Source organism: Gossypium raimondii, chromosome 12 (genome assembly GCF_025698545.1).
Source record: "Gossypium raimondii isolate GPD5lz chromosome 12, ASM2569854v1, whole genome shotgun sequence".
In the NCBI taxonomy this organism is placed as follows: domain Eukaryota; kingdom Viridiplantae; phylum Streptophyta; class Magnoliopsida; order Malvales; family Malvaceae; genus Gossypium; species Gossypium raimondii.
Window position 1 is genome coordinate 13,347,744 of NC_068576.1, and position 72,089 is coordinate 13,419,832.

Below are 72,089 nucleotides of genomic sequence, written 5' to 3' on the forward strand. Positions count from 1 at the left end.
TGCTCATATTTTCACATATCATATAGTTTTCACTTTAGCATGCTCTAATATACATATTTATATTAAAACAAGGATCTTAACATACAAATATATATATCGCATGTTTAGATCTTCACATATCAATCTAGCCATAAAACACATAACATAAAGTTGACATCAATATTACATACATCACATATCACAAATCATGGATTTTCACAACACTTAATTGTTTAGGACACTTACTTGGATTCCTCTTTGATTGGGTTTTTCAACTCCACTCGAGTACTTAATGTACTCAAAAATTAATTAATTAATTAATTAGCATTTTATTAAACTAAATAACATTATATTTCACTTAAAATGAGAGTTAGATCCCACACCTTAATGTGTAGATTTTATTGTCACAATCTTATTAGAGGAGATTTCACTTGGACCTAAGTCGGTAGATGAATCTATCGCATCAAACTCATATTTTAATTAGATCTATCATATTTGGTTTTTAACATTTAAACTTTTAATTGTTCGAAATAGTTCTAACCATCACCTACCTTTAAATTGAGACTTGTATTAATTGTCTTCATTATCACACTAAGGATCTCTTTGATTGGCGTTGTTTGGTCCTTCAAGTTGATACGAAATCACAGTAGTACTTATGTTAAACCAACAATAAAATAACTTGATGATATTATCACCCTATACCATTCGGCCAAACCATGGTATTTCTAAAATGAAAAATTTTACGAATCAAACAACCTTACTTACACTTGATTTAATACAAGATGATTGAAGAATCAAGAATGGAATGAGATCGATGTTTGAGTGATCTAGAAATAATAATCGAATAAATGAAAGAAAAATATGAGTTGTAGTAACTACGGAATCGGCAAAAGAAAGAGGAAGTAAAAAGGAAAATTTTGGTCACTGGCGGCTTAGCGGTGGTCTGGTTGTGCTAAGAAAATATTAAAAGGAAGAGGTTTCAGTCACTACAATTGGAATAAAAGAGAAAAGAGAAAAATAAGAGAGAATAGGTGGAGGAGGAGGAGACCCGCGGTGGTTCGTGACGGCTCCCGGCGGTGGAAGGAAGGAAAAGTGAAAAAGGGGGCATCTACAATGGTTAGAAGGTCTTTGATAGTGGTGGAAAGCTCGATTGTGGTGGTTGGAGAATAAAATTTAAAATTAGTGGTGGTTCTATCTTGATTTGAGAGAAAAAGAAGATGAAGAAAATAAAAATAAATGGAGATTAGGGTGCAAATGAGGGTGGTGGACGGCACAAGGGGTTTCTGTAGCTTGGTCAACCATGACCAGGTTCATTGTATCACAATCTTATGGCAAGAGAGGATGTTTTGGAAACAGAGTGAAAAAAGGGATGTGTCTCACAACATAAGCCAAATTTGACTTGCTAAAGGAGGAAAGGAGTCCTCCACATATGGCAACAAGGGGGTGGATAGTAAGGCTTGAATGCACATGCCAATTGTGTGCAAAAATTTAATTCAAAAAAATGATAACATAGGGGTTTGAACTAAGGACTTCTAGGATAGTTAATGAGCTTCTTTCCACTAAGCCACAACACTTCCTTGTGTTCATTTTTGCGTAAATACTTTAACACATAGAAGATGACAGTTTCACTATATTACAATTAATAGAAAAATGGGATGTGACAACTCTACCCTCCATAAAAGAAAATTTTGTCCTCAAAATTACCTGTTTTGGAAAAGATGAGGATATTACTATCGCATCACATCTTGTGGTTCTCGAGTATTCTTACTAGAACCGTGATTCATCCACAAAACTTTGACAAGTGGCACTTGTGTCCTCCTCAACATTTTGACATCACCATCAACAATTTGCATTGGTTCTTCATCAAAAGCCAAGTCATGGCAAATCTCTATCTCCTCAACCGGAATCACATGAGAAAGGCCGGATCAATATCATCGCAACATAAACATATAGAAAACATCATGAATGTGATTTAACTCTGAAGGTAAATCCAACTGATAAGGCACTCGTCCAACCCTCTTAATGATGTAATAAGGTCCAATAAACCTCAGAATCAACTTTCTCTTGTGGCCAAATCTCAGTACTTTCTTCCAAGGTGAAACCTTAAGGAAGACTTGGTCACCCATATTATACTCAATATCCCTCATCTTTAAGTCGAAGTAAGACTTTTGTTGATCTGATGCTACTTTCAATCGATCGAAATAATTTCTACATTGTTCTTAGTCTCTTGAACTAATTCTGGTGCCAACACTTTCTTCTCCACCAAACCTGTTCAACACAAAGGTGTCCTACACTTACGCCCATAAAGTGCCTCATACAGAGCCATCTGAATGCTCGATTGAAAACTATTATTATAAGCAAACTCTGAAATTCGTAAATGCTCCTTCAAATTACCTCAGAAATTGATTGAACATCCTCGTAACATGTCCTTGAGAATTTGAATAACTTTCCCAGATTGTCCATCAGACTGTGGATAATAAGCAGTACTAAAATTCAATCTCGTACCCAGTGCATCATGTAGACTCTTCAAAAAACATGACATAAAGTAAAGATCCCGATCGAAAATAATAGATACTGGTACTCCATAAAGTCTCACAATCTCAGTGATTTATAACCCCGCTAGCCTCTACAACGAATAATCGATGCGTATTGGTAAGAAATGGGCAGATTTTGTCAATCAATCCACAATCACCCATATAGAGTCATTCTTGGATGACGTTAACGGTAACCTACTAAAAAAATTCATGGTGATACGCTCCCATTTCCACCGAGGAACTTGAATATGCTGAAGTAAACCTAAAGGGAATTGATGTTCAGCCTTGACTTGTTGGCACATCAAGCATCTTACCACAAAGTCTGTTACATCATGTTTTAGTTTTGGCCACCAATATTGTTAACAAAGATCCCTATACATCTTACTACCTCCAAGATGTATAGGATAGGGACTATTATGCGCTTCTCAAAGTATGGACTGCTTCATCTCAGAATCAGAAGGTACACAGGATCTCCCATGATAACACAAAACTCCCTCAAAATTATAAATAAAATATGAAGTCTTACCCTCCTTAACGAGTTTCACATGAGGTTCTAAGGACAAATTTGAAATATGCTTCAGTCTAATCTCCTCAATTAAAGTTGGTCGCACTTGTAACTCTACAAGCAAACCACCATTATTAGATAAATTCAACTTAGCAAACATTGTTCTCAATTACAACATAGACTTCCTACTCAATGTATCAGCCACACCATTAGCCTTATCTGGATGGTACTCGATTGTACAGTCATAGTCTTTCAGAAGTTTGATCCAATGCCTCTATCTTAAGTTCAAATCTTTTTGGGTGAGGAGATACGTAAGACTCTTATGATCTGTATAAATGACACATTTCTCCCCAGAGAGATAGTGCCTCCATATCTTAAGAACGAAAACCACAGCAACCAACTTCAGATCATGAGTTGGATAGTTGCACTCATGTGGTTTGAGTTACCTTGAAGCATAAGCCACAACCTTCCCATCTTACATCAACATATAGCCAAGACCAAAATGGGACGCATCATTATAGAACACATAGTCCTTTCGAGACTCAGGTTGGATCAGCACAGGTGCCTGAGTCAAAACTGCCTTAAGCCTCTCAAAGCTAGCTTGCTGCTCATCAGTCCACTTAAATGGTGCAATCTTTCTCACTAACTTAGTCATCGAAGCCGCAATCAATGAGAATCCTTCCACAAACCTCCTATAATAGCCAGTAAGTCTAAGAAAACTTCGGATCTCACTAACATTCTTGGTTTGCTTCCAATCCAAGATACCCTCGATTTTTTTTGGATCCACATGAATACCTTCAGTAGATACTACATGTCCCAAAAACATAACCTCTCATAGCCAAAACTCACACTTTTTAAGCTTCGCATAAAACTTTTTCTTTCGTAAGGTTTGAAGGACTAACCTTAAGTGCTCATCGTGTTCCAACTTAGATTTAGAGTAGATTAAGATGTCATCAATGAAGAATACAATGAACTGATCAAGGTAAGACTGAAAAATTCTATTCATTAAGTCCATGAACGCAGTAGGACATTCATAAGACCGAAGGGCATCACTAAGAATTTGTAGTTCCCATACCGAGTCTTGAAAGTAGTCTTCGATACATCAACCTCCTTCACTTCCAACTGGTAGAATCTCGACCTCAAATCGATCTTAGAGAAAATCGTAGCACCTCAAAATTGATCGAATAGGTTATCGATCCTCAACAACGGGTACTTATTTTTCACAATCAACTTGTTCAGCTGACAATAATAAATGTACAGCCTCATAAACCCATCCTTCTTTTTCAAAAAAGAACTGGAGCTCTCTACGGCAACACACTCAACCTTATGAAGCCACAATACAACAACTCTTGTATTTGAGCCTTAAGCTATTTGAGCTCTTTAAGTGCCATGCGATAGAGTGCAATGGACACCGGCGTTGTCCCAGGCAGCAACCCAATTCCTAACTCAACCTCAAGCTCAGGAGGTAGACCAGGCAATTCCTTAGGAAAGATGTCAGGAAACTCCTTCACCGTACGAATATTCTACAATATCGCACTATCCACATTCGTATCCAAGATGTACGCGAAATAGGCGTCACATCCCTTAATGACCAATTTCTCCACTACTAAGGTGAAAATCACATTAGTGAGATAATTATGACGCTCCCCAACCATGATTATCTAATTCCCAAAAGAAGTCCTCAAAGTAACTCATTTAGTTTCGCAATCTAAAATGGCTCAATGCTCACTCAACCAGTTCATTCCCAATATGAGATCGAAATCTCCGAAGGGTAGTTCCATAAGGTCGGTAGGAAATACCTCACCTTGCACTTGCAACGGACATCGCCTATAGATTTTATTTATACACAGATTGTCCTAAAGGACTAAGTATGGTCACATCACTAATAGTTTCCTCTACCAGAATACCCAATTTTTTAGCCATCACGCAAGACACATACAAATGGGTAGAGCCATTATCTGTCAATGCAAAATAAGGAATAGCATTAATAGTAAAGGTACCTGCTATCACATCAGTAGTATCATGATCCTCTCGGTGTTTTGCCGTATACACAAGCATTGTCTACCTTGCATCAACTCGGTTAGCACCCTGACCCAATGCTCACTATCTCTAATCCATATTACCTCCTCTATTTTACCTCTGAAATCACTGTGGCTACTGACCAGCTCTCTAATTTGGTGCACAATTTTAACCCTATTCTTGCATCTGCTCATTTAGTCGAGGACATTCTCGAATCTTATAGTCTAGTGACCCACATTTTAGGCATGCACCCATGCCTTGCCAACACTCATCTGGATGTCTCTTGCCACAAGTGGCACAATTTTAGATCTTGTCTCTTGTGTAACAAAGTTCTGGCAGGGTCAATTATCTCTGGCTCGCTTAACTGGACGCAGAGCCTGTCCACTCAAACTAGAGTCTCTCTTAGTAGGAGCTCTTACTTGCTCCTTTCATTCGCGCTCAATGTGCCTAACCTCCTCACAAATTTTGGTATTCTCTACCAAAGCTTCGAAGACCCACTATTACAGTGGAACCACTTGTATCATCAAGTCAGATCTAAGCTCAAATTCAAACCAGCCGTACTTATCTTGCTCATCAACCACCATTCCCAAAGCATAACGGTTCAACCTCAGGAACTCCACCTTGTAATCAACCATACTTACTACCTTGCCTCAGCTTGATAAATTCAAGTCTCATGTGTTAGAGTATGCCCAAAGACCAATCATGATATGATTGTAATAACATACTTATTTTACCTCGTTTATTAATATAAGGCATAGCCTTTATTATTTCAATTTATTTTATGTGTATATAAATAAACTCTTTTAATCACAGAGAGGTTATGTCGAATCATGACTTCTTGTAACTTAGGTAGCAATGATGCATTTCTAGATGTCACTCATTGTTTGTAACATTAGAATCATTCTAGTATTATTGCTAACGTTACAAGAACCTACAAGGTCACACCCTATGGTTGAAATGAACAGAATCCAAACATAGTTGATATTGTGTTTAGCTATCAACATGAATTAAATTGATTATAGAATTAATTTATATATCGAATGAATTATATGTACAAGTATGTTGCACACATAATGAAAAATATGGTTAAATTAGTATATGAATTTGATTCGTATAAAATTTAACTAAAAAAAAGGTAATTTACCGAAATCTTTGTTATAATTATTGTAATTATAATTTAGGATCGAATATTATTATAATTACTGAAATTGTAATTTTTTTGTCGACCATTATTATAATTATGGTAATTATAATATTTGGTTAATTATTATGATTTGAATTATATCAAAATATTAATGACTCCCGAATTAGGAAATATAGGGTTTTTGAGAAAAACCTGATATAAGGGATGTGTGAGGTCTAGTAGTCGTCAAGCAATTTTTTTCTCTGAAAAGGTTTTAGAGAGTGCTTACCATTCGTTGTCACATCGGGTGGGTTACGTAGAGACCGAAATGTTTTCGTAGTGGCTTGGAATCAACATACAATTGTGTAATCTGCTTTAACGATTAAAGGTAATCATTCATACCCTTTTCACCCCAATTTGTTCCTTGAACATGGATCCCTAGATGTGATCACTAGATTTGATTTTTTGTTGTGCCATAGGGTGTACCGGTGATTTAACAGCCTGGCCTTAACATATCTCACTCCTACATATTTCTTCTAAAAAGCCTTTAGAAAATAATCCCATGTCAAGTGTTCGATTTGGGTGCCCCTCACAATGGCCTAATACCAGCGATAGGCCTCATCATGTAGCAATGACGCTGTGACACCCCAAACCCGACCAGGACGGACCTGTCCAAATTCGAAGCATTATATTAGCCACCTAAGTGACTCTCCGACTAACGACCACCCAAGACACACCCTGACCTTATAACACCTCGATCTTATATGAATATTAGTTATTTATTAACGTGAAAGCTAATTATGAGCCAATTTTGAACTTTTCCTAAGTAATTTAACCTAAGGGTATTTTTGTCATTTTACCTCTTAGGTTAAAACTAACTCAATTTTAGGTCTAAATATTTACCAACCTTCTTTTAGTCCAAATTATACAAGCCTAAAAATTCCAACTTAAATTGAATTTGTTTCCTATGTCTAATTCAAGTTTTACAATTATGGACTAAATTGTAACAAATGCAAACTATCAGGACCTATTATGAATTACAAATTAAGTGTGTTTCTATTGAATTTTACCCATTACAAGACTAGTCTGAAAATTTTACCAAGTCTCCTTATCATCTAAGGCTCTTATTAGACTAATCAATTTTTAGGACTAAATTGTAACTTTAAAAAATTAGAATACCAATTTAAAAAAACAAAATTTAAAACCCCAAAAACCCACACAGTCGTGTCCCCCAAGTCGTGTTTCATTAAATGACCGTGTTCGTGTCGCAAAAAAACTTGTAGGCAGATCATACACGCTTGTGTGTGATAGCTTCAGTTTTCGCACGCCCGTGTCACTTACCCACACGGCTGTGTGCAACCCCTCACACACCCATGTGGACAAGAACACACCGTATGAAAACCACTGCACCAATTTTTGTGAAAAATTCATTTTTAAAACCTGATTTTACATATTTAAATTGTCAATTTAACCCGATTTAACTACAATTAACTAACATACATATACACACAACTTCAATTGAATTTATTGACATCAATTAAGCCTCAATTAAATAGAATTAGACAATTAATTTCATGCGCATCAAACACTGAATAAATCAAACAAGTGGCATACCTTAGTCACTAGTAAACTACTCTATGGAAGCTTCAATTAAACAATCGTTAGTATAAATTTCATGCTTCACACACCATGTTATTAATCACCATGTTATCAAGCAACAATACACCGTAAATAATTCAATATTTAAACTCAAAAATGCCTCAAAATTATTATAAAACCATCCAAAATAAATGTTCAAAGTCTAATTACAACCAAAATCAAACTAAATCCCAGGAGTTCCACAATGCCTTATTACAGTCTCTAAAATGTGTAATAAAATCTCTACCAAGCCTAAATCTTTTGGAACTCCCTTGCTCGGCTCCTCAACTCCTTAATCTCGACGATTATCAACACAAATTATGAGGGTGTGAGTTTTAAAAAGCTCAGTGAATGTTAATAAAAATGACTAGCAAATTAACATCCAATTCATGCTTAATTCACAACCAATCATTCACCAATTGTTAGCCAAAATAATTAAACATGTCAATTTAATTTCCATAATCATTTTCAATACCAAAAATCAATTATTTATGGCATTCAATTATCAATTAATATAGCAACAATCACACATAAATATATTAGCATACATTTCTCATGGCTTAACTGGGTGATCATACTTCGGATAAACAGATCTCTGAACTCTCACAAACATCAAATACAGTCCACCGAGTTGAATGGGTTGAAGCACACACTCCCTTATAGCGCCTCAAATAACCTATTGAGTGGAGACTCATGCTCAACACTCCCTTATCTACTCCAAACAAATCAGTCCACCTAGAGCCATATGCTCACAATGTCACAAATAAAGGTGAGTACCCACAAATCCTATGCCATGCAAATTGTATCCAATGGATCCAACATGTATGTTGCCAATATATTCAGTCAAACATAGCATATAAATTAGTCATCATTGTGCTAAATTTAATGTGACAAGATGCTTATGTGTAACTTGTAACATAGCAATTTAACATCCAATTAAGCAAGCAATTCATTTGTCAATTTTCTATATTCAATTACCAATTGTAACACCAACATATCATGATAAAAAAATTCAGTACACATGCTTTAAATCATCCTTAAAATTAATTTAATTAAATAGCACAACACCACCCAAAAGCTTACTTACCATTTTATTCAATACAAATTCAATTTTACACATTTAATATCAATCTTGCAAAATCAGTCATTCAACCATAATTAATTAATTGAAATCATTAATTAATCTACTAATTAAACATAATCGAGGGTCAATTTACCAAATCTCCCATAGAAACACTCACCACACAATTTTAATTATATCAAAAACAAGTGATCAACTAAGTAATTCCAAACTTCAATTTTGGTTATCTCGATCCCCTTCAAGATTTGGAGCTTGAACAGGGGTAAAGTAGACATTACCACCTTTCCAATGCTATTATAAACATAGTTCTTAATCAACTATACTAATCGAAATTCTCTCACAAAGATACCTTACTGGATTTGTATCATCAAGTCAAACTCGATTCCTCACAAAATCGATCTCTTCAGCCCTCCTAATCACTTCCAAACATCAATACTAGACCAGATACATATATATTAATTTCACATTTAAATCAATTTCACAAAAATCCAGAAATTTGGTTCATGAAGATGATGAAATTCAGATTTCTTCAAATTACCTAACAAATCATGTTTAATCTTGATAAAAAAGACCAAAAACCCTTTAATAGATCCCTTTTAAGTTGGAAAATCTATTGATTTGTGGATTTCCTCTCAAAATTCAAGATCCACCATTAAAGAACCATGTGTTCTTTGAAAAAGATGACACTGATAAAAATCCTTTAATTGACTTTCAAATCATGTAAAAATGTTTCTAATCTTCATAAAATAAGTTTAGAAATAATAATCACCTTTGATTCATTCTAAATCCGTTGATTGAAAATCTTGATTTAAGAAGCTTGAGAAATTTTAGAATATTTTTGGCTACTTTCAAGAATAATTTCGGGTGAATTGAGAGAGTATTTTGAGAAGAAAACTGTTTGGATCTATTCTCTGATGATAGATCTTTAAAACCATGCAAAGAAAAGAAATTTTATAGCTCTTTAATCTGATGTAAATGGTGTGAAAAGTAGGCTAGATGCATTGTGTTTAAAACTGAAATAACCCACCAGAAATTTAAAAATTGGGAAATTTGCCTAATGGCCACTCCCATATTTTCCTTACTTTACCATTTAATCATTTTCCTCCAAAATTCTCAATTTTAAGGATTATTTGCCAAATAAGTACTCCAAAATTTCCTTTATTTTACAATTAAATCTAATTTAATTAATATTTAAATTTAACACAAATTAGTCCCTTAAATTAAATTAAAATTTACTAGAAACCCCATAAATTCTTTGTATTACACTCGAAACCTAAAAAATACACCTGACACTACTAGACCCGGTTTAGCGATATTACAAGCACAGTCCCCTTAAGCTTCTATTCAGGGCTACACTCCATATCGTCAAGAATCCGCTTCGTAGCCTCTAACCAATACTTAGCTACAATAGGGGTCGTCCCTGCAACACCTCTAAATAGTTCAGCCCTACTCGATCGGAGCCTCTCAGCAATAGTTCAACGATTATTAGCACTAATTTGGGCACCCACTGCTCATTCGTAGGCTCTTGCTGGCTCTTGTTAATAGTGGGTGCACATTGTACATTCTCCATAGCTGGCTCAGGGGTTCACAGCCGAGACACGGATGAGTTGGTTTGGATTCTTTGACCCGGCTCTCCATAAGCTCTTATTCCTCCCGTTCTAACTCTGCGAGTACTCATTTTAATTTTTATGTAGGCTGTCAATAAAGATAAGTTTTATCGTTATCACTTGAATATTTCAATTGTATTTTTCGTTTTATCACTTTATATGAGTCTCACTATTTATTATTTTCATGGTATAAAGTTGTCTCAGTCTAAAGTTTTCTATAGTCTCCTTTAGTTTCACATTCTATAGTTTTCACAATTCTATAGTTTTCAAAGTCTAAAATCTCACATCTAACTATCACTTACTTAGGATTGGCTTCGAGAGATCTCGAATTTCATTATAACAAATCACGAGGCATATTTTTCCCAAAATACCCCTTTTATGATGTTTTGAAAACATTTTTACCCATAGCCCAAGTTTTGAACCGAGCTCTGATACCACTAAATGTAACCCCTCAAACTGAGCCTAGACGCTACAACCTAATCTAAGTAGTTACATGGGTCATGGAGATGGCCAAAACGTTTTTATGAGAAAAACTCACTTGTCTTGAAGATATGTCATTTTTAAAACATTGTGTTCCTTTCAATAAAAATTTATTTGTTCTTTTTTTTAATTAAAAATATTTGTATTGTAACTTAGTGCATAGGCTAATAATCACTAAAATGTTTATTGACCGCTTAAAAATCACATAAAAACAATTCATGCAATATTATCCAAAAATATCAAAATAGGAATCCTATGCCACAGTTCATAATTTAAAAATAAAGTCAAAAAAGGTACTAAGATAACCCAAATTAAAGTCCATAATAAAAAAAATTCAAAATGAACTCATATAGTTCATAAAAGTCCCACATTATTTGAAAAAAAAACACCTATGACCAAAAGATCATTACTCCAAGAGCCCCTTCGAAGATCTGAATTCAAGCCTCAATTACAAGAATTACCTGAGACAAACGCATAACATGGGTGAGCTCTAAAAGGCTCAAAGTGAGATCATCACAAACATATATTTCAACATGTAGCATAACACATCCAAACCAGTGTAAATATAACCTTCAGAAAATTCACATATCATTAGATTTAATGAACGTAACAAGCTATGCTTTTGTAATAATGCACATTTCAGAGGATTTCCTACTCATTTTCGCTACACATTAATATCGAGTTCCCTAGAACTCGTCCATCTTATTACACACCATTTTCGGACAAGCCACCACATAAATACCGATAACTGGTCACATAATACATCGTGAACAAGCCACCACATAATTGCCAATAACAGACACATAATCGCAGTTAAACTGCCACATAGCTTCCCCCTTTCACAATCCTACCCTATGCATGTGATATGGCCATTTTAACACATATGTTTCATTTTTCACATTTTTCACATATTCATGCTCGTAACTCATATTTCTCAGTTTTTACACATATGCATGTATCATGCTCATATTTTCACATATCACATAGTTTTCACTTTAGCATGCTTTAATATGCATATTTATATGAAAACATGGATCTTAGCATAAACATACATATATCACATGTTTAGATCATCACATATCAATCTAGCCATAAATCACATAACATAAAGTTGAGATTGACATTACGTACATCACATATCACAAATGATGGATTTTCACAACACTTAATAGTTTAGGACACTTACTTGGATTCCTTTTTGATTGATTTTTTCAACTCCACTCAATTACTTAATTTACTCACAAATTAATTAATTAAATAACATTTTATTAAATTAAATAACATTATATTTCACTTAAAACGAGAGTTAGATCCCACACCTTAAATCGTAGATCTGATTACCACAATCCTATTAGAGGAGATTTCACTTGGATCTAAACTGGTAGATGAATCTACCGCATCAAACACATATTTTAATTAAACCTATCGGATTTGATTTTTAACACTTAAAGTTTTAATTATTCGAAATAGTTCTCACCATCACTTACCCTTTAAGACTTCGATTAGTTGTTTTCGTTATCACACTACGGATCTCTTTGATTGATGTCGTTTGGTCCTTCAAGTTGATACGAAATCACATTAGTACTTATGTTAAACCAATAATAAAATAACTTGATGATATTATCACTCTATACCATTTGGCCAAACCATGGTATTTCTAAAATGAAGAATTTTACGAATTGAACAACTTTAATTGTACTCGATTTAATATGAGATGATCGAAGAATCTAGAATGGAATGAGATCAAAGTTTGAGTGATCTAGAAATAAATTATTGAATAAGTGAAAGAAAAATATGAGTTTTAGTCAGTAAGGAATTGACAAAAGAAAGAGGAAGTAAAAAGGAAAATTTTGGTCACCGGCGGCAGCGGCTCAACGGTGGTCCTACTATAGAGGAGTGACAGTCTGACGATGCTGAGAAAAATATTAAAAGGAAGAGAGTTCAGTCACTACAATTGTAAGAAAGGAGAAAAGAGAAAAAGAAGAGAAAATAGGTGAATTAGGAGGAGAAGACACACGATGGTTCGCGGTAGCTCACGATGGTAGAAGAGAGGAGTGAAAAGGGGCAACGTCTACAGTGGTTAAGAGGTCTTTGATGGTGGTGAAAGGCTCGGTTGTGGTGGTTGGAGAACAAAATTTAAAAGGATATGGTGGTGGGTCTATTTTGATTTGAGAGAAAAAGAAGATGAAGAAAATGAAAAAAAATAGAGATTATAGTGCAAATGAGGGTGGTGGACGGTAGAAGGGGTGTGTGTAGCTCGGTCAACTATGACCAGGTTTATTGTATCACAATATTATGGAAAGGGAGGAGGTTTTGGCAAGGGAGATAAACAATGAGTGAAAAAGGGGATGTGTCTCACAACATAAGGCAAATTTGACTTGTTAATGGAGGAAAGGAATGCTCCACATATGGAAACAATGGGGGTGGATGGCAAGCCTTGAATGCATATTCCGATTGTGTGCAAAAATTTAATTAAAAAAATGAGAATGTGAGGGTTAAAACGAGGGACTTCTAGGATAGTTAATGAACTTCTTTCCACTAAGCCACAACACTTCCTTGTGTTCATTTTTGCACAAATAATTTAAGACATAGGTGATGGCAGTTTCAGTATATTACAATTAATAGAAAAATGGGATGTGACAATGTAGCCCACTACATAATAAGCATTGTATTAGTTTTTGCTCAGTTTCCTTGCCCTGGAATTGTTGTTTGGTCTCCACTTTTCATTAAGTGGTTTCCCATTACCACTATTTTTGTTTCCATTTCTAACCTATTCTTTTTCATCTCCCCTACCATTGCCTTTCTCTTTAGGCTTGAAAGACTCAAACTTTTTTTCGAAACAAGCTCGATTAAGGGCTCTGCTACGATCGTGACTTTGGTAAGTTCCTTGACTCCTCGATGTTACAACTCTGGCTTTGCCCATGACTTCAGCCTATCTATAAAGGAGACAATGCCTTACTCTCATCTTAATAAAAAATTTGGAACATGAGTTCATTAATCTCCCGCACTTCTCCCTAATTGTACGTTGTTGTGTAAACCAACACAACTTAGCCCAAGCCTCATCCTCGGCATATTCCTGGTAAAACTACCCATTGAATTCCTTTTGGAACTCATCCCAAGATCTAATTGTGAGTCCACTATGTTTTTCATCTATGGACCTAAGATGCCACCATAAAGGAGAGACATCAATGAAATATATAGTAGCAGTATGTACTTTGGTAGCATTGTAACACCACTAACCCGTACCTGTCGTTGGGATAGGATTACGGAGCATTACCGAATAAACATAACCTAAATCATTCATTTCTTCACATTTCAATAAACATAGCATAAACCAATATTATACATGCATATCGTCCCTTATTCGAGCCCTTGAGGCCTTAAAATCACTTTATAAGTGTTTCAGGACTAAATTAGGAACATTCGAAACATTGAAGAAACAGTTAGAAAAATTCAATTGCAGGGGTCACAAGGCCGTATGACTCACACGGCTGAGACACACACCTATGTCTCTGGCCGTGTAACATTTGAAATAAGGACACACGGCCATGTCCAAGCCCATGTAATTCTCTAACTTGGATCACACGGCCAAGCCACACGCCCGTGCGCCAGGCCGTGTGCTACCCGACTTACACCCTAAGCACTCAACTGGTGACACACGGCCATGTGGCCAAGCCGTGTGTCTCACACGACCAAGTCACACATCCGTGTGCCTGGCCGTGTGAACCTAAAATGTACCTTAAATAGCAGGTTTACCATTTCCTACTTGCTTGGCATTAAGCAACTCAAAAACCAATCATTAAACCTATTCAAAACACGATCAAACATACTCAAAACATGCCAAAACAATCATCTTAGGTTCCTAACCAATGTTCCTTCATTGGTACCACAAATTATAACATCAAAACATATCATCAATGCATCATTCAAATCAAAGTTTTAAACATGCCAAAATCAATCAATTTAGCCTAGTTTATAACTACCTAAAACATCAAACTTAAATTCACATACACCTAACAAGACTTGGTTTCAAACAACATGGTAAAATATGGCTCCAAACACAAACATATACTTATATACTAAAACCAACACTATACTTAGAACTCCATTTACAATCCATTCAAAAAATAACTATCAACTAAGACATCCTAGGTGTAATAGCCCGATTATAGTTAAATCAGAATAGTGGTTTTGGAACCACAAATTCGAGGTCAAAAATTTATTTTAATATTATTTTTGGTATTTACAGCATGTGATTATATATGTGTGAAAGTTTTGTAAAAAAAATACTTTTTGAATGCTTAATTTTGTAAAAAGGACTAAATTGCGTAAAGCGTAAAAGTTATGTTCTATAAGCTAAAGGTGTTTAATAGCTATAGAACATTAAAGTAAAGGTCCTTAAGTGGTAAATAGACCATAAATGATATAGTGAAAGATTTTGGCTTGGAAATTGTGTAATTATTAAAGTTTATAAAGGTTAATTAAGTAAAATAGTAATTAATGTTAAAAATAAACAAAACAAAATTATCAACATCTTCCATTACCATCATCCACCAATTTTTAGAAGGGAAAGAAGCCATTTTTGTGCTAAACATTCGGCCAAGCTTGTAAGCACAATTAGTTATGCGTTTTTGTCCCCTTTTTTTATGATTTCTATGCTTTTGAGATCGTTGCTTCGTGTTTTAACTAGCTCATGCCCTAATTTTTGAATTGGTTGATGAATTTGTGAGTTGCCATTGATGATAGCTTGATGTTTTTAAATGTTGATGATGGAAATGAATAATTGTTGATAGATTAATATGTTTTGTAAAGTGATTTTTGACAAAAATTTCAAATATGGATTAAATCATGAAATATGCAAATTGAGTGGTTGAAATGTGAAATAAATGAAATTTTTTGGCTGCTAAGGGCACTATGGTAATTCTTCCAAGTGGTTCTTGTTGAATTTTATGAATTTTGTGTATTTGTGAAATAGGGGCTAAATTGTAAGAAATGTAAAAGTTTAGGGCCAAAGTGCAAATTGGCTTAAATATGTGATTTTGGAATGATTATATGATTAAAGAGTTAATTTTGAATACATACAGATCAAGAAAAGAGGAATCTAGAATTAGATCGGGGGAAAGGTAAAATTATCGAGTAATCAATTCGATTCGAAAATTCCGAGTACGAGGTAAGTTCGTATGTAAATAATGCAACATCAAATTATTATGTATTCAATGGTTTCATATAGCATGAATTGTATAATTGCTTTGTGAATTCAGTTGATGATGTTCCAATATCGATTTGAGATTTCGTGTAAGACCATAGTTGGGCTATTGGCTTCGATTTGAGATTTCGTGTAAGACCATAGCTGGGCTATTGGCATCGATATGAGATTTCCATGTAAGACCGTGTCTGGGACATGACATTGGTACGATACATTATGTATGAGTTTTCTCGTGTATCCTTACTATTCCAAGTGGTTCAACGGGTAATCCAAAGATTATGTCAAAGAAAAGACAAGGTATGATCATGTTGAAAGGATACAGGTATGTATGAAAAATTCATGATTAATGAACTCGATGTATATTGGACATTTTGGAAAGAATGTAAATGAGTAATTCATTCTTATGAGAATGATCTTGTGATGACCTTGTGATTATAGGTCTATACTTATGAGGTATAAATATGTGGTAAATTTGATTGATGATTTTGTGAGGCTTTTAGGCCAAATTATATTGAGACATGATATGTTTAAGTCTTTGTTGTTGATGTACAGGTGAAATTGGCAATTGAATGACATGTAAATATATGATAATTATTAGCTATTGGAATAGCTAGTTATGGATATGCTTTGGTGTTATCTGTGTCGAAATAAATGTTAATACAAAGAAATCATGAAAGAGTAAAATTTGCAATAAAACAGTTTCAGACTATAGCAGTTGTAAAACTTTGAAAAATCACCAAAACTTATGGGAATTGCATTGGAGGTTGAATAAGACATGAAATTAAAGCTTATTGAGTCTGGTTTCACATAGAAGAAACGGTGTAAGCAAAAGAATCTCATATTATGAGATATTTGAATTTTTTGAGATAAGTTTAGAATGATTTCAAGATCCCCTATTCTGAATTTGGAAAATAATTAAAAATTGTATAAAAATAATTATGACTTATAATTTATATTATTAAAATTTGTAATGAGTCTATTTTCAATAGAAACAAACGAGAACATCATCTAAATCTTGTACTAAGAGATAATTAATTTTTACAGAAGAAAGGTCAGAATTGTCAGACAGCAAAATAGGGACGACTTTGAAGAATTAACTGTACTTATTGGATAAACCAAAAATTCTGAAAATTTTATGGTAAGAAGATATGTGAGTCTAGTTTCGGGAAAATGAAGCATATCTTAATTTGAAGTTCTGTAGCACAAGATATAAATGATTTAGTGACTATGACTCGAGTAGACAGCTTGGTGTGAAATGAGTAAATAGTGGAACTATGTGTAATTATAATTGTATTATCTTGAGAACATATTGTGAGGATTGGTAAAAGCATGTTAACAGATTGCTTATTGTTTACATACCAACTTACTAAGTTATATAGCTTACCCCCTTTCTTTATTTTTCCTATAGTGTCACAGATGCTAGCTCGGGTTGGAGATCGTCAGAGATTCTATCACACTATCAAGCTATTGATCGGTATCAACGTATTCAAGCATTTTAAGTTTATGGCATGTATAGGGGGTTAGTAATTTTTTGTATGAGTTATTAAGTTTTGGCCAAATGTTTTGGCTTGTAACGGTTAAAGGTTTGATTTATGTGTAGCCACGTAACTTGGCTTATATTGGCTAATTGGTTGTAAGCCTATATATATTAATTATATGTCAAAGTTTGGTGATGTGAGTTGTGTTTGCATGATACATGATGAGTTGTGGGATCCTAATTTTTTGATGACGTCATAAGCAGAGAGTTACATAGGCTGAGGACACGGGAGTGTCCCAAGCCACATGGGCGTGTGACCCTCCAAAACATGAAAATTTTCTTAGTGTTCCAAAGTTTCTAGTTTAGTTCCGAACCACTTCCAACGTATGTTTAGGGCCTCGTAGGCCCTTATAAGGGACGGTATGCATGTGTATAAATAGTTTCAAATTGAATGAAATTTTATGGCCCGATTTTGTATGGTTTCTTGTGTTAAGACCGGTAATGCCTCGTATCCTGTCCTGGCGTCGGACACGGGTAAGGGGTGTTACACTAGGTACATGCCATCATAAAAGGTAAATATTACCACATTTGAGGTCTAGATCGTTGTTGGATACTGGGTCGGTGATCAAAAGAGAAGTACCTAACATGCGTACGGAAAATAAAATCGTACGCTGAGTAAAACTCAGTGATATTTCTATAATCCGAACATTTAAAGACATAATGATACATGAATGCTCAAATTAAATTATACAATCACATTATTATCAAAATAAGCAATTACAATTTATCACCATCTCGATTTCATGCATAATACCACATTATTTCATGATTTGCTCAACTTCACAAGTACTCTTCCATTAGTTGGTTTAACATATAACTCAATTAATATCACTTGCTATAAAATAGCTTTTCATAATTCATTCAACAATTGATTTTAACAATGGCATAAACCAACTATGTTCAATCCATGAGTACATTACTCATATATCTCGTTTATGATCACAACATTTTCACATTTCATTTTTGAGTCCACTTTTTCATTTCCAATTCACATATTTTGCCATTTTCAACATCAATTACATAGCTTTATTATTTAATTACCCCTATTAACACGACTCAGACTCAGACGGATACATAGATCCAACCAAAACGCAAGTTTGGCACCCAGTGACTCATCAGATAAATTTGAAGTAATAACTGCACCTAGCATTAAATAAATTGACACCCAGTGTCTCATCGATTAAACCGAAGCAAATTGGCACCCAGTGTTTCATCGACTCGATTTCAAAGAAATCCCTAAACTCTTCCTATTCTATGGCATACCATCTATATCCGACTTATCTCGAAATAGTTAATAAGGTTCCGTTTCACTTTCAATATATATCCAATATCAAATTTTCCTATAAGCACATTACCAGATATACATATATATTCAATTCAATCTATATAAATTCAATAAATTCATCACATACCAAATCAATCCATTTCAATTGACTATGAATTCAATTCAATTGTAAAACACAATAATTCTCGCCTCCAATGCTTACTATATGCAATAAATAAAAATGCAATAATTTACAACTTAGTTTGGATTATATAAACACAAATTGTGGATTCCGAGCTATTCGACGTCGATTTTATCCTTACCATTTTTAGTCGATGATTCCAATACGATGTTAGCTACGGAATTCAAACAATTAAAATACATCAATACAACACAATTCAATTCTATATCGAATATTTTAATTTTTACTCAATTTTTGCTTAAATTTCAATTTAGTCCTTAAACCGAGACTAATTTTTAATCTTCACATTAGATTCTATATTTTCATACTCATTTAATTTCAAACTAAAATTAGCTCATTATTTTCAATTATACCCTAAATTTTGAATTTTTCACAATTTAGTCCCTATACTCAAAATTAAGAATTAACTTCACTATTTAGTCCTTTTTCACTTTATACATTGAAATCTATCAATTTAATCCTTAGTATTTGAAATATTCAATAATATTAACATCTAAAATTCTAAGCAATACTAAAAATTACAACACGGGTCGACTAGCCTTAAGTATCGGGAGTCCAAAAACATAAAAATTATAAGAAACTGGAATGAATTGCACTAACCAATTAAGCTTAAACCCTTAGTCGTGTGTCTTTCTCTTCTTATCTTTTTTCTTTTTCTTTCCTTTATTTTCTATTCGAATTACATGTGTTTCTTTCACATTTCTCCACTTTCTTTCTATTATAATTTCAATTATTATATATTATATATTATATAATACATATATGCATACTTTTAACTATTATAATATATATAATAAGTTTACATTTATGTTATATATATTTCATTAATGTCATCCACTAAATAAAGCAAATGAATATTTGCTACTTTAGTCCCTCAATAAATTTTTAATTTATAAATCAACTTTTACCCTATATGCGATTTAGTTCTTATACTATAATAACTCATAATTCATACAAGTTCACTTAACCAAAATCTAATTAACTACACAACTAACTTTTTAAATATTTTCGATTTATGGGAAGGAAGTCTCGAGAATATACTTTCTAACACCCTTGACTATCGAGTCATTACAAGCATCATCCATTATGTTTTTGGCACGAAAGTATTGCTCCATTCCCCACAAGAAGTTGTCCACATCCCTTATAAACCTCATCCCCGTAAACTCTTTCGGCTTGGGGACATCTACCTTATGCTTTCGTGTCGCAGACAACATCCCATTACACAAAGTAGCTTTCCAGATAGTGAGCTTCTCAATTTGTTCCTTCAAAGCCGTCAGCATGACCTCGAGAGCATTATCCTCTTCATTAGCTTAACCGTAGTGGAACTGAGCACCTTTTGCATTACTTCCACATTGGAATCGAGAGACTCCAACACAAATTCCCTGAGTTGCTCTTTCATTGAGCCCAAGTCATTGATGCGTCCCTTAACTACCTTGAGTGTCTCCCTTATATCCCCCAAGGACTCCTCGAGATTGACCACTCAACTTTCTAAAGCCAACAACATATCCCTTTACCGACTAGCTTTCTTGGCCCTCCTACGGGTCTCTATTGGCTCAATCTGATCTTCTACTCCTTTCGTCGTCTCGACCGATGCAATCCATGTGACTTTAGGTGATTTCTTGGTTTCAAATTCACCTAAGTTAGCCTAACTCTTGAAAAGTGAGAATTCTTGATAGAAATTCTTCAAGGCACTGAAAATAAAATAGAAACAACTTCAAATGAAAGAGCAATGAAAAAATAGAAAAATACCATAACAAAGCAAAAGCAAGCCAAGTGTTTGAGTAAATGCTTAGGATTATAACTGAGTGTTTACAAATGAGCAGGAAAACCTCTATTTATAATTGAGCTCCCCTAGATTCAATGGTATAGTTCGCTTTACATCGACGGTCGAGATTAAAGCTTATCTACAATTGAGATTTTAAAGGGATTGACTCAATCCTTTAAGATTACAAAAAAAAAAAAATCTTATAAGGTATCCAATCTTCTAATATTAGTTTCCATATTTACCATAGCAACCCTAATTTTTCATAAGTGTTTCATTGGGCCACCAAGGCTTCATATAGATGGGTTTCTCTATATGTTCCATGAATTAGACTAGTGTGCTAATACAATCTCTAAGTTAATTTTTGTCCAACCTCTATTAGGGGAACTAAGAGGTGAACTAATAGCTATGCATGTAGTTTGGAGTGACGATAACTCTAGAATATAGCGTTATCTATAGTACTTTTTAGCTTATAATTCAAGCAAATTCTAAGTGGTCGATAGAAATTTTTGTATTTTTATCTATAATTTTGTTTTATTACGTAACTCTATGAAAATCTGTTATATTGACTAATTATTATGTTGAACACATGATTTATCATCTTTAAAGGAAGTCATTGGATTAAATGAAAAGAAGTAGTAGAAGTACACGTGCTGAGGCCCAATGTTGTAGCATGGAAAGAAGTAGTAGAAGTACATGTGCTGAGGCCCAATGTCGTAGCATCGGACCAACGGATGGGGCATTGGAACTCTATATTTTTAGACGCCTAAATCAGCTTTTTTGGGCTTAAAAACTCGTCCCAACCCAATGCTGGAGGAGCTTATCAGGCTAGGATGTCCAACATAAGCCCAAACCATATACCCAAGGAAAGAATTGGAAAAATCAAAGGATGAATGAATTACTCTTCAACCTCCTCAATTGCATGTCATAAATTAAGGAGTAAACTTTTACTATTGGGAATAAGGGAATTGGTTGTTGTATGCTTATACTGCAGGTATCTTGCCCTTGTCTCAAGAGCTTTCGAGAGTTTCTTGAGCTATGACATAAATAGTTAACTTATCAGATTACGTTCTTTAGAAAAGCTAAGCAAATTTTCAAGAATACTAAATCAGGAAATTCAAAATCTAGAAGTTTCCTCTCCTCTTTCCTTCTAAACTGATCCTAGAGCATGAAACCCTAATAACCATGATAATAGCTTAGGTTTCATCAATATTTACCAGGTATCAAACGTTGATGGATTTTACTAAATAAAACAAACCAAAACCTTCAAGCTAGCCTTAGTTCTAGAGCTTTCTTGGATGTTGCAGAGAGAATTTAGAGAGAAAATAAAATTTGTCAAAGAAAGCACAAAGCTTGGTCAAGAAGCTAATATTGGCATTATACCGGTACACACGGAAAGAAAAACTTAGTGGGCAAGTTTATTCTCCCCACTATCCCTCCTTTGACAACCGTGACTAATAACTTTCTCTCTCTTCTTAAGTGCATGTCTTCTCAATATTAGATATCTTGTCTCATTCTAACTAACCCTCTCCAAGCCAATTATCTAGTTCAACCAAAATAATAAGGCTAACAATACTAAGAAATAAGCACTAATGTCTATTAGCTGGAGTGGCGTGCACTCTGTAAAGGGGCTTTGTCAACCGCTAAGCTCGCCTTAACACGGACTTCGCAAGTAGGTGTACTCATAGTCTTCAAGCACTTAACAAGTTCTTAACATTTTAGTTGCTTAGAATTTATTCTATAAGCTTATCTCCATAAACAATACTCAAATTCCCTAAACTGTGCAGGGTCGGATGTTACACAATAGTAATGCAAAGGAGAAGAGAGGAAAAGGAGCAACATGAGTAGTACCATGGAGAACCACTGGAATTGACGTTAGAAATTTTCTTCCTTTAATCTTTTATTTTTCTCAATGTTGATAAACATAATTACAACTTGGTTTTTTGCTTTTAATTTAACTATGATGACTTAATTTTGTTGATGCTAGATTAATTACGATTTTTTTAGTTTAGTTATTAATGCTCTGTTGAAGATGTTTTATGCATTTGGTTGTTTTACTCGTTCAAGTATTATCATGATCATGTTTGCTAATGCGTCAATAACATGGGTAAGTTTATGAATTAATCTATTGATCTGAAAAGATGATAATTAATGGACATACTACTTGAATGGTGCATATTTGATTTCTTAATAATCAAATTAGTAATAATATCGAGGAATATTGTTACCTTGCACTCCTTAACCAGTTTTTCCATTCATTCATTCCAGAATGCCAAATGATTTTTTGTCTTAACCCATAATGATGTCTTAATCTGGAATGAGATACACCCTGTTCTTCAAAATAATCTTTTATTTCATTTTTAAGAAAAAGAGATGTTCCATGATATTGAAGGATAGGTTTGAATTTATAAAACTAATAACTTGGGTTTATGATAATTTGTAAAATACATATGCTTGTGAGAGGAGGATAAGTCACAAAAGCTTTTTTCATTTTTATTTCTAATACTAATATTAGAAAGTGAAGAAAGTGAGGTTTTTATAGTTGAAATAAAATGAGTTGTATTTTTAGTTGTTTTATTAATTCTTTATTGATTTGCTTTATTATTGTGAATGAAGTTCTCAATCATTTTTTTGTTGATTCAAGAAAAGTTGGGTATTGGTTCTTGGAATATTAATGATATATTGAAGAATATTCATGTATATCTTTTCAATGAAAAATTATATAAAAAATAGAATTTACGGATTAATCGAATATTTCTTCTTTTTACTATTTGCCAAAATTTTTTGTTGATTCTACTATTTTGTCCTCATAACTTATTTTGTTAGAACTACTATTTACTTCTTGAGCTAGAAATTCATTTTCTTCTCTTAGTCGATCTTTTATTTTTTTCTATTAATGAATAATTTGTCCACGCCATAGATTGAATTTGAAGGGATGATTTGTGAATCATCTTATTATTGATTATCAAATCCTTTTTAGTTCCGCTCAATTCATATGGTTCTCTCAACCCAAAAAATGGAATTGGATTTATTTTTGAAAGTTCTTTTATTATTCCCTTTAGAAATAGAATGCTTTGAGTGATCCATTTTTTTGTTTCTTTTGAAGCTTTTCGAAACAATTTAGTTTTTTCTTTTAAAATTGTTAAAGCTATAAAACATTTTTTTCCATTTTTTTATTTTTTTAGTTCTTTAAAAATAGGCTCAAAAAACGAATGTCATTTTCGAGGAGAGTCGAAAGGTAGTTCAGTTTCCATTCTCCAAACTGTTAAAAAGCAAAAATCATTCTTTTGACCTTTCTTTTTTTCATTGGATCTTTATGATAGGGTTGTAGTTTAAATCGTGCCAAGGTTTCGTGCAAAAAGAAATAGGATCTTTATCTGAATACCGATCATTAACCAGCTTTTTGGAAATTTGTTTGGATAATTGAACACCATTATAAGTGCATTTAACATGCATTTCTCGATTCCAATCTGTTAAATCCTCAGACCACTCAGGAAATTGAAATAATAACATACGAGCAAAATTTTTAACTATTATCAGTGAAGGTAATATAAAATATTTTCTAAGAATTGATTGGGTTATTAACACGGAACCCCTTATTACTTGAGCAAGTAAAAGACTATCCCAAGCTTCTGCTATTTCTATCCTCATTTTCTCTTCTCTTTTGTATTTTTCTCTTTTGGCCTCATCTTTTTTCTCAATCTTTTTTTCTGTATAATCAAAATTTTTTGATTCTTTGTTTTTACATATCCAATTTTGAGATATTCATTTCAGCAGTCCAGAAATATCAAAAGAAAAAAAAAGAGTGGTTTGTCTACTTTGTCCAAAAAAAGAGGGGAATGTACATTTGCTTGAAACAGCTCCCAAGTAATTGTTTTATGCCTTTGGGCATGCATGGAACCTTTTATTATGCCATGCCAAAAATCTGATTGTTGCGAATAGCGTATCAAAGCCACTTCGTCTGTTTCATCAGGATCATTAGCATCCTTGGTAGTATAAGTGTCGACGTTTTCCTGGTTATTAGTAAAAATCATGACGCGCTTGGATTTTCTTGAACGAATTTCATGCTCTACTGTTACATTTTCCTCGTTTTCTCCCTCTTGTTGTTCTAAATCGTCGATTAATTTGTATGACCATCGAGGAACTTTTTTACTTATTTCTTTTATTCAAATAGATTTTTTCTAATTGTTTGATTGTTCAGATTAGTTATAACTATATTGAATAAAAAATTAAAAATTTTGACTCGATCCTCGAAATTGATATTTCCCTATTCATCTTCTGTCAATGTCAATAAAGAGAGTTCTTTTTTTGTTGCTAATGATTTTATATTGAGTGTATCTAGTGTCTGTTCAAGTTCATGATAATCAGTAGCAGGAAGTAGAGCATGAATCTTATTTATCCAAAATAGATCCGTGTTTTTTTTATAAGTTTGATTTATGCTTAAAGGAGAACCCCATTTTTTGATTCTTCTGCGGTAGGGTCCATGCAAGAAAGGATCATATAGTTTAGGCAAGTATTCTCTTTTAGTTTAATTATTAGAGAATCGAGTCCTTTTTTCAAGTATGCCCAGATCAAAAGATTCCTTATCTAAAGATTTGACTCTTTTTATAAACTCCTTTCTAAAATTTCTTCTTTTTAGTTCATTGATAAAACTCCAATCAGTATACAATTCATCAGAAAACAATTTTTCTGGTGTGAAAAATATACATATATTTGTATCATTTCCCCAAAAGTTGCTAAACTGAGTGGATACGTAAAAGATATTTTTTCTTTTCCATCACTTTGACATGTATAAAAAAAATATTGTGACATTTCATTTTTTATAGCATTTTCAACCCGGTCATTTTTTATATATCGCAAAGGTCGATTCCATCATTTAGAATAAAAAAGAAGTGTCACAAGAGGTTTTTCAATCCATAATAAATATTTATCTTTTTTTTTAATATTTCTCACTTCAAACTTTCTTGATTCCCATCCAGATAAGAAGTTTCATAAACCGGTTTATTTTTATAGTATGTCTCTTTAAAACGAAAGTGGAGTTCGCCCTTTTTTTTCCTTTCCAGTCAGTCGTAGCTTTTCTGTTTCATCGATTTTGCTCGGATCCACCTCTTCTTTCGAAAAAAGGGAAGAAGAAGTATTTTATTCGGTCCCCTATTTCTGGTTAGCCCCTCCCCTTCGGAAATAGTTTCTATTTCTATGTTTCTTTCTTCCTCACTTTCCCCCATTTCTTCCGTTTCAGAAATTCCTTTCAGTTTCTTAGTTAGAATGGGTGACGATATTCTGCCTAAATTGTAAACACAGGTAATAAATAACTGAATACTAAAGATTCGAGCCATAGAATTTCTAAATTCTGATACAAGATACTTATTAGATCGAATAAGTACATTAGACCTAATTAAATTATTTTGTTGTATCCAGACTAATACCAACCCAACCCATTTCATCAATAAAATATGACCAATTAACCAACCAACAAAACTAATTGTTACAAATAACATATTATTGTTGCACCGAAACATATAGTTATTGACCAATCTGGCTAACATTGAACTTGGTAAAATGAAACTGTTGAATAAGTGAATAATGAGATTATTCAGGAATACACATTAAAAGCTAAGATTACGCATTGAATTTCTGGTAGGACGTCTATGATCAAAAAAGTCTTTGTGATTGTTCCAGAAGAAATGAAACAAAAGATACGGTTATGAACTTAAAATCATCAAGTATATCAAAATGACTGGTATTATTATTACTGATCAGTAAAATTCACATTAAAAAAAAAGGGGAAATTTTTTGGTTTTATGGTAAAAAATTCATTCATCTCAGTTACTTTTCAAGAAGAAAAAGAAGAAAATAGGGGGTCTGTTGAATTTCAAATAGTTAGTTTCACCAATAAGATACAAAGACTTACTTTACATTTGGAATTGCACAAAAAAAAACTATTTATCCCAGATAGATCTACGTAAAATTCTAGGAAATTGTCAACGACTGCTATCTTATTTATCAAAGACAAATAAAATACGTTATAAAGAATTAATTGGTGACTTGGATATTCAGGAATCAAAAAATCGTTAATTTGCAAATTTTGATTTAGTCGATTTATTAGATTTTCAATTTGATGTACTTGTTTTCACTTTCAACAATTCATGTAAGAATGAATCGAGGAAAAACTTATGAATCTATCAGCTATAGAAAAAGACCTCATGACAGTCAATATGGGGCCTCACCACCCATCAATGCCTGGTGTTCTTCGTCTCATCGTTACACTAGATGGTGAAGATGTTGTTGACTGTGAACCAATATTAGGTTATTTACATAGAGGAATGGAAAAAATTACGGAAAACCGAACAATTATACAATATTTGCCTTATGTAACGCGTTGGGATTATTTAGCCACTATGTTCACGTAAGCAATAACCGTAAATGGACCAGAACAGTTGGGGGATATTCAAGTCCCTAAAAGGGCCAACTATATCAGAGTAATTATGTTGGAGTTGAGTCGTATAGCTTTTTATCTATTATGGCTTGGACCTTTTATGGCAGATATTGGTGCACAAACCCCCTTTTTTTATATTTTCAGAGAAAGAGAATTAGTATATGATCTATTCGAAGCTGCCACCAGTATGCGAATGATGCATAATTATTTTCATATCAGAGGAGTGGCAGCCGATCTAACTTACGGCTGGATAGATAAATTTTTGGATTTCTGTGATTATTTTTTTAACAAGAATTGTTGAATATCAAAAACTTATTATGCGAAATCTTATTTTTTTAGAACGAGTGGAAGGGATAGGCATTATTGGTGGAGAAGAAGCAATAAATTGGGGTTTATTCAGCCCAATGCTACGAGTTTTTAGAATCAAATGGGATTTTTGAAAAGTTGATCATTATGAGTGTTACGACGAATTTGATTGGGAAATCCAGTGGCAAAAAGAAGGAGATTCATTAGCTCGTTATTTAGTCTAAATAAGTGAAATGAAAGAATCTATAAAAATAATTCAACAGGCCCTGGAAGGAATTCCAAGTGGTCCCTATGAGAATTCAGAAATTCGATGCTTTGATCGAGAAAGGGATCCAGAATGGAATGGTTTTGAATATCGATTCATTAGTAAAAAACCTTCTCCCATATTTGAATTACCGAGACAAGAACTTTATGCTAGAATGGAAGCCCCAAATGGAGAATTACGAATTTTTCTGAGAGGGGATCAAAGTAGTTTTCCTTGGAGATGGAAAATTCGCCCGCCGGGCTTTATCAATTTGCAAATTCTTCCTTAGTTAGTTAAAAGAATGAAATTGGTTGATATTATGACGATAATAGGTAGCATATATATCATTATGGGAGAAGTGGATCGTTGAAATGATAATTTATACGACAAAAGTAGAAGATATCAATTCCTTTTACACGTTGGAATATTTAAAAGAGGTCTATGGGATCATATGGATGTTGGTCCCTATTTTGACTCTTGTTTTGGGAATCACAATAGGTGTACTAGTAATTGTATGGTTAGAAAAAGAAATATTTGTAGGAATACAACGACGTATTGGACCTGAATATGCCGGTCCTTTGGGCATTCTTCAAGCGCTAGCAAATGGAACAAAACTACTTTTCATAGAAAATATTCTTCCATCTAGAGGCAATACTCGTTTATTTAGTATTGGACCGACTATAGCAGTCATATTAATTTTACTAAGTTTTTCAGTAATTCCTTTTAGCTCTCGCCTTATTTTAGTCGATCTCAATATTGGTATTTTTTATGGATTGCCATTTCAAGTATTGCTCCCGTTGGACTTCTTATGTTAGGATATGGATCAAATAATAAATATTCCTTTTTAGGTGGTCTCATGAAATTTGCTCAATCGACTAGTTATGAAATACCATTAACTCTATGTGTTTTATCAATATCTCTACGTGCGATTCGTTGAAATAGAAACTTTTATTTTACCTATTCCTTTCGTTCTAGAAAATAAGTTGAGTTGATAAACTAAATTAGATAGTTATATATGAGTGAAAGAAAGCAGCTTATAAATTCGCAGTAAATTAAACAAAAAAAATAGAATCTCATTTCCTATGTACAAGAGTTAAGTGGAAGAAAACGTAAGCGGAAAAAGTCTTTACCCCAAGACGGGTTGATTAGTCAATCTAGCTTGAAGCGGGCTCAGAAGATCAACCGTATAGAGTTTTTGCTATCTTTTGTATAGATTCCTATACATGTATTGCTAAACAAACAGGGGATTGAACAAAAAACGAGTGGATGGTTAGGAACACCAAAATACATAAAGGATTGGTAATGGAGATTATGTAAATTATATAAAAAGAGACTTCTGGATAACATAAAAAGAATACTAATTGGGGCTTTAAATTCGTAGAAATGACTAGGCAGTATTCCCCATGATTCCGATCCAGAGTATCCTCCTATCTGCCGATTAAAGTAATGATTATTAGGAACGAAATAATCTTTTACTATTTTTTAGTTTAAGCCCCATTCGTGGTTTTATTAGATCCGAAAGCAGAATAGAAACAATAAAGAAACAATAAAGAATAAAAAAGAAATCTTTTTTTTTATTCTTTCTTTCATAGATATAGAGAGATCTAATCCGTGTCATGATTTACGAGCTAATGGGATGTTTCATTTTTTTCGTAATAGAAAACAATGGGTCGAAATATCTATTGATATTCTACAAGAATATTTTATTGAAGGCTTAAGTTATTACTCAACAAATCAAAATTGAAATTATGAACGGGTGAGATCAATTCAGAAGCACTTATTTTTTATTCTTCAGAATATAGCAGACAGAATTCCATTAGTATAATTTTAGACCTTCCAATCTATTTTTTCTCTATCTATTCTACAACCATACGAAGATAAATAATATTGATTCGGTCCTAAAATTTATTTGTGACCCACGAGGAGCTGTATGAGGTGAAAATCTCATGTTCGGTTTTGGACTAGAGATGTAAACAGTGATGTTATCATCGACTATAATTATCTAACAGTTCAAGTACAGTTGATATAATTGAGGCACAGTCAAAATATGGTTCTTGGGGATGGAATTTGTGGCGTCAGCCAATAGGGTTTATCGTTTTTCGAATTTCTTCTCTAACAGAATGTGAAAGATTACCTTTTGATTTACCAAAAGCGGAGGAAGAATTAGTAGCAGGGTATCAAACCGAATATTCAGGTATCAAATTTGGTTTATTTTTCGTTGCTTCCTAGCTAAATCTATTACTTTCTTCGTTCTTTGTAACAGTTCTTTACTTGGGGGGTTGGAATATTTCCATTCTGTACGTATTCATCCCTAAGCTATTTGAAATAAATAAAATAAATGGAATCATTGGAACAACAATTGGTATCTTTATTACATTAGCTAAAACTTATTTGTTTTTGTTTATTTCTATCGCAACACGATGGACTTTACCTAGGTTTAGAATGGACCAATTATCAAATCTCGGGTGGAAATTTCTTTTACCCATTTCTCTGGGTAATTTATTATTAACAACTTATTTCCAACTTCTTTCACTGTAAAGAAAAGAAGAATATGAGATTCATGACTTGGTTCAAACAAGAGAAATAAACAAACATAAAATTATTCATAGATATTCACGATATGTTCCCTATGGTAACTAGGTTCATGAATTATGGCCACCAAACAGTCCGAGCAGTAAGGTACATTAGTCAAGGTTTCATGATTACCTTATCCCACGCAAATCGTTACCCGTAACTATTCAATATCCTTATGAAAAGTTAATCACATCAGAGCGTTTCCGCGGACAAATCCATTTTGAATTTGATAAATGCATTGCTTGTGAAGTATGTGTTCGTGTATGCCCTATAGATCTACTCGTTGTTGATTGGAAATTTGAAACGGATATTCGAAAAAAAAAACGATTGCTTAATTACAGTATTGATTTCGGAATTTGTATATTTTGTGGTAACTACGTTGAGTATTATCCAACAAATTGTTTATCAATGACTGAAGAATATGAACTTTCTACTTACGACAGTCACGAACTGAATTATAATCAAATTGCTTTGGGTCATTTACCAATGTCAGTAATTGACGATAATACAATTCGAATAATTTTGAATTCAATTCAAAGAAAAACTCAGTAAGTAAACCTCTTGTTCTATTAAAGTAAAGAGAAATTTCCCATTCATTCTTTTAAGGTTCCGTTTTGGTTTAAGTTAAAAGACTGTTTGGTTTGAATTAAAAAAAAAAAAGAATGAGGCCTTTGGTCAATAAATAAAAATTCAATTACAAATTAACTAGTTGATAAGAATTTGATTCCTTTTTATTGAAAATTAAAATATATTAATATATTCGTAATTATTTCGAAATATATAGTTTCAAAAAATAAAATACCCTTTTCTTTTAAACAAACAAAAAAGAATAAATAATGAAACTGTCCAATAACTGTGCTTAGAGCAATTCACGCCTAATAGATTAGGATTTTATTCAATTAGGAACGTATCATAAAAAATTATTGGTCGGGTCAATAAGATCATGAAAAGCATTTCGATTTATTTATCTCTTATTTTACATAGAATGGATTTGCTTGGACCAATACACAATTTTCTTTTAGTTTTTCTGGGATCGAGTCTTATATTAGGAAGCCTGGGAATGGTATTACTTACCAATCCAATTTATTCTGCCCTTTCATTGGGATTGGTTCTTGTTTGTATATCCTTATTTTATATTCTCTCAAATTCTCATTTTGTAGCTACTGCTTGACTCCTTATTTATGTGGGAGCCATAAATGTTTTAATCCTATTTGTTTGTGATATTCATGAATGGTTCAGAATATTATAAAGATTTTAATCTGTGGACCATTGGGAATGGCCTTACTTCGTTGGTTTGTACAAGTATTCTTGTTTCGCTAATTACTACTATATTAGATACATCATGGTACGGGATTATTTGGACTACAAGATCAAATCAAATCATAGAACAAGATTTGATAAGTAATAGTCAACAAATTGGAATTCATTTAGCAATCGATTTTTTTCTTCCATTTGAATTCATTTCAATAATTCTTTTAGTTGCTTTGATAGGTGCAATTGTTGTGGCTCGGCAGTAATAAATCTTTTTAACTAGGAATAGCAAGCAATCAAAATGAAACCTTTTTCTATTTTTTCTATCTTATCGCATCCATTTTCTTTGAATTCTTTTTGAATATTGCTCGTGTATAAAATAGAAATTCGTTTATTCGATATATTTCCAATAGATTTTTTTTTTGTTATACTCTAGTCAATCAAATCTGTTGAATTATTGTTCATATTAATAATGAATCGAAATTGATAAGGAGTTGGTCAATGATGCTCGAGCATATACTTGTTTTGAGTGTCTATTTATTTTCTATTGGTATTTATGGATTCATCACGAGTCGAAATATGGTTAGGACCCTTATGTGTCTTGAACTTATACTGGATGCGGTTAATATAAATTTTGTAACATTTTCTGATTTTTTTTATAGTCAGCAATTAAAAGGAAATATACCTTTAGGTATGATGCCTGAATATGTAACCTTAAAGGTGATTAGACATAGACATGTGTAAAAGAAACTCAAAGGTTAGGTATTCACGAGCAATTTACTTCTTGTAGAATTTGGTTAGTAAATCACCAATATGCCACGAGACCATCATAACATCTTTGAGTATTGTTTTTAATAATTCTAAGTTTAGGGGAAGTAATTAGTCTTGCTCTTCATGCCATTATGATGATTAAAATTTATGTTAATATTTGTTATCTTATAATCTGTGTTTATATCTTTATACTTAGTTAATTTTAATTAAACTAGTTAGTTAACTCATTTCATTATCATTGTTTTAAATTATCAACTTGTGTAACTATTGACTTATATATATAATCCCCATAGAAACAATATTCTTTACTCACTATATTACTTATGTACGATTATGTACAATTAAACATTATTCGATAATCTTACTAACAAGTGACAATATGAGTATAGTTATAATGTAAGGAAATCCAATCTTCGATGTCAAATCCAAACATGTAGAACTTCAAATTCACAGTCTTAAAAAACGAATAGCTTAAGACAAATTAGAAGTCAATTATGTGCCACAATGTTAACAAGTAGCATATATTCTCATTAAACCACTAGCATATATTCTCATAGTGCACTCCACCACGTTGAATCTCAAGTAAATTAAGTAACTAAGTCTAAGGGTTATTTTTATTACTTTTAAAAGTGTTTTTGAACTATTTTTAAAAATTTGATTTAAGGTTTAAATGTTTGGTATTATTATTAAAAAAATTAAAAATTAAAATATCTATTTTAGATGTAATATTATATGAAGTAAAAATATGTATTTAAATAATATTTAAATTTATTAATATTATAATATTTTAGTAAGAATATAAAAAATTATTTTTAACTTATTATTAATATTTTGATATATAAAATATAAATTTTAAATATTTGTAAGCAATTAATATTAATTATTTATAAAATTTAATTTGAATATATAATCTATATTTTAAATATAATTAAAATATACCCATTAAAAATTTAAATATATAATATTATATATTTAAAATAAATTTTAATAAAAATAATTATACATCCAATATAAATATTAGATATCCCTAAATCCTAAAACGAATAAGTTTGCTGAAAACCATGACAACTACCATGTCAATTACCATTAATCGTATAAATATGATTGTGCTCTATGCATAGAAATTAGATTGAAGCAATGATCAGTTTTCAAGATTATAATTCTCTCATTTCCTTTGCTTTCCCTATTCCCAAACATCTCGAACAGAGAGGAACCCGTATCAGAAGTTTAGATAAATGAAGAACAGCTGGGTCAAGTGACTACAATACAGCAACAGTTTTCATTCTGTAGCAGATAAAGAAATGACCGAGTTAATCTCAATTGCCTTAAAAAACAATTGGTTTATAACCCTCTTCAGCTCATCTTTATTTCTTGTTCTTTTCCACTCTTATAATGGCTAACTAAGTACTCTTATCCCCCCACTTCTTTAACTACTCCCACTTAGCTCCCACTTACCTTATAGTTGCAGATTATGTTATTCTGACTCTTCATTTTTCTTTAAAGAATCGTGTTGAACACTTATGCCTATAATCCTCTAATCACCCTCCAAATAAATGAATACTAAGAAAAAATTAAACATACTCGTGCGGGAAATATACCCATATTGAACACTAACACTCAAGTCCAGAAAACATAGTTGGATAGGTTCTTGCTTGCACTGAATAGTATCTATGCATTGCTGGTTACATGGCATTAGCTGATATGAAAATTGTCATTGGTGGGACTATTTAACCAGTCCATTAAACAATCTGAGGTGTATGTTCCACTACTAGACTTACTAATATAACTTTCGGCATATAAATATGGTTTTGCGATTAAAGAAAAGGAATTATTGTTCCATATGACTTAATTGTTAAAGGTATTATCGCATGCCTGGGAACTTTAGCAGCCCAGATTTTCTTCACATGTAGACACTTAAGTCAAACTTGCGAGTGTAGTTTACTGTCTTTCCATGGAAACTCTTTTTGCTAGAGGAATACACCATGATGCCACTTTTAAGCCATTTTCAAAGGGAAATACATGGGATTGTACCAAACCTATTGAACGGGACATCAGATAATGGCTCCCCACTATCTGCAGAAATGACATAATCAAATTTGGCAATGTATTGTATTCTCCTTAGGTTATTGGAGTATAAAATAGCTCTTAGTTCCACTGCTTTGGCAAAAGACGGGCAGTTATTCGAATTTCAGTGTTTTGATATGGAGCAAAAAGCCTTCAAACGTCCCTTTGTTCACTTGTTTTACATCTTTTTCCTGAGTCACCTGGTGTTTTGTCAACTCGATTATAGATTCTATGACAGTACTTGTCCCAGTCTCACAGGGATTGTTAGATATGGTGTTTGGTCAGCCATTGCTAACGATACTCGGATGGCGGCCTCTCTTGTTCGACTTCACTTCCATGATTGTTTTGTTAACGTAATAAAACTGTTCTCGGTTTCTATATTGATGTCTGGTCTATGTTACTCATGTGTCCGACACAAATACTTCAAAAGAAAAAAAAAAAAAACCAAAAGCAAAAGAGTCGGAGTGCTTTACTGCATTATTTTTTTTTCCTTTACATAACTTTTTGAATCTCTGCAGGGATGTGATGCTTCAATCTTACTTGATGATATTGACTCAACATTTGTGGGGGAAAAAACAGCAAGGGCTAATCAAAACTCAGTAAGAGGCTATGAGGTTATTGACAAAATTAAGGCTAATGTTGAGAAAGCTTGCCCATCAACTGTTTCTTGCACTGATATATTAACTCTTGCAGCAAGAGAAGCTGCTAATATTGTAAGTAACATTTTCATCTTTCATTCCTAATTTTAACCTGATTCTATATCATTATCATCGTTCATGGTCCGTCGGTAACCCTGCTCTTAATCTATAAGGCAGGGGCATCGTATTGGATGGTACCGTTGGGTCGCCGAGATGGCCGAACAGCGAATAAGACCGCAGCTAATGAACTCCCATCACCTTTTGAGTCCTTAGATAACATCATTGCGAAGTTCAATGCAAAGGGTCTTGATACAAAGGATGTGGTTGTTCTATCAGGCATGCTTTCATTCAATGCCATAATCATCAATCTTTTGATCATTTTGTGCTTCAAAAACAAAACAACAACTTGTTTATTGCCACTGCCTTTATGCTGAACAGTTCATATATGCTAAATACAGGTGCTCACACCATTGGCTTTGCTCAATGTTTCACTTTCAAACAAAGGCTATTCAACTTTGGTGGGTCACGCAAGCCAGACCCAGATCTTGAAGCATCACTTCTCAAAGGCCTTCAAACTGTGTGTCCGGATCAAGTAGATTCAGACACCACTTTAGTTCCTTTAGACTCTGTTACAACTAACAGATTCGACAACAGCTACTACAGAAACCTTGTCAACAGTTCTGGTCTTTTGCAGTCAGACCATGTTCTGAGTACAGATAATAGAACTGCTTCAATGGTGCTTAGCTACAGCAGATACCCTTATCTGTTTTTAAAAGATTTTGGAGCATCAATGGTGAAGATGGCCAACATTGGTGTTCTAATGGGACAAGATGGGGAGATAAGGAAGAACTGCAAAGTGGTCAACTAGATACCTAAGACCTTGTTCTCTTTAAGGCAGCAAATGAAGGGTTCTGTTTGGTTTGAATGACATATTTGTAGGTTTCTAAATGTGAACCACTGCATGTAAAAATATAAGTTTGTAAAAATGTGGTGAGTGCATTTCGTGATGTAATTATGGGGACCTTTCAAGGTCTAGTCTCATCACCTCAGTTCAAAGCAAATGGAAATAATTTGCAACTTGGATTGCAGGTCTCAGTGGCTACAGGCTCCATAAAAGCTATATTATATAATTAATTAACTTATAAATTCAAAAGAAAGAATTCAAGGAACAATGAGAATGCAGCAAATGTACTAAAGAGAGTGGGAGTTTGAAAATACTGAAATTATATACGTTGAAATATGAATAAAAACTTATCCAGCATCAATTTTTTTTTTATATATACATATCAAACTGAGGAGGAAGATTACGTACGCATGAATGAATTGAATTAATTTTATAATCTTACTATATTCTCTTTATACATATGTGTTTTTGCACTCATTAGATTGGGTCACAGGGAAGTGAGGAATGCTTTAAGAGGACTGGAAATGATACGCGTGGTAAAACGTTAAATTGATATTTTCATCATTTTTAATGCTTAAATCAAATAATGGATTGTTTAAAAAAGAATAATAAGTTTGTTGAGATTGATTCATTCCTTCTGCTCTATCTAATTTTGTAGTTGAGGGGTTTGAGCTGTGTTAAATGGCATCCAACTTTGTCCCCTTTATTTATCCAATAATAGCTTCTTGTTAGCTTTTGGGACTTTTTGGCCGTGGTATAACAATGTGTGAAGTTTACTTTCAATTATCCATATCTTAATCATTTTTTGGGAGATTTATGAGTCTCATTTAAACTTCATACTTGTACATAATTGATGTTTCACTTTCATAAGTATAGTTAGGGTAATGATAAAAATAGTTATGTTAATATTTGATATATCAATCTTACTTTATTTTTACAAAATGGTTAATAATATGTCTTCATGGTTGAAAATATATAAAATTATATTTCTTTTACAAAATTTGTTATTATGAGTTTATACTTTTTTAAGGTAAACTACAACATTAATCATTAAATTTTGAGTAAGCTTTTGTTTTGGTTACTTAACAAAAAAAGTTACAATTTGGTCATTAAACTATTAAAAATTTTCATTTAAGTCGGTAGATTATTCAAAAGTTTGTATTTAATTCATTGGATTATTAAGTTTTCTTTTAAAAAGTTTTGCAAACAAGTTGCAAGTGATGATTCGGCGATTGGTACGATAGATCATTATCCATCGACGAGTAGAAAAACATATTTAAAATCTAAGTTGATCTAATAGTTAATGTCGGAGATTAGAGAAAAAATATTTAAATTTTAGTTAACAATTTATGAAAAAATAAATAATAAAAAAAAGAGGAAAAAACACTTTTATTTAATACAGAGTGTGAAAATTTTTTTTATATTGAATTGTTGTTTAATCTCTCGAGAGGCTGGAAATTTGAGCCCACATCCTTAACCTCAAAATCCGTGTCATGTAACTCACTCTACACAAATATCCGACGGTTCCAAAGGCACCCTTAAAACCAGGCAGCTGTTGCCAAAGCAAACCAACCAACACGGCAAAACGAACCAGCAAAGCCAGAACCGACGACCTTTTGTTTTCTTTTTTTGGGTTCAAGTGGGATTAGGGTTGTTTTCATTTTCAGTTGAAGAAGAGAAGGAAAATGGTGAACCCAAGGTGTTATTTGGACATAAGTATAGGAGGAGAACTAGAAGGAAGGATTGTAGTGGAGTTGTACACGGATGTTGTGCCTAAAACTGCTGAGAATTTCAGGACTTTGTGCACTGGTGAGAAAGGCATTGCTCCTAACTCTGCTGCCTCCCTGCATTACAAGGTTCTTCCTTTTCTCTTTCCTATATTTACAACTCTTGACTGCATCAAAGTATCTCTATTTTAGTGTTAATTCTTTTTTCTTTCCTCCTGGAATGTCAAAAAGGTGTTCAAATTCTTTGGTTTGAGTTTAGTGGGTGTGGTAATGAGGCTTTTGCTTTGAGTGAAGTAAAACCCTTTTCTGTGTGCGATTCTTTTATGTATTGTGGCTCGTTACTTGTTTTCTTTGTAAGTGAGTAATTGGTAGAGCTTACATGTTTTCTTTGCACATCTTGTATTATTTGGTGTAAAGCGAGCATTTCCTAGAGTAAAAAAGATTGAATTTTCCTTGGGAATTGAGGTTTGTTTTTTCAACTGGGAATTCTTGTAATAAGAAGCAATGTAACTCCTTTATTTCCTTTCTCAAATGCAGTTTGCTTCTAATGTTGATGCATGTAGACATAACTTGAAACTTAGAGAATGAAGGGCATTAAATATGGTATTGTTAGATGGTTTCTTGTTTTTGTAATTTCACTTTGGTTGAATGATCATATGCTCTCGTTTTACATGCCTTTACGCTCTTTAGGTCCTATGTTGATGGGCACACAGGCAGTTCAAGGTACTTCACGTTAGAATTTGATGCATGTGGAAAATGTTATGGTTTTCTTGTAATTCTGCTATTATGAAATTAATCTGCCAAAAATGATGACTATGCACTTCCAAATAGTTTCCTTTACTTATGTAAGAAACTTTGTAGTGATTTCCTTTTTTAATAATAATGCAATTTCAATTTAATAGGGTGTGCGCTTTCATCGCATTATCCGAGGTTTTATGATACAAGGTGGGGATATATCAGCTGGTGATGGAACTGGGGGAGAATCCATTTATGGCTTGAAATTTGAAGATGAAAATTTCGAGTTAAAACATGAAAGAAAAGGAATGTTATCGATGGCTAATATGGGGCCTAACACCAATGGGTCTCAATTCTTCATTACAACTACTCGAACATCTCATCTCGATGGAAAACATGTGGTTTTTGGGAAGGTTATAAAAGGAATGGGTGTTGTTCGTTCTATCGAGCTTGTTGCTACTAAGGATGGTGATTACCCCACTCAAGAGGTTATAATTGCTGATTGCGGAGAAATTCCTGAGGGGGCAGATGATGGAGTATCCAACTTTTTTAAGGATGGTGATATATATCCTGATTGGCCAGTTGACCTTGAAAAAAAACCAGATGAAATTTCTTGGTGGATGAAGGCAGTAGACTCTATTAAAGCTTTTGCAAATGAGCAATACAAGGTATTTGATATATAGTTACAGTTTTCTGCAGTTTAATTTGCTCATTTTTTTCCCATTTCCTAGATTATGCATGGTACATTCTTTCTTATGAATGAGTATGCCTGGTACTCTCTTCAAGTTATGAATGCTTAATGATGTCACATTTTCTACCATACATTTGATTATCAATGTCTTTTGTTCTTTTGTTTGGAATTTGATTTACTGCTACAATGCCACACGCTAAATTTTCCTAGTTGTCCCCTCTTACAGAAACAAGACTATAAGGTTGCTCTTAGAAAATATTGGAAGGCTTTACGTTACTTGGATGTCTGCTGGGACTTGGAGGGAATTGATCAAGGTGTGTCCATCGTGATATTATTGCCATGAATCCTCTAGTTTTTTCGCTGACCATTTTCCTTCCTTTCTAATTTGTCATCGCACAGCAAAGAGCTCGTATTTGCGGAAGACCAAGTCTCAGATGTTTACAAACAGTTCTGTAAGATTTTAATGTCCTTGAAAATTGATCATATGTTGAGGCATCTAGCATGCAACAACTTTCCAATCTTCTTTCTTGCTTTTTAGGTTCTCATTCATTTAATATGCTCTGTAATGGTTTGAAAGCATGTTATGATAGGGAGTTCCTCTATGTTAGCATATGTTATCACATTATATTCCTTTTTAGGTTATTGATGTTTGTTTCTTTTCATATAACTGTTGTCTGTTTAGGCCTGCAAGTTGAAACTAGGCGATCTAAAAGGAGCATTGTTGAATGCAGACTTCGCGATTCGTGATGGAGAAGATAATGTGAAAGCTTTCTTTCGTCAAGGCCAGGTTAGTGCTTACTATTTGTATGATATCCAAAGCCAAGTTTATTGATTCCTTGACACTGCTTCTTTTACTTAGTAGTGTTTGTAATTTAGCTCGTAGCCATGATTTTCTTGGATGACTAGTGTTGGAGCTTTTCAAGCATAACTATTTCATAGTTTCTTATTTTGCTAATTGGTTTGAGGGAGGACGGACCCATGCGTGTTTGTAATTTACTTGGTAGTGTTTGTAATTTAGTTCGTAGCCATGATTTTCTTGGATGACTAGTTTTGGAGCTTTTCAAGCATAACTATTTCATGGTTTCTTATTTTGGTAACTGGTTTGTGGGAGGACCCATGCATGTTTATAATGATGTAAACCACATGCCCTCTATTTTCAGTGAATGCACATTGTTCAAACTATTACATGGTTAACTGCACTTTTACTGGGGATTCTTTTTACTTAATTGCTTTTGTTTTTAACTGATCTCAGGCAAATATGGCACTTAATGACCTCGATTCTGCAGTTGAGAGCTTTAAAAAGGCATTGGACTTGGAACCCAATGATGGTCAGTACAATCTTGTCTCAAGTGAATAGCTGCGAAACCTCTTCCATGCTCCCTCCCTCCATCTTCTATTACTTGCCTCCCCCTTTACTGGTTTGAGGTTCGGAAGGGCTTGTTAGGTTTTCAATTTTTATTAATGAAATGTCATCACTGTGTCACCTGGTAAAATTGCATATGATCATTGGTAAAATTGCATATGATCATACCTTGAGTATGATATTTGATGTTAAATCATCTTTTCCTTTACTTCGTTTTTTGCGATCATTCGTAGTACTGCTTCATCAAAATCATGTAGAATTTGGGGATTACTTATTCTATCTCATGTTTTCTGCCGCTCAGGTGGAATAAAGAAAGAGCTTGCGGCTGCAAGGAAGAAGGTCAATTACAATCATCTATTCTTTCATGGAAAATGTTAAATATTTAATGCCTTCCTCCTTGCACTCATTGATTTCACCTGTGAACAAAATTGAATTTGTAAAACTGCTGCAGATTGCTGATAGACGGGACCAGGAGAAAAAGGCATACTCTAGAATGTTTCAGTAGAACTTTAGTCAACATTATGGTACTGCAACAATCTTTATATTTGCTTTCTGAATATCTAAGTTTCATGTTCTCTAGTAAACCGTGTTTTCATGATTTGTAGGCCGACTTTTGTCTTGAAGGATCAGTTTTGGATTTTCTTTTTCATACCTCGTCATGTATCTAGTCTTCGGAGTTCTTTTATTGTCTGGCCAGCATTAGGAGAAATCGGGTTTGAAAATTTTCTGATTCTTGCTATGTACTCACACATACACGTCTATTCTTTCAATCTTTTGGGGTTTGTTCTGTTGTGCAGGCTTTTGTTTATGCTAAAACCTTCCGGATTTCTCCTCAGGAAATACTCAAACTTGGGTGCATTTTAAATCAGATCCATCTTTTATTCCTTTTTATTTCTGGTCTAGCAGATCTGACATTTTATTCTGAGCAGGAACTGTATTTTCGTGCACGACTGTTTGAATTTATGTGAAAATTCTTTTTATGTGCACAAGACAAATTTTCATTTGAGATAAAATCGATACTTTCTTTTTAATTTTCGACACTGGAATCTTCCTGCTTTTAGGCTTGCTCATCCGTTGACGCTTCCCTTGCTTATTCTGATTGATTTCTTTGGCTCGAGCTTTTGGGAATACAAAGTCTTCATTTAGGACTTCCTCTACTTCTTGCTTAGTCATGTCCTGATCTCCTGCCTCCTCTTGTTTCGTTTCTTCACCTTCAACCATCCTGCGGTCTCCCTTTCTCCTCTGTAATTTGTTGTCTGGATGTGTTTCTTTTGATCTTCTTAAAGCCAAGTTTTGTGCCGCTTCTGCGGTAGCCTTCTGTTCCATAGCTACAGCAACCCGCCAATTCGCCAACGATGTTTCTTCTTTAGCTCTTCTCTTTAGGGCATAGAAGTCTTCCTGAGTTAGTTGTACTGGGGAATTGTCTGATTCTGGATGATCGGTGTATTGAAGTGCTTTTGCTGCTGATGCTCTGAAAGCATCTGATTCTATTCGCACTGCTCGTAATGTCAGTTGCAACGTGCGAAGAGTCTGTCTCCTTAGCCGCAAGGTTTGTTTTAGTTTCGACCTTGTTCTGCGCTCTTCATCCTTGTCTGCCTTCAACTGTTCCAACTCTTCACGCATTTGCTCCAGATTCCGGTTTGTTTCATTGATGGTCTTTACAGCCTTGAGTTCTTCCTCCCTTTTGGCTCTAATGTCCTTGACAATGGTCTCAAGTTGTGATTCAAGCTCTGAAATCATATTTTTGGAAATAGAATTTTGATTCTGAGCAATCACGAGGTCCGATTTTAGTCTTTCGAGCTCATCAAGGAGGGGTTTGGAATCTAACCATGAATCTGTAGCATTTTCCTTGGCTCTCATCAGCTCTTCCTTTGTTTTCCTCAGTTCTTCCACCTTGGCCTCCAAGGTATTGCTGATTCCTGCGTCAGAATCTCTCGGTTTGTCCAAGTCATTCTCTGTTCGTTCACCGTCACCATCAAACGACTGCATGGCTGTTATCAGTGATCAAGGAATTGGGAATTCTCTTAAACTTTGGCATTATAAATTCAGGTACGGTTGAAGATTTTATTTTATTGGCAATGCTGTCGTTTTATTCATCATTTGAAAGTCCGAGAAATGCCTTGGTTTTTACGGGATTGTTTTTCTGGTTATGTCTTTTGTGTTGGTTTTACATGGATGGATACGGCAGAAGGGTTAGATTCTTGTAAGACTTGTATGATAATTGTCAACTCTGTTTGTCGTTTCCTTCGTGTTGATCGTTAAGCATAAACACAATATAAGAATGATAATATATTTTCTTTTTTATAAGAAAACATAAATTTTATTTCAACAAAAAGCAATAAACGCATTTATCAAATGAGTTTGTTTTTGAAAATAAAAGAATTGAAGATGTCTTGCTTATTTAAGAAACGAGTCTCAAAATTTTATTTTTATTAATATTTCTTTATTTATTTTGATAAACGAATATATATATATATATAAATAGTAACTAAAGTATATTGCTTGTCACACGTTTTGTTCATTTACAACTGATTCGAGTTAAAAAAAAATTGATTTTGTTTTTGAATTTCGAGTTAAATAATCGAGTTATTTGAGTCAACTCGATTTTTTTTTTTGAATTTTGAGTTCGAATCAAGTTTGTTTTTCAAATTCGAATAACTCGAATAATTTAAATGTTCATATAAATTGAATATTAAACTATAATAATTTATATTATTATCCTAAACTCTTAAACTTCCCAAAACACTCCCTTCCACTTTTCCCTCATAACTTTTGCTTCCCTTCCATTCCAACCCCTTCTACCCTTCCATTCCATTTATTCCCCCCTCTAAAATTTTACACCTTCAACCTTCAAAACTTTTTATTTCACACTAAACTTTTACTTTTCACCCTTTACCCGAATTAAAAAAATTAAAATCATCCAAAAAAAAAAATTTCTAAACCTAAATAATAATAATAATTTTATTTATATATATTATTTATATTATTATATTAAATTTCACATTTTGTACTATTTATATTATTGAATTGTTTTATCATATTAAATCTTTATAAGTTTTTGCTAAAATTGAATTATTTATGATGTCATAAAATATTCGTGTTAAAATTTTATATTGGTATCAATTTCATATTTTATCTTTAAAATAATTTTTATTAAATAATCACATTTTTTACATTTAATATATTTTTAATTTCAAAATACATAGTCACAAGAATAAGAAGATAATTGAAGCAACTAAGTAAGCAAAGAAGTTAACACGTATATAAAAGATTAATAAATAAATTATAAGGGGATTAAAGTTAATAATAAATTTGATTACGGTAGGTGACAGTGATTACAATGACCTAAAATATATATATTTTTAATTTAACTCGAACAAATATATTCGATTTGATTCGAATTCCATCTCACTCGACTCGATTCGAGAAAATTTCAAATCGAGTTAGGATGATAAAATATGATACATTAACTCGTTTAACTCGAAATATTTTAATTCGTTTCGATTCGATTCGATTCGATCGAATGTTTACCCTTACGTATATTTATTGCACTGGTCATCTTAACCGACTAGGATATTTGAACTAAAGTTTCGGAGATAAAATAAACATCTTGATCTTGTGCCTTACTTAAAGTGTTCATGCAATGAATAAGGTTCATCTAAGTCATGCCTATGCATGGTAGTAACACCATGAATAGTTGCCCAAGTTTAATCCGATTCAAAATATAGGTATTAAATTTTATCCATGCTCGGTCGTATTTATAAACGGCTAACTTAAGTTCATTTAAGTTCACTCACATTCATTTTTATTTTTTAAAAGGGATTAAATAATAGTCAGTCTTTAAACTTGGTAATTTTTCCACTTTGTCTTTAAACTCTTTTTTATCCATGTTAGCTCTGGAACTTAACCCAATTTGATCCCTAAACATAGATTCCATTAAGGTATAGTGATATGCCATCATGAGATTAAGTCATATTATTATCCAACTTCTTCTCTTTTTTTAAATAAGATTTTATTTTTTTAAACCTAATAGTTTTAGTTTTTTATTTTTGTATTCCTTCATTATAAAATTTTAAAATTTTCATGTGATCATGTGGCGTAATCTTAGAGCGTCATATCATCACATTAATAAAATTCGAAGTTGAGAAAAGATGTCAAGTTTAAGGATTAATATATTTTTTTCTTTTATTAAATTTAAACACACATAACTTTAACATATTTTTAATACTTACATTATATTCTAGCATATTTAATTTCCATAATATATAAAAATAATATATAATAAACTTAAAAGAGAATCGGTTATGTTTAGGCTTCAAATCTGAAGCTTAAGATTGACCCATATTTTAAACAAACTTTTTTTTCAAGCTTATTTTTAATCCTAATATTTTATTCCAATCCTAAAAATTTCAAATAGAAGTTATAACATTGAACGATTTAACCTCACTTTAGTGCTTTGTAATTTTCAAGAACTGTAAATGAATTACAGATTTATTAGATATATTATTTTCTTATGCCTAAATTTGAAAAGCATTAGTTTTAAGATTCTAAAAGTGAGAAAGCGGAACATATTGACCGAATCATTCAAAGCTTCTAGTGGGGTTATAACTTAATCAAAGGAAATTGCATGTGTAGCTAAGATTTCTTATGCACCAGTCCTTAGGAGGAGTTGGGTCTATGCAAATCAGAGTTGGTAAATGATGCATTGCTCTGCAAGCAAGCTTGGAGACTGTTTACCGTGTAACTTAGCACAAAGGGTTTTGTTGGTGAAATACTACACACAGTACCATTTTACAATGTTATGCAAAAGAATACAGACTCCTTCCTGGTTATGGAATAGTATGTTGAAAGGGAGAGATATTAGGAAAAAGGCTTGGACATCTAAATTGGGAAAGGCGACGGTATACATATTTTTGAAAACATTTTTCACCATTCATTCAATCTCCAAGAACTGGGATTCGATGCTGATTAGGTTCCAGCTGACAGAGGGTGTGGTGGTGCGGGGAACTTCTTGTTATTTGATGAAGAAGGGAGGTTCATTTGGAAACTTAAGTTTAATGGACAGTTTTCGATTCGAAGTGCATACCGATTCCTTTGGAATGAAGCGTCGTTGCATTCATTGAGACATGGACTTACTATCAACTGGACTTTTTTGTGGTTCCGTATAAAATTTCAGTATTCTTCTCGAAATTATGGCATAAATATTTACCTATAGGTGATGAATTGCAGAAGCGGTTGATCCTAAGCATTGTTGAGTGCTCGTTTTGCCACGGGGAGATGGAAACACTAAACCATCTATGCCGAAAATGTGAATTTGCTAGGACGGTCTAGTTTGGCTCTCAGCTATCTCTGAATTTCGAGCACAGGAGAAATACAAATATATTGGTTCAGGACGTAGATATTAATGACAAAACTTGTCAGACTTCTATACTTTCTTATTAGTTGGGTTTTTGGACTATTTGGAAGGTTAGGAATGGAATGATTTTTAATAATTACGACCTTGATCCTATTGATCGTCAGTTTCAATTTTAGATTCTTGTAGAAGTAATGAGATTGAGATACATTGGTCTAGTGCGCATAGGTATACAAATGAAGACGCTCAATGCAGGGGATGTAGAATGGCTGATTGTTGGACCATTGTTTTCAATCTTACATCTAATGCATCCATAGGGAGTCGCAACATAAGGGGGTAACCCAATTCTCGCATTGCACACAATGGATGGTTATCCCAAATTTCAATGTTGATTATTATTCCTACTACGACTTTGGGACTACGAAGTGACGTGTATGCAAGTGTCATAGGCTGCAGATTAAAGCCCGTGACGATTGCACAAAGAGCATCCAATGGAGATCGATCGATTAACTGGGGTTCATTTGACCCACTTGAATTGACTTGATTCGTGGAACATGTGGAGAAACCCATCTACTTGAAGCGTTGGTGGCCAAGTGAAGCATTTAAGGAAAATTAGGACTACCACGGTAAATAGGGAAACTATTAAGGATCGACCCAATTAAACAACGGACAAGTAAAATTAGCGAAAGAAATTGAGAAATTAAACACACAAATTTAACGTGGAAAAACCCTTCAAAAGAGGATAAAAACCACAGGCAAAAATAATTATACTATAATGGCAAAAGAACGAAGAGTACAAAAGATGGAGATAAAAACTAAACCTTAAAAACCCCCCAAAAAAAGAACCCTCAAAACGTAAACACAAAATTCTCTAAATGTGTTATGAGTTCTAATCTCTAATGGGTGTATTTTCTAAGGTTGTAAAAAAGCCAATTTATAAGTTAAATTCATAGGTCAAATAATAATAAAATAATCTTGACTAATCAGAGTTTGATTGAAACAAATAAACAGAGTTTAACTAGAAGATTATTTCTCAAATTTGACTAAAATAGGAGTCATACTTAACAAATCTCCATCTTGACTCGTATTTCCATAATGCCATCTTTGCCAAAGCTTGTCACGAGCCTATTTTGAACTATGTAGGGAATTAACTGAGTTGAATATGTGCTTAGAAACTGGAAGCCTTCTAGCTTTCGACTTGTACACTGCCAAATCAAAAGTAACCCAGGTCTAATTTTCACGAATACAATGCCCTAACTTTTCAAAACCTGCATCCAAAAGAGAACCTCTCTTCAACGAAACGATCATACTTTTTTCCTCCTATGACCAAGTTGCCTTCGCTCTAAACGAGTTGACTTCGGCTCCATAACAGACGAGGGACGTCCGATTTCACCGGTCACTGTAGAACCTTCCAGAATATAAAGACTGCTAGTTCTTATCTTTTAACAAAAGAGAGCTCCACGAGATACTTTAATCCGTTCGACTTGATATTGATTTTACATCATTTCAAGTCTAAAATACTTAAGGAGATGAGATTCTTTCGTAAATCAAGTACATACCTGACATCTGAGAGTGTCCTAATCGTCCCATCGTGTATCCTAATTTTAACAGTACCAATGCCAATTACCTTACTGGATGAATCGTTTCTCATACGCATAACTCCACCCTCAACCGAACTGTATATGGAGAACCATTCTCTATTGGGACACATGTGGAAAGAACATCTCGAATCTAGGATCCACTCGGACATAAGCTTGGAGTTATCTCTCATTGACACTAATAAGAAATCATCATCGTTTTCATCAGTCAAATTAGCACCAGCTACATCTTCCTTGTTACTCTCAACAGCTCTTTATTTCACAGTTTATAACAATTTACTTTGACGTGACCTAACTTCTTACAATAGTGACACCTTTTGTCTCGCTTCTTTGATGCTACCAAAATGAAACCTTCCCTATCTGCCTTGCTATCCAAACCAAACTCATTTTCGAGTTTGTCTCTACTCACCAAATAACCCTTCACATCTTCGAACGAGAGTTTGTCTCTACCATAAATTAGGGTCTCCTTGGAAGACTTGTATGAAGGGGGTAAAGAGCACGATAATAGCATAGCCTGATCTTCATAGTCAATCTAAACCTCAACGTTCTTTAAATCATTTAAAAGAGTGATCTCTAAGAAGCTCACATTCGTTCATGCGAAACAAAAATAGACGTTGTTTCAACACTAAATGGTTAGCTAGAGACTTAGTCGCATAAAGAGTTTCTAACCTTTTCCACAAGGCGGATGAGGTCTTCTCCATCAATACCTCCTGCAATATCGTATTTGCGAGGCACAATTGGATTGCAGACAAAGCCTTTTGATCAAGCTCTTCCCATTCTATTTTATTTAGATTCTCAAGCTTTTTCCCGGTAACAACCTTTTTCAAGCCTGATTGAACTAGAATTGCCATCACCCTAACTTGCCACAGATTGAAATTTGTCTCACCATCGAACTTCTTAATTTCAAACCTTGTTCCTGCCATTTCTAAATGGGCTAATCTATGAAAATTGAACTAACTCTGATACCACTTGTTGGGGATTGACCCGATTAAACATCGAACAAGTAAAATTAGTGACAGAAATTGAGAAATTGAACACACAAATTTAACGTGGAAAAACCCTTCAAAAGAGGATAAAAACCACAGGCAAAAATAACTATACTATAATGGCAAAAGAACGAAGAGTACAAAAGATGGAGATAAAAACTAAACCTTAAAAACCCCCCAAAAAAAGAACCCTCAAAACGTAAACACAAAATTCTCTAAATGTGTTATGAGTTCTAATCTCTAATGGGTGTATTTTCTAAGGTTGTAAAAAAGCCAATTTATAAGCTAAATTCATAGGTCAAATAATAATAAAATAATCTTGACTAATTAGAGTTTGATTGAAACAAATAAACAGAGTTTAACTAGAAGATTATTTCTCAAATTTGGCTGAAATAGGAATCATACTTAACATAAACTAAGTTTAGAAGATATGTAATCTGATAAGATTTGATTTTGTAATCTTAAAAGATTGAGTTAATAACTTAAGAATATCAATTGTAGATAAGCTATAATCTCGGTCGTTAATGTAACTCAATCTTTACTATTAGTTTTGGAGGAGCTCAAATATAAATAGTGGTTTTCCCCTTTATTTGTAATCATCCATTGTATCACATGCTTTGTATTTTTTCTGGAGTAATAGAATACTTTGAGAGTATTTACTTAAACACTTGGCGTGTTTTGCTTTCTTGTGACAGTTTCTGTTCTTTCGTTGATGTTTCGTTCTGAATTGCTTCCGTTTTATTTTCAGTACCTTGGAGAATTTCTATCGAGAATTTCTATCGAAGATTCTAACTTTACAAGCGTTAGACTGACTTAGGCAGATTTGAACCTAAGAAATCACCTAAGGCCGCACGACCAACAACAAGATCTCCTCCAAACGTGCAAACGTTTCGACAAAAAATCGTGGAAATAAAATATATAAAATTAAGTGCGGTGTCTGCCATTGAACAGGTCAATTTTGTAATATAGTTTTGTGTTATAATAGAACACAAAGTATTTCGTGGATAGTACTAAAGGGAGATTGAATTAAATCTAAAAATGTATCGTACAATAGCAAGTCTAAACAGTAGTCACTAAGAGTTATATTACGATAACTAAAACTAAATATTAAAGTCATAAAATGAAAACAAAAATACTAAAACAAAATTGACAAACGAAAAACTCTTGAATAACAAGCAAAAGATTAACTTGCTTCAGTAGTTGCAATTAACTTTACAATTCGAGTTTCATTAGTTAATTAGTTATTAACTAATCAATATTATCTCTAGACCTCTCATAATTAATTAATCGACTAGTACTCACGTATCTCTCGACCTCACTTTCTTGACCGGGATAAATCACAATTTACTCGGCAAACTTATCTCTCGACCTCGTTTAATTTAGATTACTTCCTAGGGTCGTCAATCCTAGGGTTAAGCACACATAAATTTATAACAACGAACTCGTATGAGAGACTTTCATTCTTCTGTTAATCACTCCCGCATCCACTCGTTAATCTCCATAAAGGATTTAGTCACTCATCGATTTAATAACCATATTGATAGAAATTGGTCCGTTGAGAATCTTGATGTGTTCGAATCTGCGAAATCCTTTAATAGTTGTCGAGATTTCGTCATTTGCAAGGGAAATGTAAAAAAAGAAATTATGAAAATACTTAACAAGAAATAAAACTATTTTTAAAATAAAATAGAACTAAGTAAATCCTAAAGTACTAAACTCAAACCCTAAAAGGACTTGGAAAAAAGCTCTCTAGTTGAACATAAGCCTCCTATTTATATGCAAAGTTAGCAACCCAGTTTAGGTCAAATACAAGCTTTAATCACACTAAATATGGATTGTGCGAATGAAAACACCCTTAATTAATTTTTTCCCTCCTTCAGACCTATGTCGTGACATAGCCTAGTGCGTGTCACGACACATAACTTCGAATATAAATTCTTATGTTGGTTCGGTTATATTGTGTAATAGTCCGTTTTTCAGTGGTATTGGAAACAGCGGCTTCGGGGCCACAAATCTGACAAGTAAGTTCGTAAATATTATTATTTAATATTTACGAGTCAAATATAGTTTTAAAATTTTTTTTGATATGGTAATTAATGTTATATAAATGATTAATTAAGTTCAAGTGGTAAGACCCTAAGGTCAAGTGGTTTTAGAAAATGAGGTATCGGGACATCGTTTCTATAAACCGAGTCGTAAATATTTTTATAAATATTTACGGGGTGTCATTAAGGTTGTATTAAAGTTTCATTAAGAAATTTTAATTTTTGATAGTTAATTAATTAAAAGGACTAAATCATAAAAAATGTGAAAGTTGAATTCTACTAACTAAAGGTGTTTAATAGCTATGAAAAAAATAAATTTATGGAATAATATGGTAAATATACCGTATTATAGTTGAGTGGGCGGTTGGTGATTATTTTGTTAGTTTATATGATATATTTTAATATTAATAAATTAAATAATATGTATTAATTAAGAAAAAGAAAAACAAAACATAATTTTTTTTTTTTGTATTCTTCTTCTTTGATGGAAAGAACTCCAGTTTTGGAGAAAGGAGATTCGTCCAATCCATGCATTGGGGAGATTTTGAGGTCTGTTTTTAATAATTTTTATGTTTTTTAGATAGTTGCAATTAGGTCTAATTACCCCGTACTTTTGTTTTTGAAACTTTTAAAGATTTTGAATGTTTCCATTGATGAAAATTTGTGATTTTAGATGCTAATGGATGAATTTGAAGTATTATTTGTTATTTATAAATATTTTATTAAGTGATATTTGATGAATTTGCCAATTAGGGATTAAATTGTTGAAATAGTAAAAATATAAGGACTTGGTGTGAAATTATTGCAAAAATAGGCTGAAATGGAAGGTAAAAATATTTTACTATTAGGAATTTGCAATAAAAATGGTTAAATTGAATGTTTTAGGCTCGTGGACTAAATTGAATAAAAGTAAAATATTAAGGAAATTTTGTAGAAATACAAAAAATGACTAAATTGCATAAAATAATTTGTTTTACTGCCTAAAATAATAAATTGAATGAAATTATTAATTTAGATCAAGATAGAGTGGAAAATCGAGAAGAATGGAAAATTATCAAATAGCCCCTATACTTTGACATTTCTGCAAATTTAGCCAGGTAAAATCGTACGGTTAGAATTTAACATCAGTATGAATTTTTAAGTAGACTAACATGATACAACTTATATATTTATTTTAAACTGTTGATAATTAATGGTAATTTGAGATATAATATTGAATTCGATGCTAGGTTTGGATTAAACGCGAGATAGAGTACAATTGTGATTTGGTGTGTTACGGGGGTTTGTAGTGGAGATGATATTGAAGGGAGATATCTGTATATTACCTGAGTAAACCGAGGTTCAAAATTTGTTGCGAAATCTCGTGTCATACTCTCTGTTTGGCGTGTTTCAGTTGGATCAGCTCTTATAAGCTTCTGTTTGGCGTGTTTCGGTTGGATCAGAACTTATGAGCTTTTGTTTGGCGTGTTTTGGTTGGATCAACGCTTATGAGCTTTTGTTTGGCATGTTTCGGTTGGACCAACTCTTATGAGCTTCTGTCTGGTGTGTTTGATTGATCTGACAATGTACTATTATTCGTAGGTTGTTTTTCGAATGGAAAATCTTGGCAAGGTAATTTTTTTAATGAATTTGGAAGATTTGTTATTTATTGAATATTTATCTAAACATAGATAAATTCATCTAACTTTAAATCTCAGTAAGGTAACTTGTTTAGTGATTTTGATGGAATTGCCATATATTTAAGCTTGAATTGAATGTTTCAATTCTTCGGTTGAGATTGTGGATGACAGGAACACATATGGTTAATTTTTGTGTTTAAACTTTGTACTATGCAAATGAAAAGATGTAATTTCTTATGAAATAATTTATCATGTACTTGATCCCAAAAGAGTTGGGTATAAATGTTGCATGGCCTAGCACACGGTCTGGCACACGGACGTATGGCTTGATCGTGTGACCCAAGTCAGTGAGTTACACGGGCACGAACACGGGCTGGAACACAACCATGTGTCCCTATTTTAAATGTTACATGGCCTGAGACACGGACATGTGTCTTAGCCGTGTGAGCCACACAGCATGGTCACACGGTCGTGTGACCCCTGCAGTGTAAATTTTTCTAACTTTTTCCTAAACTTTCTAGATGTTTTTGATTTAATCCTGAACTATTTCTATTATATTTTTAGGGTCTTGAGGGCTCAATTAAGGGTTGTTATGAATGTATTTGAATGAAATTAGAATATGTATTGCATTGATGTATGAATTGAATGGTTTACTATTTCGTTTGTTTGATAATACTCTGTAACCCTATTCCGAAAACGGATACGGATTAGGGGTGTTACATATTACGACTTGGCTATCATTCCTGATGCTTATTTTGCAATTAAATCGTTAAAACTACCTTAAGGTCGGTATTGGCCCAATAGGTCAACTAACTCGGAATATTATGTAAAAATGCTTATTTTGTAATAATTTAACTCTAAACTAATAAAATTTAAAATGTAATAATTAAAGGTAAAATGACTTAAAAAAAGAAGTTCGTTAAGTGCCAAAAAGTACCTAAACTGCCACTACAATCTGTGGCAGGTGATAACTATTGAAAAGAGTTATATTTCAGGCCTCTAAACTGAAGTATTTACTTGTAATTAAGAAAATATGTTTGCATTTTAGACTTATTATTAGAGCATTGCATACTAAAGCTTGGATTGTGTTTCAATTGTAAATTAATGTTACTTTTCATTACTGGAAAGAGATTTGGTAGTCTTTGTTCGTAGCTGCAGGTAGGATGAAAGAGGCAAAAATAAGGAAAAGAAGAAGAGGAAAAGAGAACGAAGGAGGTGACACATTGCCATGGCAAATGGTGGGATAGATTGCCAACAGAAAAGCCATGACAATTCCAGAAAGATGAATCAGTACTCAATCCACATCACTCTCAGCTAGTTGTACGCGTACTAGATAAATCACCCTAAAAAAGAGAAGTAAAATATGTGTGCTGAGAGGGATGGATCTACCTTATAAAATGATGAGAAAGAAGAGAAGAAATGACACACACGGATTGTGAGGATAAAAGGAAAAGAAATAGAGTAATTACTCTCTCTACAACAGAATCCGATGGAGTAATTCAAAAAAGAAGAAGAAGGCAGCAGCTAAAGAAGGGGAGATCACAGATGCAAAGAAAGGGAAGAGAAATTTGTCCTAGGTTTTGTGTAGAATCTAGATAAGAAGTTAGAGTGCAGCGAGAACTTCCTACAGTTCTGCCTTTGTTCTATTTTCCTGGTTTTGAATTATGTGATTCGTGAAACTTGAAGTATGTTAATGAATGATTTAATTTTGGATTTCATTGCCCAACCTATGAGCTAATTATCTTCGGGTTGGAATTATTTGGGTGAATATTGAATTAACTGTAGTTCCCATGATATGCTTGTGATTAAATTTACTGTTTCATTTAATTCTTGTTTACTTGGAATAAATGCAAGCTCTAGACATAGTTGATTGCATGTTATGAACTTAGATGGATTTGAATCTGAAAGGATTAAATACTTCAGATTATTAATCAATTGATGCATGTGAGTACTCGATAGAATATTCGTAGCACTCTAGACATAGAAGACTCAATCTGTACAGGTATAGAACGTTAGTTGGGTTATCATTTGTGAGTCTTGTAGACATACATAGACTCCGAATAATAGTTAGAGTTTCACTCTTGAAATAAGTAGACTGCAGCAGTAAATATCTAGGCAGTAGTTTAGTCATAACTTTGCCATGGCATTATTATGTTATGAAAATATTCCCTGAGTAATTCCAACCTTTATCATTCAACTCCAGAAATACTTTCTACTTGTTCATTGTGAATTGCCACGACATTTAGATTGTTTGTTCATTTTTCAATTATAGTTGATATTATTAGTTCATTCATTAATTCCCTTCACCAATTTATACTTCGTTCCTTTTTCACAATTTCATTCTTTAAATCTTCAGTAATACTTACCAATTAAAATCAACTTCCGATCCATGTAGAGACGATACTCACTCATCATTATATTACTTGAATCGACGTGTACACTTGCACATTTACATTATTTATACGCACCAAGTTTTTGGCACCGTTACTAGGGATCGACAATATTGGTGAAAATTGATTTTCTATTATCTGTTTAATTTCTTTTAAGTTTAGTTTAATTAGTTGTTTTTTATTTTTCTTTCTCAAGTATGTGGTAGTGCATGTATCGAAATATTCCGGAGAATACTGAGTACTATTTTGATCCAGAGAATGAGAGAACCTTTAGGTGAAAGAGAAAAGAGTTACGAGAAATGGAAAGAATCAGAAACAATCAGGTTAGAGAGGAGCCACTACATCAAGAAAGAAGGGATGTCGATATTCCTCGAATCATAGATGACAGAGACAAACCCATTAGAGAACATGTCATGCCGATATTAGATGATTTAAATCTAGGAATTTTCAGGCCACATATTCTGGCCCAGCTTTTCGAATTGAAACCAGTCATATTTCAAATGTTGCAAACAGTAGGACAATTTAGTGGATTGCCTATTGAGGATCCAAGATTGCATTTATGACTCTTTTTGGAAGTCTGCAATTCATTCAGACAACAAGGTGTTCCTGAGGATGCTCTATGACTAAAGTTATTCCCTTACTCATTCGTGATCGTGCCAGAGCATGGTTAAATGCATTGCCATCAGGTACAGTGGCATCATGGAATGAGTTGTGTCAGAGGTTTCTGCTAAGATATAATCCTCCTAACATGAATGCTAAGTTGAGAAATGAGATTACATTGTTTAGACAATCAGAGGATGAAACATTATATGAAGCATGGGAGCGATTTAAGGAGCTACTAAAAAAATGCCCGATACGTGGTTTCCAGCATTGGACACAAATGGAAATGTTCTACAATGGATTGAATGCTCATACAAGAATGGTTGTCGATGCCTCTGCCAATGGGACTTTACGTGGTAAATCATATAATGAGGCTTATGAAATTTTGGAAATAATAGCAAAAAATGATTATCAATACCCTACTACCGGAGTTGGAACTGGCAGAAGAGTTGCAGGAGCAATGGAGCTTGATGCAATTACATCTCTAACAGCTCAGGTATCATTTTTAATAAATATGATTAAAACACTAAAAAGGCCATCTACAGTGCAAGAAATGAAGGTAGCAGAGTTAGCCTATGTTTACTGAGGAGAAGATCATGTCTTTGATGAATGCCTCTCAAATCTAGTCTTAGTTTATTACATGAGGAGTTTGTTTCGCAACAACAACAGCAACCCATACTCCAACACATATAATTCGGGGTGGAAACAACATCCTAATTTTAGTTGGAGTAATCTAGGGGAAAACCAGTAATGCCATTCCACAGAATGCTGCGAATGTACCACCCAAGTAGAATCAACCATTACCATGACAAAATACTCAACAAAATTCAACTTCAAGTTATTCATCTATGGAAGCTTTATTGAAAGAGTATTGGCCAAGAATGATGCTATCATTCAAATCCAGACTGCTTCTTTAAGAGCTTTGGAAAACCAAGTAGGGCAAATTGCCACTGCATTGAATTTCATACAGCAAGGAGCATTGTTGAGTGATACTGAGAGTTCTTATCTCAAGGGAAGGAACAATGCAAAGCCATTACACTTCGAAGTAAAACTCAGTTACCAAGAGTTGTGAATGTCACCACTCCTGAAGAAGGAAGTTCAACTATTGCAAATGAAAAGATTCCAGAGGTAGTAGGGGAGCAAGCTACAAAGAAAAAGAGTTACTAGAAAAATGTTGAAACAAATACTACATGTATTGCTAATACAAATTCCATGACAAAAAAATTTAGACAAACAAAAGGAAGACCACCACCACATTTTCCTCAGCAGTTCCAAAAATCTAAGCAAGATGTTCAATTCAAGAAATTTCTAGAGGTCTTGAAATAATTCATATTAATATACCATTGGTGAAAGCATTAGAGCAAACGCCTAACTACTTGAAGTTTATGAAAGATATTCTATAAAAAAAGAAGGTTAGGAGAATTTGATATTCTTGCTCTCACTGAATGGTGCACAACAATGCTCAGAAACAAATTTCCATGAAATCTAAAGGATCCAGGGAGTTTTACTATACCTTGCTCTATTGGTAATCAGTATATAGGCAAAGCAGTATATGATTTGGGTTCAAGCATAAATCTAATTCCTATTTCTATTTTCAAGAAGCTTGGAATAGGAAAGGTGAAACCCACAATTGTCACACTGCAGTTAGTTGATAGATCTTATGCACATCTAGAAGGTAAAATCAAAGATGTGCTGGTTAGAGTTGACAAATTTATTTTCCCAATAGATTTTATCATTTTGGAATGTGAGGCTAATAAAAAGGTCCCAATTATACTTGGGAGACCTTTCTTAGCCACGGGTAAAACATTAATTGATGTCCAAAAAGGTGAATTAACAATGCGAGTTAATGATCAACAATTAACTTTTTAATGTCTTTAATGCTATAATGTGTGCAGATACTGATGAAGAATGTCATGCTATTGAAATCATTGATGCAACAATACAAGAAAAAATTGAATATTTTTGTTCTAATAACTCAGAAAATGATGCAGATGTATATAAGTTAATTGATGCAGACATGATTGTAGATCTTGAACCACTAAATCTGTCTGACCATTCTTTTACACCTTCTCGACCATCAATAGAAGATCCTCCTAAGCTAGAATTAAAACCATTGTCAGTGCACTTGAAGTATGCATATCTGGGAGATAACAACACATTACCAGTAATCATCTCTTCTGAGTTAACACTAGAAAAAGAGGGTCAATTATTGGAAGTCTTAAGTAAATCTAAGAAAGCCTTGGGATGGTCAAATTCAGATATCAAAGGAATCAGTCTAATAATTTGCATGCACAAGATAATATTGGAGGATTGCCATGGAAAATCTATTGAGCAACAAAGATGATTGAATCCTATAATGAAGGAAGTGGTAAAGAAGGAGATCATCAAATGGCTGGATGCTGGAATCATCTACCTAATTTCTGATAGTTCCTGGGTGAGCCCTATACAGTTTGTACCTAACAAATGGGTGTCACTATGGTCACCAAGGATATCAACGAACTTATTCCTACTTGTATGGTTACGGGATGGAGGGTCCGCATGGATTATCGGAAGCTCAAAAAAGCCACTAGGAATGACCATTTCCTTTTTCCATTTATCGATCAAATGTTGGATAGACTAGCAGGGAAAGCCTTTTACTATTTTCTAGATGGATACTCAGGGAAAAATCAAATTTCCATAGCTCCTGCTGATCAGGAGAAGACTACATTTACTTGTCCGTATGGAAATTTTGCATTTCGAAGAATGCCATTTGGGTTATGCAATGCCTTTGCAACTTTTTAGCATTGCATGATGGCTATATTTTTTGACATGGTAGAGAAATTCTTATAAGTCTTTATGGATGATTTCTCAGCATTTGGTGATACATTTGAAGACTGTTTCCAAAATATGGAGTTAGTCCTTTGTCGATGTTAAAAAACCAATCTTGTGTTGAATTGGGAAAAATGTCACTTCATGGTTTGTAAGGGCATTGTTCTAGGACATGAGATTTCACAATAGGGAATTTTCGTTGACAAAGCAAAAATTGAAGTTATTGACAAATTGCCACCACCTACATCAGTAAAAGGTATTCGAAGCTTCCTCAGTCACACAAGATTCTATTGTTGATTTATTAAGGATTTTTCCAAAATATCCAAACCTCTTTGTACATTATTGTAACAAAACAGATATTTTAATTTTGATGAGCCATGCTTGCAAGCATTTGAGGAACTGAAGAAGCGATTGGTAACAAAATCAATAATCATTATACTAGACTAGACCTTACCGTTCGACTTAATGTGTGATGCAAGTGACTTTACAGTAGGAGCAGTATTGGGACAAAAATAAGCCAAGGTATTTTATGCTATATTACACCACTGGTGAGAAAGAGCTATTAGCTGTAGTATTTGCCTTTGACAAATTTAGAGCTTATCTTGTGGGCACTAAAGTCACAGTGTACACAGATCATTTTGCTATCAAAAACTTGGTGACCAAGAAAGATGCTAAACCCAGATTAATTCGATGGATTTTGTTGTTTTAAGAATTTGATATAAAGATTAAAGTGAGGAAGGGCATAGACAATCAAGTGGCTGATCATTTATCATGTTTGGAAGTAGGGAACGAAGACGGTAATATTCAGTTGATTAAAGATGAATTCCCTGATGAGCAGTTTCTGGTTGCCATGGCATTACCATGGTATGCTGGCATTGTTAATTTTTTGGTCAATGGATTGCTGCCGCCCAAGCTCTTTGGCCCAGGAAGAAAGAAATTCGTCCACAATGTTAAGTAGTACTACTGGGATGAGCCATTCTTATTCAAACAATGTACAAACTAGATCATTAGAAGATGTATTCCGACTGATGAAATCCAAAGTGTTCTGCATCACTGTCATTTAACACCATATGGAAGCCACTTTGGGGGTATGTGAACTGCTGTAAAAGTTCTTTAATCTAGTTATTATTAGCTGGCAATGTTTAAAGACGCTCATGAATTCTGTAAGGCCTGTGATTGCTGTCAAAGGACTGCAAATCAATCCAGGAGATATGAAATGCCCTTGCAAAATATATTAGAAGTGGAACTCTTTGATGTGTTGGGAATTGATTTCATGGGGCCATTTCCACCCTCTTGGGGTAATATCTATATACTATTCGTTGTTGACTATGTCCCTAATTGGGTTGAAGTTGCTGCTCTACCCACAAATGATGCCAAATCAGTATTAAAATTTCTTCATAAAAATAGTTTTACCCGGTTTGGTATCCCTCGTGCGTGAATCAGTGATGAAGGTTCCCACTTTGATTGCTAGTTAGTTTCCAATGCTCTTAACAAATATAGGGTGCGATATAAGATTGCCAGGGCATATCTTCCCCAGATGAATGGACAAGCAAAAATCTCTAATAGAGAGATTAAGTAAATTTTGAAGAAGGTAGTCAATCCCAACTGAAAAGATTGGTCGGTAAGACTCGATGAAGCTTTGTGGGCATATATAACATCTTTCAAAAGACTATTGGGTATGTCACCTTTCCAGCTGGTTTATGGTAAACCATGCCACTTGCCTGTTAAACTAGAACACAAGGCATTTTGGGCAATCAAGAAACTCCATATAAATTGGAAACCTGCTGGAAATAATCGCATACTGGAGCTGAATCAGATGGATGAATTTCGAACTCAAGCCTATGAAAATTCTAAGCTATATAAAGAAAAGACCAAACGATGTCATGACAACAAAATTTTGCCATAGCAATTTGTTCCTGGACAACAAGTCTTGCTTTTCAATTCTAGGCTTAAATTGTTTCCTAGTAAATTAAAGTCTTGGTGGTCAGGTCTATTCAAAGTTGTTCAGGTATATCCTCATGGAGCAATAGATGTCAAAGACAAACAAAATGGGTCTACTTTCAAAGTCAATGGCCAAAAGTTAAAGTATTACTTGGGGATAAAATTTCCATCATCTTTTCAATCTGATTAATATTTCTCACTTGCACAATTTATTTAATTATTTAGTTTTTAATCTCTTTATTTAAGTTGAATCAATAAATTTCATTAACTTCTATTTTCTTTATGTCTAGGTAAGTACGGCCCAGGTTTCCTGGCCTCAACTCCACTCATTATATTAGTTATTTTTTTTAGTTTACTCAATTTACTCAATATTACAATTTTTCCTGCTTAAATATTTACTGTTACTTCTGTCAGACCATGATTAAGGTCCAATCTTATCACCCACGTCACATATTCTTTACCTTTAAGTTTTTACCCTAGCCGATTTAGTTTCCTCTTCACTGTTACCTTCATTTTATTTCTCTGCTATTTTGCTCCCTATTTTCTCCCAAAATTTTAAAGGTCTCACCTTTTTTCATTCTTACAATTATCATCTTCGTTGCCATGGCTCGACAAGCACCATCCACTTCCACTGCTACACAGCCGCGTACATTCTTCAGTAAGGTAGTGGGAACTAAGTACCACCAAAAATCTCCAAACGGCCTCTGTGTTTGGAAAAGGGATTTCTTTTTCAAGATTCCCCTTTTATGAGGTTTACTAAAGTTATTTTATCCGTGGTAGAGCAACATGGATGGCAGATTTAAGTGTTGAAGGAATTCTATGCTCATCTTACTTCTTCTGAAAATGCCTTTATCTATGTACGAAGTGCCTCAGTATTGTTTCATGTCGAGTCTATAAATGCACAATACGGGTTATCTGATGGTCCAGATGAACATGTGAATTTCCTCAAGACAATGACAGTAGAAAAATTAAATCACGTGCTCACTGATGTCTGTGTGGAGGGCACCAAGTGGACGGTCTCCAGGAATGATTGTTACACCATTGATAGGGTAATTTTGAAGCTCGACTGTAGGGTATGGTATAATTTCCTCAAAAATTGTCTCATGCCATCTACCCACAAATCTACAATCTTAAAGGAACGTCTGTTGCTTCTTCACTTGATTATAATGGGATGAAAGATAAATGTTGGGAACATTACCTTTCAAGAGGTCCATTGTTGTGCCTTGAAAAATGCCCGTGCTTTGAACTTTTCGTTGCTTATAACCACACTTTTTTAGAAGGTCAAGGTTATTCATCAAGTCAATGAAGAACGAACCCCTAACAAAGATGCAATTACTAAGTACATTGATTTAAAATTTTTTGGTGAGAAACTGTCACGGTATCCGGATCCCTCTCTGGCATCTTCTCCACCCCAACCCATTAGTGCTGCTCCATCAACTTCTAAGACTGCATTTGAGCAAAAGGTCCTCGAGTCTCTAGAGGCTTTGCAGCAAGAATTTCAGAAACTGGAAAAGCAACAACAGTTGATGGCTATGGATCTTGGTAAAGCTCAAGAGGAAATGGCCATATTTTGGGGATATGTTAGACTGTAACACCCCAAACCTGGCCTAGACGTTACGGTCGATGGCATGTCACATAGAAGTGTTTTACGAAACCAAAGTCTGATGGGGAAATTCGCTCAATAAAAATCCAATTATTTCTTACTTCTTAGCACCATTTGGTAAATTTTAAAAAAAAGAACACCACACGGTAAAACGGTTTGTTATTGTAGGTTAAAATTTCGTGAAAGCTATTCCATATACATATATCTTATGGTTGAAAAATACGTGTTTGCCTTGACAAACTATTTTTGTTGTGAAAACTTATTTGTATCTGTTAAGCAGTTCAAAATAAGCAATTATAACCCAATTAAACGAGAATTAAAATACCAGAGGCCTTATTACATAAAAATCACCCAAAGTAAAAATTTAAATAACTGGTCCAGAATAAAATATTTGCGAACGTGTGGCCACCTCTGAGTCCTACACGACTATAAATCATCTAAGGTTTGGGATTACCTGCACGGTCAAAAGAAAAGGGTGAGTTACGAGAACTATTCAGTATTAGTACAGTGTGGACCTTATCCCAAAATAGAAACAGTGTGGGCCTAAGCCCGATACAATATCAGTATGATACAAGTATACAAACCCACCCCAATCTAGCCAACACACCGCCCATACCAACCCAACACACCATGTGGGGACTAAGTCGACCCACCTAGCCCACACACCAATATTAAAAGATAGTTGCAAGAATAATAACGCAAAGAAAGTTGCCAAGACAAGATATGTAGCAAAGCCACCAAGAATGAGAATTGTAGCAGAGCCACCAGAAACAGTACTTCCTCCATAACAAAATCCCAACCCCATGCAGTATGTCATTTCATAAATTATTCGTGTATGCAGAATGTCGTACTCAGTTACCGTCATATATATATCATAGAACCCTAACAGTCATTTTACCCTAACGGGGGTATTATAGTAATTTTACCCATCAGGGGTATTTCAATAATTTTATCCATCGAGAGTATTTCTGTAATTTTATCCATCAAGAGTATTTCGGTAATTTTACCCATCGAGGGTATTTCGGTAATTTTACCCATCGAGGGTATCTTGATAATTTTATCTATCGAGGGTATTTCGGTACAGTTAACGATCTTTTCAAAGGTCTAAAATCGCCTTAACTGACACAGATGATCCATTTGGTTGAAGCCATGCAATTGGGCTCAAAGCCCACTATTCGGCCCAAATGGGCCCACACACTCGTGTGGCCCGTTTGGCCCAAATTCAATCCTGGTTATACGATCTATGTAGCCCAATACATTTTCTGCTACTTTTCGTAATTTTTATCCGTGTGGGGCCCACGAGACCATTGGCCCTACACAACCCATTTCGGCCCAATGAGGCTCATAACGGCCCTAGTACACGAGAACACTCATAGTGGTCTCTTCAATCTACCGCTCTCGGTTGTGGGCTCAGTTTTTCCACATGAGCGATCGCACACTCGTAAGGCCTCAAATGCCAAAGTTTCGACTTTTCAGCTTTTGCCGATTCTTAGCGGAGATAGTGTGATTACACACCTGTTGCAAAATGTGCTAAGATCCACGAGAACTCCAAACCTAAACAACCACGATAAACCATCAATAATAGGATTTAGATAACTCCTTTCAATACTACTATCCAAAATGATTTAATACTTGCCTTGATCGACAGATGTGGCTTAGCCCACTTAGATCGCTGGTTAGGATTGATTACCCGTTACTTGCCGACTATCTACGTTACAAGTGCACTCTTATTAGACACGATTGCCTAAACCCAAAGGTTGATCATACACACAAAATAAAGTAGTATTCGACCACAAAGTATACAACCAACATACTCTAGATTGAGCACAATAATAGCAACAGGGTTACCTTTAGATGAATGACAATAGGAACGTTACGAAATGCTTCAGTATTTTTTGAGTACTCCTTCACTCCTTGCGGAATTCTAGAACCCAAAGAACACAATCGACAAAAAGAAAGTCAAGATGAGAAAGAAGTATTCAGCTTTTAGAAAGGTCTAAAGGAACCAGGTTTGAGTGAAAAAAATAAACACAACCACTTACCAACTTATCAGAATCTTTGCAGAAGATCGACGCAAGGATGGCTTAACAGTAGTGATATTCAGCTAGCCTAGAATAGGAGATGAACAAAAGACAAAAGAGAGAGAAAGGAAAGGTTCGGCCTTTAGAGAAAAAGAAAGAAGAGTAGAGGCTTCGGCAGATGTTGGTGCAAAAGTGAAATAAGGAAATGGTCAATTGCAAGCAAAGGGAAAGAAAATAAAAATGCACGAGTGGTCAGTTAATATTTCGGCACTTAAGAAAAATGAAGAAACTCCAAAACCCCCAAAGGACAAAAGGAAAATCGGTCATAAAAAAAACTCACAAATGCTGAAAATCCTTCCTAAAGCCCCCTTAGCCGAAAATGAATAAGCAAGACTCCCAAAACGACACAACACTCCTACACTCTCCAACTTCCTTGATTCACTCCCCCAATCTCTCCATAACTTGCTCCTACAATCTCTCCAAGACCCATTCAAAACTCACCTTGCAGAGTTTCAGACTAACTCCACTTCTCATTCTGCTAGGAGTTAAAATAAATACTCCTTTGCATGCCAAGAGATTCGAACTTGAGCTCCCTTGCAAACTTGAACACGCCACAACCACTGGGCCACAAGCTTTCTTGTGTTTCATTTCCCCTACAATTATTCTTAAGGCCTTCAGGCCAGAATCAAGGTTCACTTAAGAGAAGAACCAAAATTTTGCTAGAGCCTAGGTTCGATCTCCGGACTTCTCACACACTCCCAAACACACCCAAATCACTCAACCACAGAAGCAAACAGATATTTGTGTCTGACATAAAAAATTTAAAGACCCTATATTTTTGGGGCGTTACATAGACGTTGGGAAAAAGCTATTAAGAAATCCCTTCAAAAGAACTTCACTCACCTGATGCCCGTATTCCCTGTTTTTCCCGAAGAGTTGTAAGATGAGCAGACCACTTTAGGAAGTATGATGATGAGGGTGAAGAACCTGTTGTGGAGAAGCATACCACCAAACAAAAAGGAGAAGTAGAGAAAATCGAATTTGAGAAGGAAGATGATGATGTGACTCAATCCCATGCACCTACCAACACTACCACTATACAAAGAGCAACAACACCTATGACCGCACAAGAACGTGTAATTCATCAACTGATTGATGAACTCACTAAATCAGACTCTGATTCAGAAGACGAGGTGCCTATTAGTCAGCGTAAAAGGAAACATTTCAAGACAACTGGTGGAAAAGCAGTCGCAGCTGAGAGTGGTGAATCCGAGTGGCAGTAGTGTTACAAACGTGCCACCAAGAAGTCTACCAAACCAACTTAAGAGTAACAAACATTCTGTCCAAGATTTTATTTCTAATTCATGCATTCATTTTTCTTTATCATTGTATTTCTATATTTGTAAATATATATTCTCTAACATTTTTCATTTTTTTTGCATTAAGGACAATGCATCCCTTAGGTTTGGGGGTGTGTTGTGCATATAGGTTGCATTAGATATGTATGTTAATATTTGTTGTCTTGTCATTTACTTTTACATGACATACAATTGCCAAAAAAATGTTAGACTTTGCTAAGCATTTTTTTTTTGTCTATGATATTCGATGAGGATAATAATTCTTCGATAAATTTAGAAAATTGTTCGAATAGTTAGGTCTGTTTAGCTTAAGATAGTTGTTTGAAAATTGATTTTTAAAAGTAGAACAACATAAGTATCAATGCAATTAAGTGTAGTAGGATTCTTTTAATGCATCTAGAATTTCTTAATCCTAAATTCAATATTATGTTTGTAAATAACAAGGAATATCTTAGCAATAGTTTTTCACTCCAATGTTTGAATTTATTGAGTAGGTCAATAATGCTTTCTTTGCTCCATCGTATTATTGATCAGAAAAATTAGTTCAAATAAGAGTGATGCAAAAAAAAAAACATTTTAATAATAATTTAGGGACACTTTTCTGAAGTGTTAGGCTGAGTAGCTAAAGAGTTAGTTGTTTGCTCCATCCATCTGTTTGGTTAAAAGCCTTAACTTTAAGAGTGAATTCCATTCAAATTGTGGCATGATGTAATATCTGGCAGTCTAGTGTTTGCTCCATTAAGGTTTTCAAGTAAAGAGAGTAATAATTATAATTAAAATTTTGAATAAGAAAGAATAGTGGAATTGAATTTAGAGGATAGATATTTTAAATATATTATGAGAGGTCTGCTATAGCCATAATTGCATAATTATTTTTATTTTTAGGAAACATTTTCTGCACTTTATTTGCTGAACAGGTCTATAAAACTCGAACCATTTTTTCTTTATTTAGAAGGCTGTTGAGAATAGAGGTGAAAAATATATTTCAGATAGTCCAGTGATATATTTGGTAATTGTAATGTTTTGCCAAACTCATGCATACCTGTATTCATGCATACTCATACATATTTGCTTGAGGACAATCAATAGGTTTGGGGGTGTGATAACTCTTGAAAAGAGCTATATTTCAAGCCTCTAAACTGAAGTATTTGCTTGTAATTAAGAAAATATATTTGCATTTTAGACTTATTATCAGAGCATTAGATACTAAAGCTTGGATTGTGTTTCAACTGTAAGTTTATGTTACTTTTAATTGCTGGAAAGAGGTTTGGTAGTATTTGGTCCTAGGTGCAGGTAGGATGAAAGAGGAAAGAAGAAGGAAAAGAGGAAGGGGAAAAGAGAATGAAGAAGGTGATACATTACCATGGCAAAAGGTGGGATAGATTGCCAACAGAAATGCTATGGAAATTCCAAGAATATGACGTAGCACTCAATCCACGTCACTCTCAGCCAACTGTACGTGTACCAGATAAATCACCCTTAAAAAGAGGAGTAAAAGATGTGTGCTAAGAGGGACGAACCTACCCTATAAAAGGAGAAGAGAGAAGAGAAGAAAGGAAACACATGGATTGTAAGGAGAAAAGGAAAAAGAATAGAGCAGTTACTCTCTTTGCAAAAGAATCCAGTGGAGTAATTCAGAAGAGAAGAAGAAGGGGTCAGCTAAAGAAGGGGATATCATAGAGACGAAAAGGGGGAAGAGAAATCTCCCCTGGGTTTTGCGTAGAATTTGGATAAGAAGTTAGAGTGCAACAAGAACTTCCTGCAGTTCTACCTTTGTTTTGTTTCCTTGGTTTTCAATTTCGTGATTCGTGAAACTTGAAGTATGTTGATGAATGATTTAATTTTGGATTTCATTGCCCAACCCATGAGCTAATTATCTTCGGTTTGGAATTATTTGAGTGAATATTTATTTATTTTTAATGCCCATGATATGCTGGTGATTAAATTTACTGTTTTATTTGATTCTTGTTTGTTTGGAATGCATGCAAGATCTAGATATAGTTGATTGCATGTTAGGAACTTATATGGATTTGAATCTGAAAGGATTAAATACATCAGATTATTAATTGATTGATACAGGTGAGTACTCGAAAGAATATTCGTAGCACTCTAGACATAGAAGATGCAATATGTACAGGTATAGAACGTTAGTTGGGTTATCATTTGTGAGTCTTGTAGACATACATAGACTCTAAATAATAATTAGAATTTAACCCTCGAAAGAAGTAGACTGCAGTAGTAAATATCTGGGCAGTAGTTTAGTCATAACTTTACCATGGCATTATTATGTTAATGAAAATATTTCTTGAGTAATTCCAACCTTTATTATTCAACAGCAGAAATACTCTCTACTTGTTCCTTGTGAATTGCCATGACATTTAGATTGTTTGGTCATTTTTAAGTTATAATTGATATTATTAGTTCATTCATTAATTCCCGTCACCAATTTATACTTCGTTTCTTTTGCACAATTTCATTCTTTAAATCTTCAATAATACTTACCAATTCAAATCAACTTCTGATCCCTTTGGAGACGATACTCACTCATTATTATATTACTTGAATCGATGTGTACACTTGCACATTTGCATTATATACACGCAACAACAGGTCAAATACCCCACACTTAAATTGTTACTTTTCCTCAAGCAAACACAATAGAAAATAAAACGAACAAGATAAAATTAAAATGAAAAGAAAACACACAACTAAAACTAGAGTACTTGAGCATGCTTCGTACACGAGATTGGATCAAAATGATGACAATAGGAAAATTTGCTAAAAATATAATTCTAGCTAGATGTGTAAACAACTTACAATTTTCACATTCAAACATGCTAGTTCAATAGATTACAAAGCAAATAGGTCAAATTAAGTCAAACAAATGGCTCCATCAAAAGATTTGTACGAGTATAACATTTACGTTTGAAGAAAATAGTCAGTTCGAATTCTAATTACTCAGTTTCTTTTATCCATGCTTTAAAATCTAATATAGTATTTATAAGTACAAGAAATTCACAAGTATTTGTGCCAATATGAGTGAGATTTTCCCAATTTCTCATATTTTCAATTTATTTCACTGTGATCACTCTCACTCTTTCGGTTTTATTTGTTCTATGCTTTTATCACACTCGCTTCGCTTTTAACCCTTAGAATGCTTTTCTTCACACATTATTTTTTATTTTGAGGCACATACTTGCAATGATTTTATACTTATTATACCATATTGTTTCAATAACCATGGATTTAATTACTGAGTATTCAAATTTAAGCAACCTATTATTCAACAAACATATATACCTACTCGTAAAATACCTATGTCATTTGGTACATTTAACTCCTTTTTCTTATTTTCAGTTTAACAAATTGAACTAACTAGTCTAAATGCAAATAACCTAAAATCTTTTATTCTCAGCCTAAATTTACAATTTAAGCAAACAACCTATGTACATCCTCCTAACCAATCACTTGTATTTCTACAAGCTCTTTTCCGCAAAAAAGCATCAAGCAAAACTGCTTGTGTAACACCCCTAACCCATCTCCGTTGCCGAATTAGGGTTATGGAGTATTACTGATCAAATCATAACAAGTAATGACCTTTAGAAAAAATTAATTAATTTAAATAATAACATTCAACTAATATGATCTAATGGCATAAACATGATTACGAACCTTAATTTGAGCTTACGAGGTCATAAATATAGGTTGTGAACATCAAAGGACTAATTTGAAACAAATCAAGAAAATTTGGAAACTTTTCAAAAATTTCAAAAAATTAGAAAACAGGGGTCACATGCCCATATGGCCAGGCCGTGTGACATAGCCTAGGTCATGTGAGAATTCCAAATAGGGTCACACAGCCATGTCGCACGCCATGTGCCAGACTGTGTGTGCTTTCGAAGTTTGGTCACACGGCTATGTTACTCTCTTAGACCATGTGGTTCATCTTGCACCTAAAAAATTTAAAATGACACATGTGTGCAGCATAAATTGCTCCTAAATCAAGCCATTACAAATCTAATTTATTGTAGCAAAGTAAAAAGATTTGGGCAATCAAAATTCTTATGTCCGTCTTCGTGCCTCGAGGTTTTGATTAGGTAGTTTTTTTGTGGTCATATTGGTTCATCTTTTTTCTTGTTTAGAACATTTGGGTGGTGGGTATATTGTTGGTCGTCTCTCGAGCGAACGTACAATTGTGTGCTGTGGTGGGGTTATTAATGCGGTGGCTCTTGGTAGCTTGTGAAAGGCTTGTGTTGATTTAATGCTAAGTCTTAGGAGCCGTATTGTTTGAGTGGTGGTTTTTTTCGTTTCTTGCATGCATTTTTATGTCCTTTTGTTTTGTTTCCCCTGCACGTCGTAGAGGGTTGTTTATATGTTTTTTGGACAATAGTTACTGGCATCAATTTTCGTGGCGAATTTTCTTGCCTTCTTTTGCTTGTCTATTTTTTACCTTTATTTTAACCTTTTCTTTTATAGTTTTTTTTATCATTTTTACTGTCTTTAATTCATTTTCCCTTCAAATTGATGGTTTTGTTGCCTTCAAGTGTTTTTTTAGGGTTTTCTCTCAGTTTAGTTTCCATTTTTTCTTACTCGTTTGAGTTTTATGTATTTCTTTGTTTCCTCTTTCTTCTAGCTTTTCTTTGATACTAATCTGATTGGTTTTCTCCTAGTCTCAACATGATTGTTGTAATACCTAATTTTAGCCCGGGCTAAAAAAAAAACCCAAAGTAATATCATTTGGCCCAATCGGAATTGCCCATTACTTGAAAAGGTTGAAGGTCCATCTACAGGCTTATGGAAACATAATCTTCAGGGATATGCAATCTTAGATATGATATGCAATCTTAGATATAATATATAATCTTAGATATGATATGCAATCTTAGATATGATATGCAATCTTAGAAGATATGATTTTGTAATCTTAGAGATTTAATTTGTAGATACCCTTTAATCTCAGCCGTTGATGTAATTGATCTGTACCGTTGGATTTGGGGAGGTTCAACTATAAATAGAGACCTCTCCCTTCATTGTAAAAAGAGGAGAGAAAGAAGGAGGAATAAAAAAAGAGAACGATTGGTAGTTTTTTAAAGGTGGCTTATTATTTTTTTTCTTTCGATTATTTTTTACTTATTTACGATTTTAAAAAAGGGAGAAGGTGATACTACTGCGAATTTTATTTATTTATTTTTATTCAGCCCCTCCGCCTTTTAATGTTTTTGTAATTAAGTTTTTTTTTATTTTTAAATTTACCCCTTTATTTATTTTCGATTTCAATTCGATCCTGATTGGACGACGCCGTTTAGGGAAATAGGGAAAATTTCCCTTCCGATCCCTCCATGTAATATGCGCGTTCAATTTGGTCCTTCAGTTTCCATTTATGTATAGATTTGCCTCAGAGTTTTTATTTACAGTTCAAATTAGTCTTTTTTCATTTTCTTTATTTTTTATCAATTAGTTTTTTTATTCTTTTTTATATATTTAATTTTTTTTAAAAAAATATATGTATATATATTTTCATATACATATATTTATTTTTGTAGTATAATATAATTATTTTTATATGTAATTATTATTTTTATCTATATGTATATATTTATTTTAGTATACATATGTATGTACACATATTAATATTTTTAACTAATTTTTATATATATGAACATATTTATTTTTTAAAATGCAAATATATTTTTTATATACTTTATATTTTTTCCTTTATTTTCATAAATGCATCATGTATGTATAAGTTTCATAGCCCAAGATTTCATATGTAAATTATGTGTATGACTTTTAATTTCAATGCATATATACTATGTGCCTTTTATTCTTTATATTTTGTTTATTTTCTTCATTCGATTATTAATTCATGTTTTCGTTTATATGTTAAAATTCATTTTTTATTTTGATCATTCATTTGATATTTTGTATGTGATTATTTTTTATTATGTATATTGATTCTATTTATTCATTTATTTATATTATTTCTACGACGCTGTAATATTTATTATTGCATGGTATATTTAATGTAGCATCACATCATTTTTTTTACTCGATTTCAAACTTTTCAAAATTGAGATAGTGCTTATATTTAGGATTTTCAAGGAAATTGAGCCCTAACGTATTGGGTTCCGATTTTCTTCGTTAAATATAACAATCGAGCATTTCTCTTTAATCAAAAAATAAGAACTCATTATTGGGAATTCAACACGTTGTGTCCTAACGTATTGGATGTGACATATTGATTTCTCGAAATGAATATTTTTAAAAAATTAATAAAGGAAATATTCTGAGTTTGGGATTCTAAAGGAATTGTGCCCTAGCGTATTGGGCCGCGATTTCTTAAATCTTGAATAAATGGATATTCTTTTAAATTTTTATTGCACTAGTATTTTGCCCTAATTCATTTTTGGGGAAAATTAGAATGTCGTGCCCTATCGTATTGGGTGCGGTATTTTCTTTCTCTGAAATGATAAGGGTCTTAATACGTAACGTTTTAAGTTTTTTGCTAAGGATTACATTTTTCAAATTTTCGACATTAAGACATTAATTATTTAACTAGGTACCAATTTTTGGGCGTAATGAGTGTGCTAATCCTTCCTCATACGTAACCGACTCCCGGACCCGTTTTTCTAAAATTTGTAGACCAAAGTCATTTTTTAGGTGACCCAATCACACCTTAATAAAAGATTGGTGGCGACTCCCAATTTTCATTTTTTGAAGTCGACAACCTAAAAATTTTGTTTTTCAAAAGATGGTTTCGACAACTTGGTGACTCCGCTGGGGAACTTAAGAGAGTCGAGCCACAAAGTTGATTAATTCTTGTCTTATAGTTGAGAAAATATTTTTTATAAAAAAAACTCATGACATCCTTCATTATCTTCTTGTTTAAATATTGTTTGCATTATACATTCCATGAGCTGAACAATTTTACCCTTTTAAGTGGGATTGATAAGCTATGCCTTCGTGAGGTTTTCACCTCCGTGTAGGGTAGTGGATTGTTTTCGGGATACATCCGTACCTATGTCTTCGTGAGATTTTCATCTCCGTGCAGCCATAGGGAAATGTATTCCCCTGAACTGAACTTGGTCCATATGAGCCTATAATAGGTGAAGATCAATGAATCTGC

General features: G+C 33.6%; 2 protein-coding genes, 1 non-coding gene and 2 pseudogenes across 7 annotated transcripts; 4 read left to right on the forward strand and 1 right to left on the reverse strand.

The window, feature by feature from the left end:
- The first annotated feature begins 27,110 nt into the window (after nucleotides 1-27,110).
- LOC128035394 (NAD(P)H-quinone oxidoreductase subunit H, chloroplastic-like) lies at nucleotides 27,111-28,293 on the forward strand (annotated as a pseudogene).
- On the forward strand, nucleotides 28,260-30,461 carry LOC128035395 (NAD(P)H-quinone oxidoreductase subunit 1, chloroplastic-like; annotated as a pseudogene).
- A 4,236-nt stretch (nucleotides 30,462-34,697) lies between these two features.
- Nucleotides 34,698-36,393, forward strand: LOC105763347 (peroxidase 10). Its single transcript, XM_012581548.2, has 4 exons — nucleotides 34,698-34,936; nucleotides 35,102-35,296; nucleotides 35,395-35,557; nucleotides 35,680-36,393. The coding sequence occupies exons 1-4, from the start codon at nucleotides 34,721-34,723 to the stop codon at nucleotides 36,087-36,089; spliced, it is 984 nt and encodes a 327-aa protein (XP_012437002.1). The 5' UTR covers nucleotides 34,698-34,720; the 3' UTR covers nucleotides 36,090-36,393.
- A 1,193-nt stretch (nucleotides 36,394-37,586) lies between these two features.
- On the forward strand, nucleotides 37,587-42,665 carry LOC105763348 (peptidyl-prolyl cis-trans isomerase CYP40). Of its 5 annotated transcripts, XM_052625635.1 has the most exons (10): nucleotides 37,837-37,981; nucleotides 38,543-38,575; nucleotides 38,755-39,255; nucleotides 39,505-39,592; nucleotides 39,678-39,730; nucleotides 39,961-40,065; nucleotides 40,531-40,606; nucleotides 40,943-40,980; nucleotides 41,093-41,165; nucleotides 41,247-41,290. In XM_052625635.1, the coding sequence occupies exons 3-9, from the start codon at nucleotides 38,788-38,790 to the stop codon at nucleotides 41,144-41,146; spliced, it is 882 nt and encodes a 293-aa protein (XP_052481595.1). In that variant the 5' UTR covers nucleotides 37,837-37,981; nucleotides 38,543-38,575; nucleotides 38,755-38,787; the 3' UTR covers nucleotides 41,147-41,165; nucleotides 41,247-41,290. The 5 variants fall into 5 exon arrangements, 3 of the variants coding, with proteins under 3 accessions (XP_052481594.1, XP_012437003.1, XP_052481595.1); XR_008192016.1 differs by lacking the exon at nucleotides 38,543-38,575 and having other exon boundaries at nucleotides 37,587-37,981; nucleotides 40,531-40,703; XM_052625634.1 differs by lacking the exons at nucleotides 38,543-38,575; nucleotides 41,247-41,290 and adding an exon at nucleotides 42,526-42,665 and having other exon boundaries at nucleotides 37,588-37,981.
- Nucleotides 42,666-55,389: 12,724 nt separating this feature from the next.
- Nucleotides 55,390-55,496, reverse strand: LOC128035818 (small nucleolar RNA R71). The gene has a single exon (XR_008192365.1). It is a non-coding gene; the product is annotated as a small nucleolar RNA R71 (small nucleolar RNA).
- Nucleotides 55,497-72,089: the final 16,593 nt, after the last annotated feature.

Coding starts and splice junctions, on each gene's coding strand:
- LOC105763347 (XM_012581548.2), top strand. CDS start 34,721: ATGGAGCAAAAAGCCTTCAAACGTCCCTTTGTTCACTTGTTTTACATC. Junction 34,937..35,101: donor TCCATGATTGTTTTGTTAAC/GTAATAAAACTG, acceptor GAATCTCTGCAG/GGATGTGATGCTTCAATCTT. Junction 35,558..35,679: donor GGATGTGGTTGTTCTATCAG/GCATGCTTTCAT, acceptor TGCTAAATACAG/GTGCTCACACCATTGGCTTT.
- LOC105763348 (XM_052625634.1), top strand. CDS start 37,811: ATGGTGAACCCAAGGTGTTATTTGGACATAAGTATAGGAGGAGAACTA. Junction 40,066..40,530: donor CTTTCTTTCGTCAAGGCCAG/GTTAGTGCTTAC, acceptor AACTGATCTCAG/GCAAATATGGCACTTAATGA. Junction 40,981..41,092: donor TTGCGGCTGCAAGGAAGAAG/GTCAATTACAAT, acceptor AAACTGCTGCAG/ATTGCTGATAGACGGGACCA.